The sequence below is a fragment of the Protomyctophum parallelum genome (assembly GCF_964188405.1).
Source record: "Protomyctophum parallelum genome assembly, chromosome: 7".
Lineage (NCBI taxonomy): Eukaryota > Metazoa > Chordata > Actinopteri > Myctophiformes > Myctophidae > Protomyctophum > Protomyctophum parallelum.
Genome location: NC_139705.1, coordinates 29,633,997 through 29,706,085, shown reverse-complemented (window position 1 = coordinate 29,706,085; position 72,089 = coordinate 29,633,997). Strand labels below are relative to the sequence as shown.

Below are 72,089 nucleotides of genomic sequence, written 5' to 3'. Positions count from 1 at the left end.
TCAAATCCTCAAATATGATGAAAAACGGCGTGCTATAGTATGCCGAATGGTAGGGGCTATAGCCCATGTTAAAAAATTATGAGAAACGAGGTTAAAAAAAAAATCAAAATTTCTTAAAACGATGGGCTATAACCCATGTTTTTGAAATTTTGATTTTTTTTCAAATCCTCAAATATGATGAAAAACGGCGTGCTATAGTATGCCGAATGGTAGGGGCTATAGCCCATGTTAAAAAATTATGAGAAACGAGGTTAAAAAAAAAATCAAAATTTCAAAAAACGATGGGCTATAACCCATGTTTTTGAAATTTTGATTTTTTTTCAAATCCTCAAAAATGATGAAAAACGAGGTTACATTTTTTTTTCAAAATTTCAAAAAACGATGGCCTATAACCCATGTTTTTTGAAATTTAGATTTTTTTTCAAATCCTCAAAAATGATGAAAAACGGCGTGCTATAGTATGCCGAACGGTAGGGGCTATAGCCCATGTTCAAAAATGATGAAAAAAGAGGTTAATTTTTTTTTCAAAATGTTAAAAAACGATGGGCTATAACCCATGTTTTTGAAATTTAGATTTTTTTTCAAATCCTCTAAAATGATGAAAAACGGCGTGCTATAGTATGCTGTACGGTAGGGGCTATAGCCCATGTTCAAAAATGATGAAAAACGAGGTAATTATTTTTTTTCAAAATTTCAAAAAACGATGGGCTATAACCCATGTTTTTGAAATTTTGAATTTTTTTCAAATCCTCAAAAATGATTAAAAACGGCGTGCTATAGTATGCTGTACGGTAGGGGCTATAGCCCATGTTCAAAAATGATGAAAAACGAGGTTAAATTTTTTTTTCAAAATTTCAAAAAACGATGGGCTATAAACCATGTTTTTTGAAATTTTGATTTTTTTTCAAATCCTCAAAAATGATGAAAAACGGCATGCTATAGTATGCCGAATGGTAGGGGCTATAGCCCATGTTCAAAAATGATGAAAAACGAGGTTAAAAAAAAAATCAAAATTTCAAAAAACGATGGGCTATAACCCATGTTTTTGAAATTTTGAATTTTTTTCAAATCCTCAAAAATGATGAAAAACGGCGTGCCGTATGCCGTACGGTAGGGGCTATAGCCCATGTTAAAAAAATATGAAAAACGAGGTTACATTTTTTTTTCAAAATTTCAAAAAACGATGGGCTATAACCCATGTTTTTGAAATTTAGATTTTTTTTCAAATCCTCAAAAATGATGAAAAACGGCGTGCTATAGTATGCCGAACGGTAGGGGCTATAGCCCATGTTCAAAAATGATGAAAAACTAGGTAAATCTTTTTTTTCAAAATTTCAAAAAACGATGGGCTATAACCCATGTTTTTGAAATTTTGAATTTTTTTCAAATCCTCAAAAATGATGAAAAACGGCGTGCTATAGTATGCCGTACGGTAGGGGCTATAGCCCATGTTCAAAAATGACGAAAAACGAGGTTAAAAAAAAAGAAAAAATTCAAAAAACGATGGGCTATAACCCATGTTTTTTGAAATTTGTAATTTTTTCAAATCCTCAAAAATGATGAAAATCGGCGTGCTATAGTATGCTGTACGGTAGGGGATATAGCCCATGTTCAAAAATGATGAAAAACAAGGTTGAACTTTTTTTTCAAAATTTAAAAAAACCATGGGCTATAACCCATGTTTTTGAAATTTTGAATTTTTTTCAAATCCTCAAAAATGATGAAAAACGGCGTGCTATAGTATGCCGAACGGTAGGGGCTATAGCCCATGTTCAAAAATGATGAAAAACGAGGTTACATTTTTTTTTCAAAATTTCAAAAAACGATGGGCTATAACCCATGTTTTTTGAAATTTGTAATTTTTTCAAATCCTCAGAAATGATGAAAATCGGCGTGCTATAGTATGCTGTACGGTAGGGGCTATAGCCCATGTTCAAAAATGATGAAAAACGAGGTTAAAAAAAGAATAATAATAATAAAAAACGATGGGCTATAACCCATGTTTTTTGAAATTTTGATTTTTTTTCAAATCCTCAAAAATGATGAAAAACGGCGTGCTATAGTATGCCGAACGGTAGGGGCTATAGCCCATGTTCAAAAATGACGAAAAACGAGGTTAAAAAAAAAAATCAAAAATCAAAAAACGATGGGCTATAACCCATGTTTTTTTTAATTTGTAATTTTTTCAAATCCTCAAAAATTATGAAAATCGGCGTGCTATAGTATGCTGTACGGTAGGGGCTATAGCCCATGTTCAAAAATGATGAAAAACAAGGTTGAATTTTTTTTTCAAATCCTCAAAAATGATGAAAAACGGCGTGCTATAGTATGCCGAACGGTAGGGGCTATAGCCCATGTTCAAAAATGATGAAAAACGAGGTTACATTTTTTTTTCAAAATTTCAAAAAAACGATGGGCTATAACCCATGTTTTTGAAATTTTTAAATGTTTTCAAATCCTCAAAAATGATGAAAATCGGCGTGCTATAGTATGCCGTACGGTAGGGGCTATAGCCCATGTTCAAAAATGATGAAAAACGAGGTTAAAAAAAAATAATAATAATAAAAAAACGATGGGCTATAACCCATGTTTTTGAAATTTTGAATTTTTTTCAAATCCTCAAAAATGATGAAAAACGGCGTGCTATAGTATGCCGAACGGTAGGGGCTATAGCCCATGTTCAAAAATGATGAAAAACCAGGTTAAAAAAAATCAAAATTTCAAAAAACGATGGGCTATAAACCATGTTTTTGTAATTTAGATTTTTTTTCAAATCCTCAAAAATGATGAAAAACGGCGTGCTATAGTATGCCGAACGGTAGGGGCTATAGCCCATGTTAAAAAATGATGAAAAACTAGGTTAAATTTTTTTTTTTAAATTTAAAAAAACGATGGGCTATAACCCATGTTTTTGAAAATTTGAATTTTTTTCAAATCCTCAAAAATGATGAAAAACGGCGTGCTATAGTATGCCGTACGGTAGGGGCTATAGCCCATGTTCAAAAATGATGAAAAACAAGGTTGAATTTTTTTTTCAAAATTTAAAAAAACGATGGGCTATAACCCATGTTTTTGAAATTTTGATTTTTTTTCAAATCCTCAAAAATGATGAAAAACGGCGTGCTATAGTATGCCGAACGGTAGGGGCTATAGCCCATGTTCAAAAATGATGAAAAAAGAGGTTAATCTTTTTTTCAAAATGTTAAAAAACGATGGGCTATAACCCATGTTTTTGAAATTTAGATTTTTTTTCAAATCCTCAAAAATGATGAAAAACGGCGTGCTATAGTATGCTGTACGGTAGGGGCTATAGCCCATGTTCAAAATTAAATGATGAAAAACGAGGTAATTTTTTTTTTCAAAATTTCAAAAAACGATGGGCTATAACCCATGTTTTTGAAATTTTGATTTTTTTTCAAATCCTCAAAAATGATGAAAAACGGCGTGCTATAGTATGCCGAACGGTAGGGGCTATAGCCCATGTTCAAAAATTATGAAAAACCAGGTTAAAAAAAATCAAAATTTCAAAAAACGATGGGCTATAAACCATGTTTTTGTAATTTAGATTTTTTTTCAAATCCTCAAAAATGATGAAAAACGGCGTGCTATAGTATGCCGAACGGTAGGGGCTATAGCCCATGTTCAAAAATGATGAAAAACTAGGTTGAATTTTTTTTTTTTAATTTAAAAAAACGATGGGCTATAACCCATGTTTTTGAAATTTTGATTTTTTTTCAAATCCTCAAAAATGATGAAAAACGGCGTGCTATAGTATGCCGAACGGTAGGGGCTATAGCCCATGTTCAGAAATGATGAAAAAAGAGGTTAATCTTTTTTTCAAAATGTTAAAAAACGATGGGCTATAACCCATGTTTTTGAAATTTTGATTTTTTTTCAAATCCTCAAAAATGATGAAAAACGGCGTGCTATAGTATGCTGTACGGTAGGGGCTATAGCCCATGTTCAAAAATGATGAAAAACGAGGTTAATTATTTTTTCAAAATTTCAAAAAACGATGGGCTATAACCCATGTTTTTGAAATTTTGATTTTTTTTCAAATCCTCAAAAATGATTAAAAACGGCGTGCTATAGTATGCTGTACGGTAGGGGCTATAGCCCATGTTCAAAAATGATGAAAAACGAGGTTAATTTTTTTTTTCAAAATTTAAAAAAACGATGGGCTATAACCCATGTTTTTTGAAATTTTGATTTTTTTTCAAATCCTCAAAAATGATGAAAAACGGCGTGCTATAGTATGCCGAACGGTAGGGGCTATAGCCCATGTTCAAAAATTATGAAAAACCAGGTTAAAAAAAATCAAAATTTCAAAAAACGATGGGCTATAAACCATGTTTTTGTAATTTAGATTTTTTTTCAAATCCTCAAAAATGATGAAAAACGGCGTGCTATAGTATGCCGAACGGTAGGGGCTATAGCCCATGTTCAAAAATGATGAAAAACTAGGTTGAATTTTTTTTTTAATTTAAAAAAACGATGGGCTATAACCCATGTTTTTGAAATTTTGATTTTTTTTCAAATCCTCAAAAATGATGAAAAACGGCGTGCTATAGTATGCCGAACGGTAGGGGCTATAGCCCATGTTCAGAAATGATGAAAAAAGAGGTTAATCTTTTTTTCAAAATGTTAAAAAACGATGGGCTATAACCCATGTTTTTGAAATTTTGATTTTTTTTCAAATCCTCAAAAATGATGAAAAACGGCGTGCTATAGTATGCTGTACGGTAGGGGCTATAGCCCATGTTCAAAAATGATGAAAAACGAGGTTAATTATTTTTTCAAAATTTCAAAAAACGATGGGCTATAACCCATGTTTTTGAAATTTTGATTTTTTTTCAAATCCTCAAAAATGATTAAAAACGGCGTGCTATAGTATGCTGTACGGTAGGGGCTATAGCCCATGTTCAAAAATGATGAAAAACGAGGTTAATTTTTTTTTTCAAAATTTAAAAAAACGATGGGCTATAACCCATGTTTTTTGAAATTTTGATTTTTTTTCAAATCCTCAAAAATGATGAAAAACGGCATGCTATAGTATGCCGAATGGTAGGGGCTATAGCCCATGTTCAAAAATGATGAAAAACTAGGTTAAAAAAAAATTAAAAATTAAAAAAAACTATGGGCTATAACCCATGTTTTTTGAAATTTTGAATTTTTTTCAAATCCTCAAAAATGATGAAAAACGGCGTGCTATAGTATGCCGAACGGTAGGGGCTATAGCCCATGTTCAAAAATTATGAAAAACGAGGTTAATTTCTTTTTTCAAAATTTCAAAAAACGATGGGCTATAACCCATGTTTTTTGAAATTTGGAATTTTTTTCAAATCCTCAAAAATGATGAAAAACGGCGTGCTATAGTATGCCGTACGGTAGGGGCTATAGCCCATGTTCAAAAATTATAAAAAACGAGGTTAAAAAAAAAATCAAAATTTCAAAAAACGATGGGCTATAACCCATGTTTTTGAAATTTTGATTTTTTTTCAAATCCTCAAATATGATGAAAAACGGCGTGCTATAGTATGCCGAATGGTAGGGGCTATAGCCCATGTTAAAAAATTATGAGAAACGAGGTTAAAAAAAAAATCAAAATTTCTTAAAACGATGGGCTATAACCCATGTTTTTGAAATTTTGATTTTTTTTCAAATCCTCAAATATGATGAAAAACGGCGTGCTATAGTATGCCGAATGGTAGGGGCTATAGCCCATGTTAAAAAATTATGAGAAACGAGGTTAAAAAAAAAATCAAAATTTCAAAAAACGATGGGCTATAACCCATGTTTTTGAAATTTTGAATTTTTTTCAAATCCTCAAAAATGATGAAAAACGGCGTGCTATAGTATGCCGAACGGTAGGGGCTATAGCCCATGTTCAAAAATGATGAAAAACGAGGTTACATTTTTTTTTCAAAATTTCAAAAAACGATGGCCTATAACCCATGTTTTTTGAAATTTTGATTTTTTTTCAAATCCTCAAAAATGATGAAAAACGGCGTGCTATAGTATGCCGAACGGTAGGGGCTATAGCCCATGTTCAAAAATGATGAAAAAAGAGGTTAATTTTTTTTTCAAAATGTTAAAAAACGATGGGCTATAACCCATGTTTTTGAAATTTAGATTTTTTTTCAAATCCTCTAAAATGATGAAAAACGGCGTGCTATAGTATGCTGTACGGTAGGGGCTATAGCCCATGTTCAAAAATGATGAAAAACGAGGTAATTATTTTTTTTCAAAATTTCAAAAAACGATGGGCTATAACCCATGTTTTTGAAATTTTGAATTTTTTTCAAATCCTCAAAAATGATGAAAAACGGCGTGCTATAGTATGCCGAACGGTAGGGGCTATAGCCCATGTTCAAAAATGATGAAAAACGAGGTTACATTTTTTTTTCAAAATTTCAAAAAACGATGGCCTATAACCCATGTTTTTTGAAATTTTGATTTTTTTTCAAATCCTCAAAAATGATGAAAAACGGCGTGCTATAGTATGCCGAACGGTAGGGGCTATAGCCCATGTTCAAAAATGATGAAAAAAGAGGTTAATTTTTTTTTCAAAATGTTAAAAAACGATGGGCTATAACCCATGTTTTTGAAATTTAGATTTTTTTTCAAATCCTCAAAAATGATGAAAAACGGCGTGCTATAGTATGCTGTACGGTAGGGGCTATAGCCCATGTTCAAAAATGATAAAAAACGAGGTTAATTTTTTTTTTCAAAATTTCAAAAAACGATGGGCTATAACCCATGTTTTTTGAAATTTTGATTTTTTTTCAAATCCTCAAAAATGATGAAAAACGGCATGCTATAGTATGCCGAATGGTAGGGGCTATAGCCCATGTTCAAAAATGATGAAAAACTAGGTTAAAAAAAATTCAAAATTAAAAAAAACGATGGGCTATAACCCATGTTTTTTGAAATTTTGAATTTTTTTCAAATCCTCAAAAATGATGAAAAACGGCGTGCTATAGTATGCCGAACGGTAGGGCTATAGCCCATGTTCAAAAATGATGAAAAACGAGGTTATTTTTTTTCTTCCAAAATTTCAAAAAACGATGGGCTATAACCCATGTTTTTTTAAATTTAATTTTTTTTTCAAATCCTCAAAAATGATGAAAAACGGCGTGCTATAGTATGCCGAACGGTAGGGGCTATAGCCCATGTTCAAAAATGATGAAAAACTAGGTTAAAAAAAAAATTCAAAATGTTAAAAAACTATCGGCTATAACCCATGTTTTTTGAAATTTTGATTTTTTTTCAAATCCTCAAAAATGATGAAAAACGGCGTGCTATAGTATGCCGTACGGTAGGGGCTATAGCCCATGTTCAAAAATGATGAAAAACGAGGTTAATTTTTTTTTCACAATTTCAAAAAACGATGGGCTATAACCCATGTTTTTTGAAATTTTGAATTTTTTTAAAATCCTCAAAAAATATGAAAATTGGCGTGCTATAGTATGCCGTACGGTAGGGGCTATAGCCCATGTTCAAAAATGATGAAAAACGAGGTTAATTATTTTTTCAAAATTTAAAAAAACGATGGGCTATAACCCATGTTTTTTGATTTTTTTTTTTTTTTTCAAATCCTCAAAAATGATGAAAAACGGCGTGCTATAGTATGCCGAACGGTAGGGGCTATAGCCCATGTTCAAAAATTATGAAAAACGAGGTTAATTTCTTTTTTCAAAATTTCAAAAAACGATGGGCTATAACCCATGTTTTTGGAAATTTTGATTTTTTTTCAAATCCTCAAAAATGATGAAAAACGGCGTGCTATAGTATGCCGTACGGTAGGGGCTATAGCCCATGTTCAAAAATGATGAAAAACGAGGTTAATTATTTTTTTTCAAAATTTAAAAAAAAACGATGGTCTATAACACATGTTTTTAGATTTTTTTTTTTTTTTTTTCAAATCCTCAAAAATGATGAAAAACGGCGTGCTATAGTATGCCGAACGGTAGGGGCTATAGCCCATGTTCAAAAATTATGAAAAACGAGGTTAAAAGAAATTTCAAAATTTCAAAAAACGATGGGCTATAACCCATGTTTTTTGAAATTTTGAATTTTTTTCAAATCCTCAAATATGATGAAAAACGGCGTGCTATAGTATGCCGAATGGTAGGGGCTATAGCCCATGTTAAAAAATTATGAGAAACGAGGTTAAAAAAAAAATCTAAATTTCAAAAAACGATGGGCTATAACCCATGTTTTTGAAATTTTGAATTTTTTTCAAATCCTCAAAAATGATGAAAAACGGCGTGCTATAGTATGCCGAACGGTAGGGGCTATAGCCCATGTTCAAAAATGATGAAAAACGAGGTTACATTTTTTTTTCAAAATTTCAAAAAACGATGGCCTATAACCCATGTTTTTTGAAATTTTGATTTTTTTTCAAATCCTCAAAAATGATGAAAAACGGCGTGCTATAGTATGCCGAACGGTAGGGGCTATAGCCCATGTTCAAAAATGATGAAAAAAGAGGTTAATTTTTTTTTCAAAATGTTAAAAAACGATGGGCTATAACCCATGTTTTTGAAATTTAGATTTTTTTTCAAATCCTCAAAAATGATGAAAAACGGCGTGCTATAGTATGCTGTACGGTAGGGGCTATAGCCCATGTTCAAAAATGATGAAAAACGAGGTATTTTTTTTTTCTTCAAAATTTCAAAAAACGATGGGCTATAACCTATGTTTTTGAAATTTTGAATTTTTTTCAAATCCTCAAAAATGATTAAAAACGGCGTGCTATAGTATGCTGTACGGTAGGGGCTATAGCCCATGTTCAAAAATGATGAAAAACGAGGTTAATTTTTTTTTTCAAAATTTCAAAAAACGATGGGCTATAACCCATGTTTTTGAAATTTTGATTTTTTTTCAAATCCTCAAAAATGATGAAAAACGGCATGCTATAGTATGCCGAATGGTAGGGGCTATAGCCCATGTTCAAAAATGATGAAAAACTAGGTTAAAAAAAATTCAAAATTAAAAAAAACGATGGGCTATAACCCATGTTTTTTGAAATTTTGAATTTTTTTCAAATCCTCAAAAATGATGAAAAACGGCGTGCTATAGTATGCCGAACGGTAGGGCTATAGCCCATGTTCAAAAATGATGAAAAACGAGGTTATTTTTTTTTTCCAAAATTTCAAAAAACGATGGGCTATAACCCATGTTTTTTGATTTTTTTTTTTTTTTTCAAATCCTCAAAAAATATGAAAATTGGCGTGCTATAGTATGCCGTACGGTAGGGGCTATAGCCCATGTTCAAAAATGATGAAAAACGAGGTTAATTATTTTTTCAAAATTTAAAAAAACGATGGGCTATAACCCATGTTTTTTGATTTTTTTTTTTTTTTTCAAATCCTCAAAAATGATGAAAAACGGCGTGCTATAGTATGCCGAACGGTAGGGGCTATAGCCCATGTTCAAAAATTATGAAAAACGAGGTTAATTTCTTTTTTCAAAATTTCAAAAAACGATGGGCTATAACCCATGTTTTTGGAAATTTTGATTTTTTTTCAAATCCTCAAAAATGATGAAAAACGGCGTGCTATAGTATGCCGTACGGTAGGGGCTATAGCCCATGTTCAAAAATGATGAAAAACGAGGTTAATTATTTTTTTTCAAAATTTAAAAAAAAACGATGGTCTATAACACATGTTTTTAGATTTTTTTTTTTTTTTTTTCAAATCCTCAAAAATGATGAAAAACGGCGTGCTATAGTATGCCGAACGGTAGGGGCTATAGCCCATGTTCAAAAATTATGAAAAACGAGGTTAAAAGAAATTTCAAAATTTCAAAAAACGATGGGCTATAACCCATGTTTTTTGAAATTTTGAATTTTTTTCAAATCCTCAAATATGATGAAAAACGGCGTGCTATAGTATGCCGAATGGTAGGGGCTATAGCCCATGTTAAAAAATTATGAGAAACGAGGTTAAAAAAAAAATCTAAATTTCAAAAAACGATGGGCTATAACCCATGTTTTTGAAATTTTGAATTTTTTTCAAATCCTCAAAAATGATGAAAAACGGCGTGCTATAGTATGCCGAACGGTAGGGGCTATAGCCCATGTTCAAAAATGATGAAAAACGAGGTTACATTTTTTTTTCAAAATTTCAAAAAACGATGGCCTATAACCCATGTTTTTTGAAATTTTGATTTTTTTTCAAATCCTCAAAAATGATGAAAAACGGCGTGCTATAGTATGCCGAACGGTAGGGGCTATAGCCCATGTTCAAAAATGATGAAAAAAGAGGTTAATTTTTTTTTCAAAATGTTAAAAAACGATGGGCTATAACCCATGTTTTTGAAATTTAGATTTTTTTTCAAATCCTCAAAAATGATGAAAAACGGCGTGCTATAGTATGCTGTACGGTAGGGGCTATAGCCCATGTTCAAAAATGATGAAAAACGAGGTATTTTTTTTTTCTTCAAAATTTCAAAAAACGATGGGCTATAACCTATGTTTTTGAAATTTTGAATTTTTTTCAAATCCTCAAAAATGATTAAAAACGGCGTGCTATAGTATGCTGTACGGTAGGGGCTATAGCCCATGTTCAAAAATGATGAAAAACGAGGTTAATTTTTTTTTTCAAAATTTCAAAAAACGATGGGCTATAACCCATGTTTTTGAAATTTTGATTTTTTTTCAAATCCTCAAAAATGATGAAAAACGGCATGCTATAGTATGCCGAATGGTAGGGGCTATAGCCCATGTTCAAAAATGATGAAAAACTAGGTTAAAAAAAATTCAAAATTAAAAAAAACGATGGGCTATAACCCATGTTTTTTGAAATTTTGAATTTTTTTCAAATCCTCAAAAATGATGAAAAACGGCGTGCTATAGTATGCCGAACGGTAGGGCTATAGCCCATGTTCAAAAATGATGAAAAACGAGGTTATTTTTTTTTTCCAAAATTTCAAAAAACGATGGGCTATAACCCATGTTTTTTTAAAAAAAATTTTTTTTTTCAAATCCTCAAAAATGATGAAAAACGGCGTGCTATAGTATGCCGAACGGTAGGGGCTATAGCCCATGTTCAAAAATGATGAAAAACGAGGTTAAAAAAAAAATTCAAAATGTTAAAAAACTATCGGCTATAACCCATGTTTTTTGAAATTTTGATTTTTTTTCAAATCCTCAAAAATGATGAAAAACGGCGTGCTATAGTATGCCGTACGGTAGGGGCTATAGCCCATGTTCAAAAATGATGAAAAACGAGGTTAATTTTTTTTTCACAATTTCAAAAAACGATGGGCTATAACCCATGTTTTTTGAAATTTTGAAATTTTTTAAAATCCTCAAAAAATATGAAAATTGGCGTGCTATAGTATGCCGTACGGTAGGGGCTATAGCCCATGTTCAAAAATGATGAAAAACGAGGTTAATTATTTTTTCAAAATTTCAAAAAACGATGGGCTATAACCCATGTTTTTTGATTTTTTTTTTTTTTTTCAAATCCTCAAAAATGATGAAAAACGGCGTGCTATAGTATGCCGAACGGTAGGGGCTATAGCCCATGTTCAAAAATTATGAAAAACGAGGTTAATTTCTTTTTTCAAAATTTCAAAAAACGATGGGCTATAACCCATGTTTTTGGAAATTTTGATTTTTTTTCAAATCCTCAAAAATGATGAAAAACGGCGTGCTATAGTATGCCGTACGGTAGGGGCTATAGCCCATGTTCAAAAATGATGAAAAACGAGGTTAATTATTTTTTTTCAAAAAAAAAAAAAAAACGATGGTCTATAACACATGTTTTTAGATTTTTTTTTTTTTTTTTTCAAATCCTCAAAAATGATGAAAAACGGCGTGCTATAGTATGCCGAACGGTAGGGGCTATAGCCCATGTTCAAAAATTATGAAAAACGAGGTTAAAAGAAATTTCAAAATTTCAAAAAACGATGGGCTATAACACATGTTTTTGAAATTTTGATTTTTTTTCAAATCCTCAAAAATGTTGAAAAACGGCGTGCTATAGTATGCCGTACGGTAGGGGCTATAGCCCATGTTAAAAAATGATGAAAAACGGGGTTAATCTTTTTTTTCAAAATTTCAAAAAACGATGGGCTATAACCCATGTTTTTTGAAATTTTGAAATTTTTTCAAATCCTCAAAAATGATGAAAAACGGCGTGCTATAGTATGCCGTACGGTAGGGGCTATAGCCCATGTTAAAAAATGATGAAAAACGGGGTTAATCTTTTTTTTCAAAATTTCAAAAAACGATGGGCTATAACCCATGTTTTTTGAAAATTTGAAATTTTTTCAAATCCTCAAAAATGATGAAAAACGGCGTGCTATAGTAGCCGAACGGTAGGGGCTATAGCCCATGTTCAAAAATGATGAAAAACGAGGTTAAAAAAAAAATCAAAATTTCAAAAAACGATTGGCTATAACCGATGTTTTTGAAATTTAGATTTTTTTTCAAATCCTCAAAAATGATGAAAAACGGCGTGCTATAGTATGCCGAACGGTAGGGGCTATAGCCCATGTTCAAAAATTATGAAAAACGAGGTTAAAAAAAAAAAAGAATTCAAAAAACGATGGGCTATAACCCATGTTTTTGAAATTTTGATTTTTTTTCAAATCCTCAAATATGATGAAAAACGGCGTGCTATAGTATGCCGAATGGTAGGGGCTATAGCCCATGTTCAAAAATGATGAGAAACGAGGTAAAAAAAAAAATCTAAATTTCAAAAAACGATGGGCTATAACCATAGACTGTAAAAAATATGGACAAAGCGTTCGCCGGGTCTAACATGGACGTAAAATGAAGCCTGTTATTCCTGCACTGTAAGTCGCCATCTTTCTAGATCCGTTTGGTAACATGGATTATAGCCCATCGTTTTTTTTTTGAAAAAAAAACATTAATCCTCGTTTTTCATCATTTTTGACCATGGGCTATAGCCCATACCGTACGGCATACTATAGCATGCCGTTTTTCATCATTTTTGAGGATTTGAAAAAAAAGAAGAAAAAAAAAGACATGGGTTATAACCCATCGTTTTTTGAATTTTTGAAAAAAAATGGAATCCTCGTTTTTCATCATTTTTGACCATCCCACCGAGCAATAGCCGGCTATTAGACGTGCGTCTAAAAAGTGGGATAAAAAACATCTAAAAATAGACGTCTAAAAAACGTCTAAAAATAGACGTCTAAAACACGTCTATTTTTAGACGTTTTTCATCCCATTTTTAGACGCTCGTCTAATAGCCCATATCGTACGGCATACTATAGCACGCTGTTTTTCATCATTTTTGAGGATTTGAAAAAAAATAAAAACATGGCTTATAGCCCATCGTTTTTTTTATTTTTTAATTATTTTTTAATCCTCGTTTTTCATCATTTTTGACCATGGGCTATAGCCCATACCGTACGGCATACTATAGCATGCCGTTTTTCATCATTTTTGAGGATTTGAAAAAAATGAAAAAAAAACAAAAAACATGGGTTATAGCCCATCGTTTTTTTAATTTTTGATTATTATTTTTTATCCTCGTTTTTCATCATTTTTGGCCATGGGCTAAAGCCCATATCGTACGGCATACTATAGCACGCTGTTTTTCATCATTTTAGAGGATTTGAAAAAAATTAAAAAAAAAAAAAACATGGGTTATAGCCCATCGTTTTATTTTATTTTTTAATTTCTTTTATATCCTCGTTTTTCATCATTTTTGACCATGGGCTATAGCCCATACAGTACGGCATACTATAGCATGCCGTTTTTCATCATTTTTGAGGATTTGAAAAAAATGAAAAAAAACAAACATGGATTATAGCCCATCGTTTTTTAAATTTTTGAAAAAAAAACATTAATCCTCGTTTTTCATCATTTTTGACCATGGGCTATAGCCCATACCGTACGGCATACTATAGCATGCCGTTTTTCATCATTTTTGAGGATTTGAAAAAAAAGAAAAAAAAAAACCCATCGTTTTTTGAATTTTTGAAAAAAAATGGAATCCTAGTTTTTCATCATTTTTGACCATCCCACTGAGCAATAGCCGGATATTAGACGTGCGTCTAAAAAGTGGGATAAAAAACATCTAAAAATAGACGTCTAAAAAACGTCTAAAAATAGACGTCTAAAACACGTCTATTTTTAGACGTGTTTTAGACGTCTATTTTTAGACGTTTTTTATCCCATTTTTAGACGCTCGTCTAATAGCCCATATCGTACGGCAGACTATAGCACGCTGTTTTTCATCATTTTTGAGGATTTGAAAAAAAAAAAAAAAAAAAAAACATGGGTTATAACCCATCGTTTTATTTTATTTTTTAATTTCTTTTTTATCCTCGTTTTTCATCATTTTTGACCATGGGCTATAGCCCATACCGTACGGGATACTATAGCATGCCGTTTTTCATCATTTTTGAGGATTTGAAAAAAAAGAAGGAAAAAAAAGACATGGGTTATAACCCATCGTTTTTTGAATTTTTGAAAAAAAATGGAATCCTCGTTTTTCATCATTTTTGACCATCCCACTGAGCAATAGCCGGCTATTAGACGTGCGTCTAAAAAGTGGGATAAAAAACATCTAAAAATAGACGTCTAAAAAACGTCTAAAAATAGACGTCTAAAACACGTCTATTTTTAGACGTTTTTCATCCCATTTTTAGACGCTCGTCTAATAGCCCATATCGTACGGCATACTATAGCACGCTGTTTTTCATCATTTTTGAGGATTTGAAAAAAAATAAAAAAATAAAAACATGGCTTATAGCCCATCGTTTTTTTAATTTTTTAATTATTTTTTAATCCTCGTTTTTCATCATTTTTGACCATGGGCTATAGCCCATACCGTACGGCATACTATAGCATGCCGCTTTTCATCATTTTTGAGGATTTGAAAAAAATGAAAAAAAAAAAAAAAACATGGGTTATAGCCCATCGTTTTATTTTATTTTTTAATTTCTTTTATATCCTCGTTTTTCATCATTTTTGACCATGGGCTATAGCCCATACCGTACGGCATACTATAGCATGCCGTTTTTCATCATTTTTGAGGATTTGAAAAAAAAGAAGAAAAAAAAAGACATGGGTTATAACCCATCGTTTTTTGAATTTTTGAAAAAAAATGGAATCCTTGTTTTTCATCATTTTTGACCATCCCACTGAGCAATAGCCGGCTATTAGACGTGCGTCTAAAAAGTGGGATAAAAAACATCTAAAAATAGACGTCTAAAACACGTCTATTTTTAGACGTTTTTCATCCCATTTTTAGACGCTCGTCTAATAGCCCATATCGTACGGCATACTATAGCACGCTGTTTTTCATCATTTTTGAGGATTTGAAAAAAAAAAAAAAAAAAAAACATGGGTTATAGCCCATCGTTTTATTTTATTTTTTAATTTGTTTTTTATCCTCGTTTTTCATCATTTTTGACCATGGGCTATAGCCCATACCGTACGGCATACTATAGAATGCCGTTTTTCATCATTTTTGAGGATTTGAAAAAAATGAAGGAAAAAAAAGACATGGGTTATAACCCATCGTTTTTTGAATTTTTGAAAAAAAATGGAATCCTCGTTTTTCATCATTTTTGACCATCCCACTGAGCAATAGCCGGCTATTAGACGTGCGTCTAAAAAGTGGGATAAAAAACATCTAAAAATAGACGTCTAAAAAACGTCTAAAAATAGACGTCTAAAACACGTCTATTTTTAGACGTTTTTCATCCCATTTTTAGACGCTCGTCTAATAGCCCATATCGTACGGCATACTATAGCACGCTGTTTTTCATCATTTTTGAGGATTTGAAAAAAAATTAAAAAAATTAAAACATGGCTTATAGCCCATCGTTTTTTGAATTTTTGAATTTTTTTTTAATCCTCGTTTTTCATCATTTTTGACCATGGGCTATAGCCCATACCGTACGGCACACTATAGCATGCCGTTTTTCATCATTTTTGAGGATTTGAAAAAAAATAAGAAAAAAAAGACATGGGTTATAACCCATCGTTTTTTTAATTTAAAAAAAAAATGGAATCCTCGTTTTTCATCATTTTTGACCATCCCACTGAGCAATAGCCGGCTATTAGACGTGCGTCTAAAAAGTGGGATAAAAAACATCTAAAAATAGACGTCTAAAAAACGTCTAAAAATAGACGTCTAAAACACGTCTATTTTTAGACGTTTTTCATCCCATTTTTAGACGCTCGTCTAATAGCCCATATCGTACGGCATACTATAGCATGCCGTTTTTCATCATTTTTGAGGATTTGAAAAAAAAGAAAAAAAAAAGACATGGGTTATAACCCATCGTTTTTTGAATTTTTGAAATAAAATGGAATCCTCGTTTTTCATCATTTTTGACCATCCCACTGAGCAATAGCCGGATATTAGACGTGCGTCTAAAAAGTGGGATAAAAAACATCTAAAAATAGACGTCTAAAAAACGTCTAAAAATAGACGTCTAAAACACGTCTATTTTTAGACGTTTTTCATCCCATTTTTAGACGCTCGTCTAATAGCCCATATCGTACGGCATACTATAGCATGCTGTTTTTCATCATTTTTGAGGATTTGAAAAAAAATAAGAAAAAAAAGACATGGGTTATAACCCATCGTTTAAAAAAAAAAAAAAAAAAAATGGAATCCTCGTTTTTCATCATTTTTGACCATCCCACTGAGCAATAGCCGGCTATTAGACGTGCGTCTAAAAAGTGGGATAAAAAACATCTAAAAATAGACGTCTAAAAAACGTCTAAAAATAGACGTCTAAAACACGTCTATTTTTAGACGTTTTTCATCCCATTTTTAGACGCTCGTCTAATAGCCCATATCGTACGGCATACTATAGCACGCTGTTTTTCATCATTTTTGAGGATTTGAAAAAAAATAAAAAAATAAAAACATGGCTTATAGCCCATCGTTTCTTTAATTTTTTAATTTTTTTTAATCCTCGTTTTTCATCATTTTTGACCATGGGCTATAGCCCATACCGTACGGCATACTATAGCATGCCGCTTTTCATCATTTTTGAGGATTTGAAAAAAATGAAAAAAAAAAAAAAACATGGGTTATAGCCCATCGTTTTATTTTATTTTTTAATTTCTTTTATATCCTCGTTTTTCATCATTTTTGACCATGGGCTATAGCCCATACCGTACGGCATACTATAGCATGCCGTTTTTCATCATTTTTGAGGATTTGAAAAAAAAGAAGAAAAAAAAAGACATGGGTTATAACCCATCGTTTTTTGAATTTTTGAAAAAAAATGGAATCCTTGTTTTTCATCATTTTTGACCATCCCACTGAGCAATAGCCGGCTATTAGACGTGCGTCTAAAAAGTGGGATAAAAAACATCTAAAAATAGACGTCTAAAAATAGACGTCTAAAACACGTCTATTTTTAGACGTTTTTCATCCCATTTTTAGACGCTCGTCTAATAGCCCATATCGTACGGCATACTATAGCACGCTGTTTTTCATCATTTTTGAGGATTTGAAAAAAAATAAAAAAAATTAAAACATGGCTTATAGCCCATCGTTTTTTGAATTTTTGAATTATTTTTTAATCCTCGTTTTTCATCATTTTTGACCATGGGCTATAGCCCATACCGTAAAGCATATACTATAGCACGCCGCTTTCATCATTTTTGAGGATTTGAAAAAAAAGAAGAAAAATTTAAAAAACATGGGTTATAGCCCATCGTTTTTTGAATTTTTGACTTTTTTTTTTAGATGTGTTTTAGACGTCTATTTTTAGACGTTTTTTATCCCATTTTTAGACGCTCGTCTAATAGCCCATATCGTACGGCATACTATAGCACGCCGTTTTTCATCATTTTTGAGGATTTGAAAAAAATGAAAAAAATAAATAAACAATGGGTTATAGCCCATCGTTTTTTGATTTTTTTTTTATCCTCGTTTTTCATCATTTTGGACCATGGGCTATAGCCCATATCGTACGGCATACTATAGCACGCCGTTTTTCATCATTTTTGAGGATTTGAAAAAAATGAAAAAATGAAGAAAACTATGGGTTTAAAAAGACAAACATTATCCTCGTTTTTCATCATTTTGTATGTAGGACTAGTAGCATGCCAAAGTTTGTGCTATTGCCATAGAGAATGTATTATGCGTTTAAGTTAAATAACTCAGAAACTTCTAGGTGAAAGTGATTTTTGACGTGCCAATGTCTGTTATTGAGCCCCATCTTAAAAGTCTCAAATTGGAAAGCACTATATTTCTAAAACTATGACACCTTTCAAAGATTCCTTTTCAGGCAAACATGTCCACCGTAAGATGAACCCAAGTAGACTAGAATGGGGTTGGTAGGTTTAAGTATGTAGGACTAGTAGCATGCCAAAGTTTGTGCTATTGCCATAGAGAATGCATTGGGCGTTTAAGTTTAATAACTCAGAAACTACAAAACATTTCAAAGTAAAACGTTCCAGCATGTGTCTCCACAGTAAGCTGAATAATAAAAAGTGTGAATGGAGTTTCTAGGTGAAAGTGATCTTTTGACGTGCCAAAATCTGCCATTGAGCCCCATCTTAAAAGTCTCAAATTGGAAAGCACTATATTTCTAAAACTATGACACCTTTCAAAGATTCCTTTTCAGGCAAACATGTCCACTGTAAGATGAACCTAAGTAGGTAAAAGTATGTAGGACTAATAGCATGCCAAAGTTTGTGCATTCAGAATGCATTGGGCGTTTAAGTTAAATAACTAACTAAGATAATACTAGTATACTCCTAGTATACTCCTAAAATTTCTAAAATGGAACAGTTTTAGTCATGGTATCTCATCTAAAAGGTAGGCTACGGCCTGTAAAAAAACAACCTCGACTATCACACATCTGTAGAACAGATATTTATTAACAGCAGTCAATAATACAGCTCGAATTTGGAAAATAAACTGGTACAAGAAATCACGTCATCCTCGCCAACATTATTATAAGTGCAATAGGATTATACATTCAGCAGAAAAAAAACTCACAGCAACTGAACATGAATGGTATTCAAAGGAAGGAGGAATGGTTGTATGAGAGCACTTGTAAAAGCCCTGTTATGATCTGTTCTATCTCCATGCACACATGGAGATAGCAGATCGGCAAGCCTGCAGCGCGTTAGCCTGGCCAATATAAGCCAGACTAATATCACACTATTTTTTGATTCGCTTATTAGCCAGGCTAGCAGCGTATCACTTTGTGCATGCGAGCTTGTACATCTGCTATTTTCTTTTTATTACATTTTTGAAAAGTCTTTCAAGTCAAGAGTCGGCCTCGGGTCTCTCAATGGGTTAACAACCCATTCAGGACGGAAACCCCCTTTTGGTGTTTTAAGCATTATGTTATATATTAGGCGTTGAAAAATAGCAGATCTACATGCTCGTACCGCGGCACTCGGTGCCGCGCTACGAGCTTGTAGATCTGCTATTTTCGAAAAATCGTGACAATGTGGCGCAAATCTCAAATATTTGCTTCTGGGGGGTACCTGGAACTATATTTTCAAATGGGGGTCGGTGGCCATTTACATACAATTCTGGGGGTTCTTGACATGAAAATGTTTGAGGACGACTGGCATAGAAACAGGTTTTTCAGAAATCTGGATTTAAAATAAAAAAAATTAAGTCCTCAGGAAAGTTTAAGCATAAGGTAGACCCAACAGTGCTACCGAGAATGGACATAAAAGCAAGTGTGAGATAGAAGATCACTCTCCATAGGATTACGGATTCATTGGTTACATTTGTACACTCAGAGTTAAATTAACACTCAGGATATTTTTATTGTCTGGTTTATGAGGGCTTATGACTTTTCCTAACTGCATCATTGCTTCCCACATATTTTCACCACAGTTGACATCAGGAGGAGGGTAGATACTGACTACTACAGTGGCTGATCCTCGTGTTGATACTAGCATTAGCTACAAAATGGGGACATTTCTCAGTAAACATTTAAAAACTCCTTGACTAGAACTTTGGGATGTAAGTTATTAAACCAAAATAGATAACTTGAACTATGGCTAAGCCATTTTGTATATAGGAAAGAAAGAAACATGACAACCTTAGTTTCAAATTGATTAATTCAACAAGTCACAGAAAATTATAACCGACAGAGAACAGACATATTTTTGCCGTTTAGATCAAGATGGAATTTTCTGCCTTGAATTCGGAGTACATGCAACTGGCTTGGCACAGAAGGAAGATGATATTTTGGTAACAAAGAGGTTGAATAAAGAAAATATGCCCAAGCACATTTTTCAGCTGGAAAGACATACCGAAAAGTACAGTCAAAACATGAACACACCACTTCAAGTTGCAAGTTGTAAAAAATAATACAAGAAAAATAATATCAACACAAATTGTGTTAAAAGTTGCAGTCAATCATTGAACCACTTGAACCCTAGGCGTCACTATTCTGGGGGAACATTCACTGAAAATACCCGATATACAAACTCACAATGTGTTGCAATACGACATGTTGTGAGCTTGCAGATCGCCCATTTCCAGCTAAGACATTGGTGTAGTGTGTGTGGGGAGTTTACTAACTATAGAGGATTTAAGTAGTTAAAGGACAATATTTCCATCATGCTGGTTTGATCCCTTAAAAAATCAAGTTTTACATGGTAATGTCGTTATCATGGTCTTTCTAATCTAAAGTCTTATATATGGTCAGTTTTGGTCGTGCTGGTGTGTTGTACCACTGGATGGGGGATTCTCCCAAAAAAGAAAAAAAGGGGTAACAGTTTAACACTTAGTCGAGCCCTCAGACAAATGTTGTCAAGTCTTCACATATTGCGGCACTAAATCTTTTCAAATGGGGTTCCCGGCGCGGCCAAGTAAAAGTACATATCAATTTGGGGGTCCTTGACATGAAAATGAAGCACTGGTATAGACTGTAATTGAAGAGAGAAACGCTGATCTTACCTTTTACACATGCGGTGTAAGGGGTTCTATGTCTGCATAGAAACAAGGGAATAGTGGAACTGAATTTTAATACGACAACCTAGAAATGTTTCTAAAGTGACAATGAAACCGTAAGATAATCAATATCAGTGGAATGGTCCCGTTTGATTTTGGAAATCAGTGGAAACAAAATCACCACAGGCCAAAAATCCACTCGTCGTACAGAGCAGGAGACAACCTCCTGACTTCTCTGAACATCCAACCTCGTCGTACAGAGCAGGAGACAATCTCCTGACTTCTCTGAACAGTTGTAAACTACCGTTTTAGTTTTTTTATGTTCATTATTTCCCTTCACTTCACAAAGCTTTATATATATATATATCTCTATTGTTCCTTTTGACAACTCTTTCAGTTCCCCCCACAGTCAGACACGCCACGCCACCGCACAATGGCGGACAAAACCTTTCTCTGTTTTGATTTTCAACGGTCTGATCACAGCCATAGTATGCAACGTTCAGAGTAAGATGGAACACAGCCATGCAGTACTGAAGGTCCTCCCTCTCTCTTCCTCTCTGTTGCTGCTCGTAACAGATGGAACACAGCCATGCAGTACTGAAGGTCCTCCCTCTCTCTTCCTCTCTGTTGCTGCTCGTAACAGATGGAACACAGCCATGCAGTACTGAAGGTCCTCCCTCTCTGTTCCTCTCTGTTCCTGCTCGTAACAGCCAGAGTCCTCTGGCCATTGGCCATGTCCACAGAGTGGACATTTTGCTCTTACATGAGAATACAGTTCAATTCAGTACCAGCTCTCTCTCTCAAACGCCCCGCTTAAGTTCCTAGGCTACATCAAGTCAGGATAAAGGATCTCGGCTGAGAAATAGTGGATAAATACATATGAAGTACCAACACGGAGAGTCGTTTAAAAAAAAAAGGAAAATATAATTATTTGGAAAATAACCTGGAAGAGACACCCTGGCTTGCGCGCATGGACATGCTGTCACACGCAGGGCTTTACATCAGCAATGTGGTCGGCCGTCTTGATGAGAGAGAGATTGAGAGAGAGAGAGAGAGATAGAGAGAAAATAATGGATGATGGAGAGGAATTGGGTTGGTTGCGGAGAGAGAGAGAGAGAGGTACAACGGTGTGGAGAGAGGTCTGGAGGTCATGGGTCAGTGTGTGTGTGTGTGTAGGGGCTCATTTCTCCCTGTAGTAAAGCAGGTACATCTTCAGGGGCGCGGGCAGCGGCAGGCCCAGAATCCTCTCTCTCAGGACGTTCACCGTCGGCTCCACTCGTGTCAGTTCTCCCGTCTGCCTCTCCTCCTCTCCCCCAACCTCCTCCTCCTCCTCCTCCTCCTCATCCTCTTCATCATCCTCCTCCTCCCCGCCTCCTCCCGCCTCCTCCTCCTCCTCTGGCACGGCCGGAGCCCTTCCTCGGCCTGCCACCCGCCTGATACCTCTCGCCAAGCGGTGCTTTGTCGCCTCCCATTCTCTCTCCTCCTCCTCCTCCTCCTCCTCTTCCTCCTCCTCTCGCCGGCGCCCTCGGTCCCTCCCCCTGCGTCCTCCTCCTCCCTGGTTGTTGTTGTTGTCGTCGGGGGTGGGGGCGGCGGCAGCGGCAGCGCCTCCCACTACCGCCTGACGCGTGGCCAGCACCAGGGCGTTGCAGTGTCGCCGGTGGTGGACGCGCCGCCGCTTGAAGCGCGGGCCGTACTTGTGGAGGCCGGCCGCCGCCAGGCCGCGGCCCACGCTGAACGAGGAGCCACGGCCGCGCCCGGAGGGCTGCCCGGCGCCGCCACCGCTGCCACCCGTGGTCACCCGGAGCGTGTGGCGGATGGAGATGCGAGCCAGCTCCTGGAGAGTCCGCACCTCGTACACGGCTGGAGAGGGGGGAGAGACGGTTTAGTTTTTAGAGATTGTCAAAGTACGACAATACCTATCTGCAGATTAGGGGTGCAACAGCTAATGAGGCCGATACAATTGGTGTTTAAGCAGACGATAATGGCTTATAGAAATGTGTTTCTCGAATGCTTTCACGTATATTTTTTATATATATATATATATGTATATATATATATATAAAGAAAATATCCCCAAAAGACAATAATTTGTGCTCAGGGTGAGTCAGGCTCTGCTTAGGGTAGCAAGTCAGATCTCTGCAGAGAAAACTAGAAAAAGTGCTCCTCGGTTAGGTAAATTGTGGCCTCCTGGTGGCGCTATTAAAGGCCAATGTGGACATTCAAACTCATGATTTGAGGCATTTTGTTCCAAAAATGTGTTTTGCAAAAATCCACCTGCTGGTAGCGCTATAACAGGCCAATGTGAAAAAGTTTGGGATTTAATCCTCGGCCTAGTAGGAATGAGAGAAAATACCAAAGACTCTAAAAACGGGACCCAGTTTCCTCCCTGCTTGACACTCAGCATCAAGGGTTGGATTGGGGGTAAGTCCCTGCGACATACTAGCGTCATGTCCAGGGGGTGTATAACCGGGGGCGAAAACATATTCTCCTCCATGCCTGGTGGAGACAATGAGTACAGCGATGTACTCTACTGACACAGACAGTATCTACAGGCTTACTAACGCCTCTTTTACACGGCGACCATCTCCAGATAAAACTTCAAAGTCCCGTTGCGTTCTCATTTTTTATTGACCCTTTACACGAAAACGCACACTTTATGAAAACGCTATAATGTCGCTAGGTGGTGGTAACGGGCTGCCAAATAGACCAGTCACCCACATTACGTACAAGAAGAAGAGCCAGCTCCCCCTTCACGCAACCCTATCGTTTTGCTTCCAGAACACAACATGGTTGTGGCTGCCGCTCGCTTTCTATAACGCATTGAGGTGACAGACAGGCTGACAGACAGCCCAGAGCAAGCAGGCAGAGCGTGCCACGGGATGGTTGTATAATTTATAATACATTAGGCTACATAAACGCTGCTGCCGCCTATGGCAAGGCATTTTATTTACATCATGGTTTTACATTCACCATCGCTGATGAGCGGCGCTTTGTAGGCGAGGAGGGAGGCTTGTTCAGGAACTCCATTATATCATATATGGCTCTGCATCAATGTAATAAATATGCATTGTGAGCCAACATGAGCCATGATGTCATAAGTTTTGCGCATTCACCGTTTTGCCTGTTTATATGGAGACCATAGGAAACGGTGTTCTCAAAGATTTCAACTCTGGGAGGTGGTTTCACTTTGTTGCGTATTCACCTCCTGAAAACACTGCTCTCGTCTAAAAGGACACCAGCAAACGATACTTTATTTTGCCGTTTTCTATGAACACCATTCTCGTGTAAAGACCACCTAAGATAACCATTTCTGACATTTATTTGGGCACCAAACACTATGGGCTATATCTTGCGCCATCCCTTAATCCTTATCCCTAAACTAATTTGCCATTTTTTACTATTTAATAAAAACTTCGGCTAGTTTAACTATTTTAAAATGTTTTTCAAAATAGTAAAGAAAAATGGCAAATACGTTTAGGGATAAGGGATAAGATGGAGCCCTATACTATATATATACACACACACACACACACACACACACACACAGGTATATTGGATTCATCACAGCAGTAGCAGTGTCTGAGATGGGACTCACGTAGAGGGACAGTCTTGGCTTTGCCGTTGGGGCAGTGCTTGGGCAGAACCAGAGGAGCAAAGGACACAGAGATGATCTTTTTGGTCTCCCAGCTGTTCAGACCCGTACGGGTGATTCTGGTCAGCTGGAGGGAACACATGGAGAAGAAAAAGAGATTCAATGTGTGCCGCCCGCCAACAACAGGAGGAAATGCACCAATATATTGAACATGTTTTCAAACTGCATGCATGTCTCTTGCAGGGCAATATTATAATATGTCTGGACCATATCGATATTCAATCCTTAAATTGCACATTTCAACCATGTATCTCCGTCTAATTTGATCTGGTCTACTAATCCTGGTCTACAAGCGTTTGGCGCTTTTGGTGCTTTTGTGCAGTGGTGGAAAAATAACTCCATAATAATGTTTTACCATGGTAAAAGTATCAATAGAAATACTCGGTTACAAGTAAAAGTCTGGAATTCAAAATGTACTTGATTAAAAGTACATGTACAAGTATTGGCGTAGAAATGTACTTAAAGTGCCAAAAGAAAAAATACTCACTATGCAGAATGTCTCATTTCAAGTTTTCAAATGTATACATATCTTTAGAAAATAGCCGATCTACAATCTCTCTCTCTCTCTCTAGTTCATAATGTTAACATAACTATAACTACCGGTAAATGCTTTTGAAATTAAATTAAGATTTTAACTTTTCAGGATTCAAAAAAAGAAAAAAAAAAAAAAATATTCAGGATTTCAATTCAAATATGCCAGAAATGTAATATGCAATGTGGCCCTCTGGAGTGAGTGTGTAAATATAGTGGCCCTTTACATCATCAAAGCTGCCCACCCGTTGGCATATCCTAGAGAATGTTTCCGGCCACCACACGGCCAGAACATCTGCTGAGTTTAAAAAGGAAATGGACCCTACCTTCTCCTCCAGCGGCAGCACCAGCACTCCGCCCACCTTCAGCAGGTGCTTCATGTGGTCCTCGTGCTCCTTCTGGACGCCGGCGCCACAGTACACCCGGTCGTACTGGCGACTCTCTGGAGGAATCTCCAGGCAGTTCCCCAGCACAAAGGACGGCTCGCAGAACTCAAACCTGATGGGGAGACGCACACAAACACACGCTACTTATTAACACAATGCAAACATTTACAGTCGGTACAACCTTGAGGTTGAGATTTACGACGTGCATCAAATTGCAGCGCAGATATTGACCCGAGATATTGATCAGCAATATGTTTTATAGGGGCAATACAAATAATGTAGGCATTTTCCACACTTCTATGTTAAATAATAATATTTAAAATAAACAATTGTGCTTTCATTCTGAGAAACGGAGCTGCAAATAAACTATTGTGCTTTCATTCTGAGAAACGGAGGTGCAAATCCTCTGCATCAGTCAATGTTTTTCCATAATAAGCAAACAGTGGCGAATTAAACACATAAAACAAATAGCGAGTTTAGCGTATTACACGTGGAAAGAAAATTCCATGCGGTTATGCGGTCAAAGTGTCTATGCATCCTCTTTACAATTTTACAAACATTACAAATGTTGTGTACACACAAGCCTGCACACAGAAAGCGGACGAAAATCTGTTTGCCCACTGCCCAGTGAGCACTAAATTAATGAAACTATATAAATTGTGAGGCCAGTGCCAGTCAAATGCGCGACTAATAAGCCCGGATTCGTATTAGACTGTTCTACCATCAGTACCATGTGAGTAAAAAAAAAAAAGTTATTTATTTATTTATTATGGATTAATCATCATCATCATACTATAATTGAGCGAATGTCTGTCTGTCTGAATGAATGAATGTCTGTCTGTCAGAAACACCACCTTATCTCCTCATTGCCTGCACCAATCGCTCCCACTTTTCACACAGGCATTGACCATAATAATATGGAGGTCTTAACGAAGCCATTTTTCCAATAAGATTAATAATGAATTTATTAGTGAATAAAAACCCGTTTATTTGTCCGTGGTCTATCTCCGACCGAGCCACACTATTAGCACACATCTCTCCATGCCAAAAAAAATCTGCACGCTCCCAGAATCCAGCTAGGCTACATTTTACCGACGCTACTGTCATATTTACTGTACAGATATTGTTTTTACATCACCCATTTATATGAAATAATAATCCAACCGCACCCAGGGTGCAGTACCCCCCGCGGCCACCAGGGGGTACTGAACAACTCATCTCCCCGCAAATCACGTGTCACCAGTGTCACCAGTGAAATGCATGTTGAGACGGACACAGACCCACACTGTACATTTGGGAATACCTGTGCCACAGCACATACTTTCTGTCTGCATGTCAAACTGGGGTCTTTCATACTTTTCAAATGGGGGTCTGTGGGCTAATAAGTGTACAATTTACAGTCCTTGCCATGTAAACATTTCCCCATGCATTTATACAAATATTTTCATGTTATAGTGCTGTATTTATTCACACAAAAAAGACACAAATATATTATACAAGTTAAAATGAAGAGCAATTAAATATATTTATGGGGGGCAATAGTCCATACAACGGGTAAGGACTATGTATATTAATACAATAAACAAGCAAAAGGCCATTGCCTGACCATGGATCACACCAAAGGACCTGTAACATGACTGAGGAACACGTTCCACTTCAAATCATATTTATCCAACTGATTATTCATCTTAAAGGATAACCTCTCCAAAGCAGCCACAATACCAATTGTATCAATGGTATACTTATGATTGTACTGCAGCATTTAACACATTACCCACACTGAACATCATTTGCTGTTCATATATTCACAACGGGTAAGGACTAGTGCTTATAATTAATAAAATCTCATAATCTCGTTTTGGAACAGTGGGGTACAGTAGCTATTCACAGGATTTTCTCGTTTCAGCACAGATTGTGTTAACAGTAGTTTGACAGGAAAGGGGGAGAGAGATGGGGGAGAGATGGGGGGGGGGGGGGGTTGGGGGGGAGAAACGCAGCAAAGGTCGTCGGGAACGGGAGTCGAACCCGCGACACGCTGGATCATTACCAGCCTAGGTGCCTGGACCGCTCGGCCAGCCCAGGCCCAAGATATCATTTTTAAAACGTACTTGTCAAAGCTCTCGCTTGTTTTGATGAAGTAATCCAGCTTCTGGTAGGCATAGGCGATCACATCTGCATGGAGCTCTACCCCATGGTTAATGCCAAATGGACCTGAGACGACAGAACAACACTCTGTTATTATGAGATTAGCTTCAATATACGTTTTCACATACTAAAAAGGCACCACAAAGCTTGGAAATGCTACATTCTTTTGCTGCTATTTTTACATGATGAAATCAAGTGAGGTCAGGTCGCCTTCTGAAAAGAAGGCAGCAGGTATTATTATGCGTGATTTATATACTTTGTTGTACAACTGTGACACTCGCTGACATTAGCCAATCTACAAGCTCACAAAGGGCAGTGTTGGGTGCTGTATTGTGAGCTTGTAGATCAGTGGTTCCCAAACCTTTTTGCCCCATGGCCGTGACCCAAAACAGAAATTTGACATCTCCCCGGGACCCAAACTAGTGAAAATAGCAGATCTACAAGCACACAACGCTTCGCTTCGGTCCGCAGGCTTGTAGACTGACTATTTTCAGTTATTTTATTAAATTACTGAAATAAAATCATCATCAATGCATTTTGTTGTTAAATCATGAAAACATTCGCTTTTTTGGAAATGCTTTTTGAAAATGTAGGAGAAAATGTAGGAGACCCATACAAAATTGCCCATGCGACAGAGCATAATTTCATTAATGTTAAGCAACTGTACAACTGTCACCCACCCAGTATGAGGCCCACCATGGTGCTGAGGTAGCCGGTCCCGCTGCCCAGGTTGAGGAAGGAGAGGCCAGGGTGGAGGTCCAGGGCCTCCATCACCTCCGAGTAGATGCAGGGAGCTGACAGGTGGATGTTCCCGTGACGCCAGGCCAGGTCCTGACAAAGACAACAGCATACAGGTTTCAACACACTATAGGGCTGAGCCATGTCACCAATTTGCTTTGATTACGATAAATGCACAACAACTTGTAAGAGGTTATTTCTTGTGGTGCACAAGATAATTGGTAGCATATCCAAATCGGCCATCAAAGCTCCATATCGGTATCGGATCGGTCTCAAAATAATACAGATTATTTTCACAGATATTGATGACTCTGTCAATGACTCTGTCGCATTTGTATTTGTCGCTTTTCTTTATTTGATATGATATGATATAGTACTTTATTGTCAGTTTGCACTGAAATTTATTTTGCAACCCAGCGGCCTTGTATGCAACACATTCATACATTTGACATAACAGGACTGTGAAGTTGCCCGAACGGCCAAGGCTCCAAGAACAGTCAGAAATTGTAGTTAAGGGTGTTTATTTTCCCCAAACTCCTCCACCAAAGTCCAGTACAGATTCAACAGTGTGAAAACAGGAAAATAACAATAACAATAATACTGAGAAATTAAATGAACACTTGAGCAAACACCCCAACTGGCTAAGAGCTCTCTTCAGGCTGTACCTTGATCACACAAGGCCCTGTAGCTCTCCCTCAGGGATGTTACCTGTGTCATTGCCCACTTCTAACTAAGGTCACATTCTCACCTAATACTTCGGTAGACTCAGAACCGTATGGGCGGGGAAAGGGGATTCTTGCATATTTAATTGGCTGCGGTTTGCCTTCACACTGTCATTCGCAGCAATTGGAAACGCAGCAGGGGGGACCTTTATCAATGTGTTCCGTTCATAAACTATAGCCTACACAGTGAAATCTATGGTGATAAAATTACACTCATAACGTGCGTGTGTCGTGCCGCCCCCCCCCCCCCCCCCCCCCCCCCCCCCCCCCCCCCCCCCCTCTCTCTCTCTCTCTCTCTACGCACGCAGCCGCCACACACTGTTCTTTTGGGCATGGAGGCACAGCGCTGCATGAGCGCACTGATATAACTCCCCAGTCCCACACAGTGACAGCACTCCATGTTTACGGCACGCACAGACAGACAGACAGAATATTATGTAGGCTATAATACACTGCAGTGTTTTTATGTGTTTTCTTAAGCAATTGATTAATGTAGCCTACACGTCCTCATTTCGATCAGGGCGTCAGTCTCCTTATTCGACCACGTCTATCCACAGTAACGGGACATCTTTGCGCTGCGTAAAATATGCCTTAACCGTCTCCAACTGTGTTCAGCTCCTCACCCGCCACATTATGTTTGCTTCATTTCCTTTATTTACTGCGGATTGCATTCACACCTGCACCGAATCGTAGTCAAGTGCGATTCGAAGCGAAGCGAAACCCACGTTTTTGGACGGAGTAAAATGCGGTTATTTGCTGCGCATTAGGATTCGAATGAGCCTTCACACCTGCCAAACGAAGCGCACTTTCTGACAATGCGCAGCAGGATTCGTTTTAATCGCAGCAAAGCTCTCTGGTATGAATGCGACCTAACTAGAGTGTCCCTGCAGCCTCCTTTAAATAGGAGTGGATCCTACCACTGGGCACAGACTCAATTAGCACATTTCTTCTCAAATACTCAACTAATATAAATACTTCCATCAACCACCTTGAATAAACAGTAACCTAAACATTCTCAATAATGTGTTACAATTAAACAAGTATAAATCAGAATGAAAACTCAATGACAATTACTCAAAGCATAAGGAGAAACACCCCTCTCCTGCATAGCACTTGGCCCCTTCCTAAATCAAGGGAAATGCCACCAGCAGTGCAGGAGAGACAATTAGCAAACAATCAGTGAACACAGTTTTCCCTACACAAGTTTAAAACATTAGTCCTTGCATGTTATAGAAAGCAGTTTCATGTGTCTTTGTATATAGGGCACCGGTTGCCCCGTGACAAGGACAAAAAAGAAAATACAATTACTGTACATACATATTATTTCTAATGTTTGAAGTCAGCATAATCCGTATAATATCGGAATCGATCAGAATCGGTATCGGCAGATATGACCTTGAATATTTTCATTATCTGTGTACGCCACCAGTGTACGGGTCGGCGTGCACACGCAGATCCAACACCCTAAAGGTCTGACATCTACGGAAATCACCCGTCGAACCCGACCTGCGTTGGTCCGACATGTGTTGCCTCCGGCGTGCGGTTAGGGTTTTGTGTAGGGTGTCTAATGACAGTCGGACCAATAGTATGTCGGAACTAAAGCCTGTACCCCCCAGTGTACAACAAAGTATAATACAGGGTTAAGTGGTAAATCGGAAAAAAAGTCTGGTAATAAAACAGCTAGAACAGTCAGGTATGGTCAGAAATGTTTTGCACTTACTGTAATATAGAGTCATATACAGAGTATAACGATAAGCTTTCCCCAGCTCCCCAACTCACAATTTTCCTTTGGCTACGCATACTGTTTAACCCAGGGGTGTCAAACTCAACTTGGGGCGAGGGCCGCATTGGTCAAAAGGTCACTTGATGGGGGCCACAACCAGTTGCGGACGCACGCTCGATGTCTCAGTCAGTCACTGACTCACTGCTATAATATCTATCTATCTATCTATCTATCTATGCTCAGACCCAGCCAGCCAGCCATCAAGCCACACACATAGGCCCTCATTTATCAACAGTGCGTACGCCAAAATATGGGCGCACGCCGAAATTACCGACATTTTCGGCATTTAACATTTCCGGCAAAGCTTGAAATTGAACGTGACAACGTTCAAAACCCCCGTCTGCTCGGGACCTGTCGTACGTTTTGTCCTCACCTGTTTTTCTGTCTTAGAACAGCGGAGCAGCATTGTTTGGCCAGCTGAGAGGCTGTCACAGGCATTTAAACATATGTTTTCACTCCTAAAATGTTAATATAAAACGGTATGTGTATGTAAAAAACAAAAGAGAGATTTCCAACTTTACAAGTAATTAAAATCGCGCAATTAAAAACAATATAACATGTTTACAATTTATTAGTTTGTGCTTAATCAAACAGTGCTTTACTGGCCTTGTTATGCGAGCGCACTTGTGAGATGATTTTGGAGCGCATGCAGTGATGCGGCATATGTGATTATGATATTATTTTAAAAAAGGCATAAATGGACTGCACACCTTTATTTCCAAGTGACAATGACAAGCATACAGCTTGCCTATTTGTAGTAAGTACTAGCAGGCTATAGGCGCAAGGGGCTTAATCATTCACCATTTAAATAAGTGCTTAGACAGGTTTTGACAGTTCAGATAAAAGCGAGATCATTTTCGGGGGTCGGGGGAGGACGGGACCGCGGCGTGCGTCGCCAATACATACCAGCACACATGCAAGCAAGCCTTCATCCATATGTTTATGATTCGTTCATCAATGATCAAATCACTACATAAACGTTGATTATGACTGCCTTGACGACATGATAGCCTATCTCTCATGCAGGCATCACTGAGTCACCCACAGGACTTTAATATCACAGCAGTGCGCAGTCTCAAACCTTCGCCGTGCACTGCGCACAAATGGGTAAAATTAATATAGGCCAGCCCAAACGTATTCCATTCATGGCGATGCAATGTCGATGTGTCATGTAGGTGCGTGTGTGCGTGGACATGACAGCAAGGCAAGCGAGGTGAGAGGGAAACAGACAGGGTAGGCCTACAACTTTATTTAATTCATGCAGGTGTTCGTTGTTTATTTATTTAACAACACACCAGTTAGTTGGGCTTGCAAGTTGCGTGTGCGTGCAGCGTGTGTGTGTCTGTGTGAGAGAGGGGGGTGAGGCAGGCAGAAAGGCACGGTAACCATGGTTTCCAGATCGTATAGCAGTGGTTCAGGTCGCAAAAACGAGGGCGAGGCATGATTTCTTAGGGCGTGCCAGATCAAATTCAGCCGTGACATTTATTAACGTGAGAACGAAATTAAGGAAGGATCAGCTGTTTGCGACCACTTTATAAATGCCGTGGCGACGTGGGTGTACTACGAAACCTGCACTCGAATCTGTGGCAGATTTTACACTCGATTGATAAATGAGGGCCATAGTGCTCAGACCCAGCCAGCCACACACATAGCTCCGTACGGGAGTGGTTGCACGACTCAAAGAATCTTCAAAAAACTGAAGAGGCTACTGGAGATTGGAGAACCTGATTTGGACATGATCTGATGCAGGACAATGTCACTATGACAGAAAGAGAAGATGGATCTGGCCACATTCATTCACCCCATAATCTCAGTGGAAATTGGGGAATATGTTGTGAAATAAAAAGTCATAAAACTGGAATGTGGGAAAATGACTTATTTTTACATTTTCTTAGTTCAAACCATTCCACATGCCATGGTCCACATGCCATGGTCACATAACCATTATATGTTGAGTGCATGCTTTGATGGTTACAGTTTTATAATCAGTTTTGATGAGTAAACCTTTGTGGAGATCTTCTCAGTTCTCATTGTATGCTAGTTACTGCCATTCAGGATGGAAAATGAAATCCATTTGGATTTGGGGAGAAGTAGTTTCATAAGGGGCTGGTATGAAGTACTTGATATAAAGAGAACATGTTCAGTTCACTAGTCTACACTCTACTCTACACCTGCCTTAATTTCATCTGATTGTCTGTCTGGCAGGCACTTAACAAGCGATCGTTAACTGTGTCTGTTAGAGAGAGGGGCAGAGAAGAGTGGCTTTGCTCAACTTGATTTATACTTATATTCTCCACTCTGATGAAGGTACATGTTCGATATATCATGCAGCCTTCCTTATTAGCCAATATTTTGGCTATTAAAAAAAACCAACCCCCCCCCCCCTTTTTTTTCTTTTTTTTTTTGCTTGAGGCAGGCGGGCCGCAGAACACGACGTCGCGGCCCGCGGATCACCAGTTTGACACCCCTGGTTTAACCCATTTAGACCCGAGGCCGATTTGAAAAGCACCTTCTAAATCCTGTGCTTAGTTTTCTGAAAAGCTTCAAATATTTATACAAAAGTTACCAAAACATGTTGTTGCTATGTACTGTACATAGCAACAACAACCCAAAAATGGGGACCCCTTTTGTTGTTTGAAGCATGTTTATGCTTTTAGTTGTTTAAAAATAGCAGATCTAAAAATCGTGAAAATATATTTGAATATATCCGCTTTCAGTTCGTACGTTTTTATAGATAGGGATAGGGGTAATTCTGGGGGTCCTTGACATGAAAATGTTTGAGCACCACTGACATAGAAACATGGGTTTTTCAGAAAACTTTTAGGATTCAGAAGACATCGTTCCCAGGTCAAAATGGGTTAATTTAACCCTAGAACACTATTTAGTGAAAAATCCCATACACCCATAATGGGATAAATTCTAGGCCCTCTTTACACAGGACAATGAAGTATCGTTTGCTGGGGTCCCTTTAGACGAGAACGGCGTTTTCAGGAGGTGAAGAAAACGCAAACAAAGTGAAAAAACCTTCCAGAGTGGAAATCAGTGTTTTTGGCAGCAAGTCACCAGGAATGTTTTAGTGTTAGTCTAGTTTTAGTCGACTAAATGTCATAAGATTATAGTCGACCGATCTAGTTGATTTAGTCGACTAAAATGTATTTTGGTGGGCCTTGATGCCGTCATAATGACTGATTTGACACTTGCTGAAAATAGCCGATCTTCAAGCTCACAGCGCGTCGCGACACGTTGTGAGCTTGTAGATCTGCTATTTCCAGCATGCAACCAAGTGTAAAATGACTTACAGTATACTGGATCTCTCATCCACTAGTCCCTTCCTAACATTTTAGTTTAGTTTGATGACGAAATACATTTAGTCTTAGCTTTTCATTTAGTTTTCGTCAGTGAAAAAAGGTAGTCAACGAACATTTTTCGTCTTAGTTTTAGTCGACAAAAACAACACTGGTGGAAATCTTTTAAAACGTCCATGTAAACGGGCAAAACGATGAATCCGCCAAACTTGTGACATCATGGCTCACAACGCAGATGTTTATTACATTGATGCAGAGCCGTAAGCCATATTTGGAGTTCCTAGAATGAGCAAGCACTCCCTGTCTCCCTCGCCCCGCGCATCCTACAAATACAAATGTAGCGACTAGCGATGGTGAATGTTAACCATGATGTAAACAAACAGTATGATGGGGAAGTGAACTATCAAACTGGTGGTTCTTCTTGGTCTAGCTGGCAGTCCGTCAGCGCCACCTAGCGACATGGTATGCACACTACAGCGTGTTCATCAATGTTGCACTTGAAAATGAGAACGCAACAGGACTTTCTTCTCTGGCGACCACTCGTGTAAAGGTGGCCTTATTTTCTTTCTCCACTGGACCATTCTCACATGTCCCAGGAATGGTTGGATCCCAGCTCCATTTTCTTTTCTTTTTTTAGGAATATTTTTTTAAAATAATACCCACGTTTTTCAGTCTTGATGAAATATTGAAGAAGAGTACCTCAAGTTGGCATGTATTGCTGTACTTCAATACATTTGGATGAGAAATATGTTTTATGGAATATTTTACATTGGGTAAAATATAGCCGTGTGTTTAGTGATGGAGCGATAAAATGTATGTTTAGTCTTCTAGGGCTAAACAATATACTAGTCTATTGTATTTCGGTGCTACAACAACAAAGTACAAATCGGCAGCCAGTTACCTTGTACGCGTTGTCTCTGTACTCCTCCAGGTAATAGTCGGCCCGGTCGATGGCTCGAAACGCCCGCTCTACCAGGTCCGAGCGGATGTAGTACGCCTCCTTCAGGTTGTCAATCAGCTCGTCGTTGTCCTCGCCCGCGCTCACAGCTCCACCCATCTTGGCTGGAGAGGAGAGAGAGAGAGGAACAGGCTTGGGGGGTTCACTTCACACCCGGAAAGGAAACATCAGGATTCATCTTTTTTTACGTTTAACAATTTTGCCAGTGGTGTAAAGTAACTAAGTACAGTTTTGATGTATTTTTACTAGAGTTTTTAGTAAAAAGAGATACCGATACTGGTATCGGTCCTTGAGCAAGACACTGAACCCCTAATTGCTCCTGATGTACTGGTTGGTGCCTTGCATGGTTTCCGCCGCCATCTGTGTATGAATGTGTGTGTGAAACGTAACCTGTAAACTTAACTGTTTTTACTAACCACCGTTTCGGTTCACCGAAAACTGGACTATGAATAGGCCTTGCTTGAGAGATTTGGGTGAGCTGTGAGTCGCTTACCACTACGGCGTGATGTCATGTTTTTTAAAGCCATTGTGCTTAATTATGCAGTCCCTCACAATCCCAAATGGTCATTCCTGTTATGAGGAAGACCAAAGTCTTGTCTTGTCTGTGTTGAGCTGTTGTGACTGTGAGGATGTTGAAAGGGGAGTGTACATTATGTTCCCCAGGTTCTATGTTCCCCACCATGCAAAAAAGGTTCTTTGTTCCCCACTGAGGCTTCGTACACACATAAAGAACAACTGTGCTGTGCTCTGCCTGTGTTTCATGGCCACCCCAATGCTTTTCCAATGGAAGTCACATGGTTTCACCAAACACATGTGTTTGATTGCCCCCCTCCCCCCATCACACACAACTGTTTGGTCAAACCACGTGACTTCCATTGGAAAAACATTGTGTTTCATGTGTTGTCCATGAAACACGGACAACACATGTTCGTCTGATATGTCTGTACGAAGCCTTAGAATAAACCTAAACCTAAACCAGAAACCTAACCTAGTAATTTTAGTAATTCTAGTAAGACTACAAGTATTTTGGCAACTTAGTCTTAGCAAATTCTGATTTAAGCTCAGTCTTTGAACAATCCATTGAACTTTAGGTCTGCCTAGGCTACTTAAACTATCTAGTCTTAGCCAACAAAAAATTTACACTGGCATAAAATAAAATAAAACAAAATTGCTCAGACTCTTCAACAACAGCAAAAACAATCATTCTTTGTTCTGTACTATTGTATAGAATTGTATAGTACAAAACACTGAAGTCCTTAAACCAGAAACCTAACGCTATAACCCTAAACCCTAAGGTAAGTGGGGAACATAGAACCTGGGGAAGATAGAATCTGGGGAACATAGGGATGACCCCGTTGAAAGATGTCAGCATAAAGTTATCTTCCAAGTGCTGCACCCCATACTATTCCTGTCACAATTATTAAATAATCAACTAAACAACGATTATTTGAGATAATCACAATTACTTTGCACAAGTATCATTATGACTTTTACAATGATTTTCAAATAGGTATTTCCACTATTTTAAATGAAAATTTGAAAGTATAAAATTATTTAAATATATTTCAAAATATACATTTCTTTGTAGTACCTATATTTCAGTTATTTGTCAAATCTTCCCTGTGCAATTTCTGTTTACAAATCATAATAGGCAAACTTAATGTTTTAATTGTTCATTGTTCATTCATATGTTCCAATGCTCAATGACAAAAACACAATTAAATCGTAAATCGCTATTATTTGTATTAATTGTCAACTTAAATAGTGAAATCGTGACAGCCCTAACATACATCTGCCAAGACAAGTTCCCAAGACGTGCATATACTGTCTCCCAGCCTGCCAGGCTGACACCACCATATACACATACTGTCTCCCAGCCTGACACCACCATATACACATACTGTCTCCCAGCCTGACACCACCATATACACATACTGTCTCCCAGCCTGACACCACCATATACACATACTGTCTCCCAGCCTGACACCACCATATACACATACTGTCTCCCAGCCTGACACCACCATATACACATACTGTCTCCCAGCCTGACACCACCATATACACATACTGTCTCCCAGCATGACACCACCATATACACATACTGTCTCCCAGCCTGACACCACCATATACACATACTGTCTCCCAGCCTGACACCACCATATACACATACTGTCTCCCAGCATGACACCACCATATACACATACTGTCTCCCAGCCTGACACCACCATATACACATACTGTCTCCCAGCCTGACACCACCATATACACATACTGTCTCCCAGCCTGACACCACCATATACACATACTGTCTCCCAGCCTGACACCACCATATACACATACTGTCTCCCAGCCTGACACCACCATATACACATACTGTCTCCCAGCCTGACACCACCATATACACATACTGTCTCCCAGCCTGACACCACCTTATACACATACTGTACTGTCTCCCAGCCTGACACCACCATATACACATACTGTCTCCCAGCCTGACACCACCATATACACATACTGTCTCCCAGCCTGACACCACCATATACACATACTGTCTCCCAGCCTGACACCACCATATACACATACTGGTCCTGATTCTTCAAAAACGAAATGCGCCAGAGTGTAACGGTGACGGAAACAGATATCGTATTTATCCGTCCGATCAAGCTACGTTGAGATGACGTGTTATTCAGAGAGTGGTGTGTACCACAGGTGCGCTGGCGTATCGCAGGTGTATGTCATACTGAAAGCAGCGGGTGCAAAGTGATCGGAAAAGCAACCGACAACCTCATCTGCATTGATCCACGCCCCATATCGTACCATAAAAGGCTTCAAGCATGACTCAGCAGACAGCAGTTTGTCTGAGATCACAGCCGCGGTCACTGCTATATCCAAGCTTACAATGGTGCGTGCTCCGCTGAAGCAATATAATTATAATTTATTTAATTAAGTTCGGGACCAAGGCGGGTGTTCACTCACACCTTTGCAGAGGTAAAACATATCCGATATTTAAAATATTGGATATGTTAATGCAAAAGTCGTATTTTCAGAGAGAGCGAGAGAGAGAGAGAGAGACGAGAGAGGGAGGGGGGCTGCATGGGCCCTCGACACTGTTGCGCGATAAAGAACAGTAGCCCATACATTCATAAGTAAATATATTATAGGCCTACCTCGTAGGCCTGGGATCCTCTTGTCTGAAGAAATTATAATCCAGTGAGTTTATCCAGTGAGTTAAACTATTCTGTGTGTGGCATCCATATGTGATCAATATAAATATACATTATTATAAATTCTGTCTGTGTGTCCGTCATGTTCACGAGTGGAGGTGAGCTGGTTTAAAACTGATATGACTGGCCGACTTTCAAACACGCTGCATTCATTAGGCTAATATTGGTCTTCTATTTTTTTTATATAGGGCTAATTAGCCCTATTCATTTTCCAATGTGAATCGGATCGGCAGTAGCCTACGCTGCTGTCTGCCCTCCGCCACACACACACACACACACACACACACACACACACACACACACACACACACACACACACACACACACACACACACACACGCACCCCCCCCCCCCCCCACACACACACACACAGTCACACACACACACACACACACACACACACACACACACACACACACACACACACACACACACCGACAGTCTCCGTAACAAAACAATTTCATTATTAGGCCTGCCTCCGCCTACTGCAGGCATTACTGTCTACACTAAACTATGTTGGATTCGTACAGTGCAGAATGCAGATAAGCCTATGTTCTTATTATAACTGTGAATTTGTTTTTTAACATGCAGCGCGAGTCCGCGAGATCCGATCTACAAGCTCACAACCGTTGCACTTCGAGTAGAAGGCTGCCGAGTGAGCATCCCCAATCGCGCATGATATAAATATCCTAATAAATAAATAAAAAGGTGTCTGCTTGCGGGGCAGTTTCTGTATATGGGACTCTATAGGCTAACTTGCCTATAATGCATGCATTTAGGCATACAAGTGCACTCGGCTTTTATATATATATATATATATCGTTTTTTTGTGCTGATTTTTTGTGCTGATCGACCAATATGTTGGGGGCACATGCCTACATATTTTATCTGAGATTTGGGGACTATTTATTGATTCAGCATGAAGACTAAAGCCTTCTGAATAAATCTATATGCAAGTGTATGCTTCCGCAAATTTCTCCGCCACCTAAAGAGGTGGCGGAGGATTTAGCGGAGTTACCGACGAACCAAAGTCAGCGTCAAGTTCACGGCCATTTCCATGAATTCCAAATTAATGTGGGAAATCCACGTAAATGCCTTTCCGCTAGCGTCACGGCAATATATCAGCGGAAACACGTTGAAGAATCAGGCCCACTGTCTCCCAGCCTGACACCACCATATACACATACTGTCTCCCAGCATGACACCACCATATACACATACTGTCTCCCAGCCTGACACCACCTTATACACATACTGTCTCCCAGCCTGACACCACCTTATACACATACTGTACTGTCTCCCAGCCTGACACCACCATATACACATACTGTCTCCCAGCCTACCAGGCTGACACTGCCATATACACAGGCTTCAAAACTTGGTATAGTATAAAATATTTTCCTAAACAAACAACTATCTATAATAATACTTAGTTCATAATATGTAAACAAATAGGTGTATGTGACTACAGAGAGACAAAGTCAGCTCGCACTGCCAGTCACAGGCGATGCCATCTGGAATACTATATTTCTATTACAGTTTTATATTTTGTAATTATGATTATGATGAAGATGATGTTGAGAATAGCACTTCGTTCAGGTTGGTGAGTGATCACCTCACCAACTAGTGTTGTAACAACTAAGTTAGGACGCAGGTATGATAGCTAACTCACTAAACTTCCCCAAAACAATTTCCCAAGGAAGCAACCAACCAAGCAACCAACCACACTGAGACGTGTAAATAGATGTACCTTTTGGTAGAAGCACTCTAGGTGTGAATGTCTGCTGTTCTGTAGTGCTGGTGTTAAGCACAACACCTGGCAGCCATGCCAAAGGACAGGAGAGTCACTGAGATCACAGGCAGCTCTGGGAGGAAAAAAAAGTTAGTCATGTCATGAAGCTGTAAAACAACAAAGGATCCTTACTATTTCAATATTGGTTGATGCTCCCCAGTATGTGGCAGCGTGGCCTAGTATGCAAATTCATTGGGCCATTAGCTATGTGGTGAGTGACCCATTCACCCCAGGGACAAATGTTGACTTGCAGCGATACATTCACAAGTTGTATTTCCTGTCGATAACCATGGATATATACATAATACATATGGCAATAATCACTGCCTTGTCTGGTACGCCCTGATTTAACCACAGGGTGGCGCTGCACCACACCGTCTAATATAAACTATTTATAGTGGGCTAGAAGGAAGACACTTCCTGCAACAAAAAGGGTAACACATAACATTTCCGATGTGAGATGGGGTTAGAGTTCAATTAATTACATAATAATAATCATTACCTTTTCCACGTAGCGTTTAAAGACAGACGATTTACTTTAATCCAATAACCGCATTTAACCCCCGCCACACTTTGAATTTGTTGAAATTTTGAAATTGAAAATGGTGGGCCCTACTGTAAACAAGTGTAATGCTTTATGGTGTCGTCCACTCACAGTTAACAGTTTTTTTGTATCGAGTTGTATACTTGAAATGTACTGTAATTCAGAAAACCCCTCTCCCCAACAACCTCCGCGTTGTTGCGGCGTTCGGGATTGCTATATTTTTTGCGGTGCTCAGCTAAACCGATATTGAGCAAACAATAACATCCATGCACACACACACACCCCGCACACACTCCCTGTGTGACCGATCCGATCAACTGCACAAACACCTTTAGAACGGCCTGGCCCTTGATCGAAGATCACAAATAGAAAGAAAACAACCGCTATGCCGTTTTACTGCCTTCCTTGGTGAAGGAGAAGAAAGAGATCATGGATGGACCCAGTAGTACAGCACGGTGGATGAACTGGCTCTGCCTGGGATAATAATTATAATACCCCCAAAAAAACACCTCCTGGTGACGGGTTTACGTGGTTGACACACCTGGTGGAACAAATGTCAGTCGTACCTGGTTGTTGGTTTTCTCGCTGTTTTTGTGTCTTTCTTCAGTCGTTTTATGTTGTTGTGTCTCTACAGTCCCTGTGGGCTGTGAGTGTGATCCAGTCTGGAACAACACACCACGGCTGCTCTGCTGGATGTAAACACAGCTGACGCTCAGTGTTGCCACGTTTTGCGATAGAAACAAGCAACCAGGTCTATGGAACGGAAACACAATCTGGCACAGGGTGGGTACCCCATTGGCAAAAACAAGGGAAAAACAGCGCCCTATTTTTCCTTGAGTCAACAGTCTGTCTTCACTAGTGTCTTGACTTGAGAGACTAATGCAAATGCGAGCATGTAGATCTTTAGTTGTGGATGTATGTATTTATTTATTTTTTACATTAGGCATATTTTCATTACATTACATTATTTTTACATTTTAAAAACACAAATCTGAATAGTGAATACTAGCCATCTGCCATCCAGCCATCAAACTGCAGGTTGAAAAGGCCCTCAGCTGAGTCAGCTCTGAACTCGGTAGAATCTGCACCTGGCTCGCTGATAAAAAACATCTTTACACCTGGGAAAAACTGAATCCATTCTCTTTGGATCTAATAGTAATCTCAGCAAGGCAAATGGCTTCTTGGTTAGAGTGGGTGACAATGTTATCACACGTAAAGATGAAATTACCTAGGTTCCATCCTGGAGGCTAATCTTTCCGGTGATAAAATGGCCACCAACGTAATCAAAAAAGTCAACCAAAGAACAAGATTACTTTACAGGATCTCCTCACTGGTCAACAAAAACACCTTGAAGACCTTAACAGGAGCCCTCGTACAAGGTCTCTTTGACTATGCATTCAACTCCTGGTACCACAGCACCTAAGGCCTCCGTTTAATATGAAGAATTCCCGTTCTGTTCTTTGACTATATAGAAGTGTCTATTTGTATGTCTCTAAATGTTTTGATGAATTGAACAAGGTGGACCCTCTTGTAAACAAGTGTAATGCTTAATTGGGTCGTCCACTCACAGTTAACAGTCTTTGCTTGAAATGTACTGTAATTCTGCAAACTGTTAATACATATTTCAATCAATCAATCAATCAGCCTCTCCAACTCCTTACTGGGGAACATTCCGGGAGGAAAACGGAAAAGGGGTGAGTTGTCCTGTTATTTTGGGGGTGCTCAGGTGCTGAGAACCACTGGTTTAAACAACATTATGAAACAAGCCCAAAATAAGCAACTACATTTAGAAACAAGCCTCTCCAAAAAGCACAAGCCGTTACAAGTAACTTACAGAAAACAAGCACAAAGTCGCTTATAATAAGCGGACATGGCAACAATGCTGACGTTCTGACGTCACACGTAAAGAGTGAGACACGCACTGATACGATACATGTTTTATTTGTATTTATTTATTTTAATTGATTCATGCATCTATTTAACAATCTGTTTACAGAGTCATATAAACATTAATATCACATAATGCAATATTAATATTAATGTATAGATAATCTCCAGAAGTATCATGGGGATTACAAACTTTTAAAATGTCATGGATATCAATGGACCCACAAAATGACTTTCATTGGGCCATTTCATGATTGAATTATCTTAGTGTAATTTAATTATAGTTTATTAAACTAGGCTACACTCATTTGGGCTGCTACACTATGCGATTGATTGATTGATTGATTGCATGTTTCTATTCACAGTAGGCTATGTAGAATGGAATGGATACATTTCAAACGAAAGCACAAGTCAATACAAAAACTGTAGGATGAAACCAGAAAAAGCACTACGACTCGTTTACATTTCTAACCTTATTCCCAGTAAAACAAAATAAAGAATACAAGAACCGCGGCACCGAGCGGTCGTCGTGAGGTCGGCGAAAAAATCGAGGGGCGAGATGGTTTAGGGGTAACCGTACCTGATACCGTTTACATCAGGGTTCTCAGTTTTCAATTCATCAGAACATTGTGCTGTAATTATTGTACTTGTTCTGTTTTGCATGTGTCTATGGAGTTAACATTACTCTAATAGACCCCCAGGTGTTTTGTATGTGTCTATGGAGTTAACATTACTCTAATAGACCCCCAGGTGTTTTGTATGTGTATATGGAGTTAACATTAGCCTACTCTAATAGACACCCATGGTGTGGTTATAATATTCAAATATTCCCTGTGGATTTTGGGTTTCTTCCTGAAAGCTGAAAGCCTTTGTAGTCCTGTAGCAAGTCCTCAAAAATGACCGTATTTTTTTAGATAGGCCTACCCGAGGTAGATCCAGACATAACCATGTTTTTTCATATCTTTAGGCCGGGTCTCCCATATGGCTATATGGAATGGATTGTTATTTTGGGGAAAATAATGTTTTTTTGGCTATTCTTTAGACCTACCCCAATCTCTTAAAAATGCTAATCTGAATAAGGCAAAGGTGACAAAAAGACTATAACTTGAGAATACTCACTTTTATCTTCATACAATTTGCTGAGGTAGCCTATAAATCAGGTGTCTACCCTACACATCACCAAAGTCATAATGTAATTTACCAAAATAAATACTGACATATTGTCCTTTAAACATACATTAATTTAGGACAAAATCACCAAAAGGCTCTTCCACAGTGCGTCGCACTGTCACCCTCCCAGGCACAGGGTGGGTACTCGTCTGGTCTCCTTACGTCACACTGCTCGGACCCAACTCCTTTCCTCAGCGCAGAGCTGAGCAAATCATGAACTCTGCGTTCATGATTTGAGGCTTTTTGTTCAAAATGTTCAAAAGTATACTACTAGTATACTATATACTCCTAGTAAGAATTAAGATTTGTAAGATGAAGGACGATCAAATAACAGTAACAGTATAACAATCAACAATTAATTGTTGAATGGTTGGTTATACACAGACTATCAACAGTGAATATATTGTGAACAGTGATGAAAGTAAGCTTGAAGGGCAAAAGTAAGAAACACTCAAACACATGTGCAAGTTAAGTGTAGTTATACAATGGTTATACCTTGACTGATCTGCATACCAAATTCCTGTAGGTAAGTGTTAGCAATGAACTTTAGTGGTCAGAAGGTACACACACATCCCAGTAAATTCAACAGGTGCTCGATGAAAAATAAATATACCGAAAAAGAAGAAGGAAGTCTGCACACTGTTTTAAAAGCTCCCCAAAACGTTAATTACCAGAGCGGAAAATAACATATAAAACGTTTTGGCCTCTGTGGCCTTCGTCAGAAAATAACCTGAGATATGTCATTATAAAAAAATTATGTTTGTTCATGCGTTGTCTACTCTTGCTCAGAACAAGGCGGCAAGACTAGCACTTCATTGCTCTGTCAGGACTAGTGTGGATGCTATGCATGCCAGGCTGTCATGGATGAGGGTGAATGAAAGACTGGCATACAGCCTTATTCAGTTTTTAAATAATGTGCATTCCTCACAGAAACCCTTCAGTTTGTTTCTACAGCTATTACCTGCAAATGAAAAACATGATTGCAATACTAGACATGCACTAAAGGTCACTTTACTTTTCCTCTGCCCAAAACCAATGCACTTAAGAAAACAGTCATGTACAGAGCAATTGCATACTGGCGTGCACTCCCCCACATTTGACTCTAACAAGAAATAGACCTACATTTTGTTTCAAAAGGAAACTCAAGGCAGCAATAGTCAGAAAGGAAATTCTATTAAATTAGGTTATTATTCTTTGTATTTTCAGACTGACAAATCCTTTTTTTTCTTCTAATTTTACTGTTTTGGGTTTGTGTGTTTGTTCACAAACATGGATCATGCTGTACTGCATTTTATGATTTGTATTGTGATGTTATTTCTGCCTGGACCCCAAGAAGAGTAGTCTCCACTACGGTGTAGACTAATGGGGATCCTTAATAAACTAAACTAAACTAAACTACTCGGCCCACATAGATTCCAGTGCATTCCGTCAACTTCCGGTTCAGCCAGGGCTCCCCAGGCCATAGCCGCCTGGAGCCTCCATTGGACTGGCCCCATGAAGTGAATGGAGGTGGTGCATCTCTGGAGCCTCCATTGGACTGGCCCCATTAAGTGAATGGAGGTGGTGCAACTCTGGAGCCTCCATTGGACTGGCCCCATGAAGTGCAACTCTGTCATCCTAATAGATCTGAGACCATGCAGCGTGGCTGGAGTCTGTGTGGATCCAGCTCTAGCTGTCTTGCCCAACTCTGTCTGGGCCTGACGAACCTTGAGCCTTAATAAATCACTAGTCAGAGAGGATAAACCTGAGTTATCATAAAGTGCATAGTGGTGGGTACCATAAATATCACTAGTAGTCCACCGCAAGGCAGAGTGGTAGACAGTTTCTAGCCGCTTTAAAAGTGAATGAGCAGCAGACCTATAAATAATGTCCCCGTAGTCCAGGACCAAGAGGAAAGTGGACTCAATAATAGCTTTTTTACTGGAATTTGGATCAACAATATGAAATTTAAAAGAAAGTTTATCGTCAAGCCAGATGCCAAAATATTTATATTCAGAGACCCTCTCAATCGTGGATCCATCTGAGGAAGTTATAATATCCAAGTCAATATTCATATCCCTAGAAAACAGCATACATTTAGTTTTTCTTGAATTTAAAACGAGTCTTAGCTCAACCAGGGCATCCTGGAGAGTATTAAAAGCAAGCTGCAGGTTCTTAACGGCAACCTCAACTGAATCTGCAACACAATATATAACTGTGTCGTCTGCGTGAAGATGGGATTGACAATCCTTCAGAGTGGAAACAATGTCATTAATATATAATGTAAAAAGTACAGCCCCTAAAACCGATCCCTGTTGGACCCCTGAACAAACAGGCAGGAAAGCTGATTGAGAATTACCAGACTTTACAGACTGGTATCTATCAAATAAGTAGTTATGAAACCAATCTAAAGTAACGTTATTAAAGCCAATATCATGCAAGTAGCACATGATTGACTGTCAAAGGCTTTAGAAAGATCCACAAACAGGGCGGCACAATGTTTTCTCTCATCTAAGGCGGAAATTATGTTGTTAGTTACGAGAGTGACAGCGGTAACTGTACTGTGATTGGATCGAAAGCCGGACTGATTTAGATTTAAAACAGAGAAATTGGAAAGACATACTTTTTAAGTGTTTCCAGGATTTTAGCAAGACACGGTAGTTTCGAGATAGGTCTATAATGATCTAAATCTTGCTTGTCACCTCCCTTGTGCAATGGGGTTATATGTGCTCTTTTCCAAATATGAGGGAAACAGCTTGATGAAATTGAAAGATAAAAAATTTGAGTGATCTGTTCTACAATAAGAGGTACTGCTAATTTTAAGAAATATGGGTCTAATTTGTCCTCCCCAGTTGAGCTCTTTTGGTTTATGTTTATGCTTCTAGGACAACAGTGGCAGGGAGGGGCTTCAGGGAGAATTGACCAGTTGAGCTATTTGTAGGAACATGGTTGGCAGCCTCGAGTGCAGGTCGCACAACAGCGCCACTTTTGCCCCTATTGGTACCCTAAACAAAGGGACATAGGGTTGGAGGGACATGCTGTTCCTTGGAGTGGTTGCAGAATAGAAAGGTTGAGCTGTGCATACGGTGGGTTGAGAATAGAAAGGTTGAGCTGTGCATACGGTGGGTTGAGAATAGAAAGGTTGAGCTGTGCATACGGTGGGTTGAGAATAGAAAGGTTGAGCTGTGCATACGGTGGGTTGAGAATAGAATGGTTGAGCTGTGCATACGGTGGGTTGAGAATAGAATGGTTGAGCTGTGCATACGGTGGGTTGAGAATAGAAAGGTTGAGCTGTGCATACGGTGGGTTGAGAATAGAAAGGTTGAGCTGTGCATACGGTGGGTTGAGAATAGAAAGGTTGAGCTGTGCATACGGTGGGTTGAGAATAGAAAGGTTGAGCTGTGCATACGGTGGGTTGAGAATAGAAAGGTTGAGCTGTGCATACGGTGGGTTGAGAATAGAAAGGTTGAGCTGTGCATACGGTGGGTTGAGAATAGAAAGGTTGAGCTGTGCATACGGTGGGTTGAGAAGAGAAAGGTTGAGCTGTGCATACGGTGGGTTGAGAATAGAAAGGTTGAGCTGTGCATACGGTGGGTTGAGAATAGAAAGGTTGAGCTGTGCATACGGTGGGTTGAGAATAGAAAGGTTGAGCTGTGCATACGGTGGGTTGAGAATAGAAAGGTTGAGCTGTGCATACGGTGCGTTGAGAATAGAATGGTTGAGCTGTGCATACGGTGCGTTGAGAATAGAAAGGTTGAGCTGTGCATACGGTGGGTTGAGAAGAGAAAGGTTGAGCTGTGCATACGGTGGGTTGAGAATAGAAAGGTTGAGCTGTGCATCAGGGCACCTCAAGCTATATCCCGCCTGTCGCAAGGCCAACTGAGCTGACTGGTGAAGATGACACCTATAGCCTACCAAGGACGTGCACACATTGACATCAAAGGGGGCTTCAGCCCCTGCCCTTTTACCTGTCTGTAAAAAAAACTGTCCTCTCCAGACCATGAATGCACTACTATGGTGGAAGAAATGCAAATGGGTCCTTTCCATGCCATACCGGAAGGCAGCATTCAGGAGAATAGCTTTTGAAATCCATGTAGTACACCCGCATCTCCACCAGATGCGGCATTCAAACACATCTGCAAAAACACAAATCGGCTTCTGTAACACTTTGTAACTATCACTATATGTCACTTTTTAAATGAATACAATCCATACTATTTACATTAATACAATAAAACATATACAACTGGGGTGGTTGTATTTTGTCTCCCTGCTCTTCTATTGAGACATTTAGATGGTTATCTACCAAGGCCAACACTATTACCTCAATGGTAAAAATGTCAGCACTTGAGCAGGAAACCGGGTTCAAATCCAGGGTAGAAGAGTAAAGTTACATAATGCTGCTTTAAAGGTTGGGTCTATAATGCATTAAAATCACATTTATAATGCACTTATAAGGTTTCATAACTGACTAAGTTATGGTAGTTAGTTACAATGTGCTGTTCTGCTGAGTTTATATTGAATTATGACCAACACTTATACTTGTTATAAGTTGTTATGCATAATTACAAACATTTATAACGAGTGTTATGAGTGTCAGCAGTCGTATCGGTGCCAGTATGGCAGTTCCGGTACCCAACCCTTAGCATAGCAGGCTTTGTGTGATTGCTGTAGTGTTGGGGGGGGGGGGGGGGGGGGGGGGAGATGTTTTAACTGCACTTTTTCCCACATTTGATATGAACAGATCAAGCTTTTAATTTCTGTTGGCATTACACATTAAATACATGGTTTTGGTAATGCATTTTTACAGTATTACAATTAGAGATGGGCAATATAATCAATATGGCAATATTTTATTTCCCAACACTGTATCGATACTCCAGGCTGTATAGTATAGACTAGGGTATGCGCATGCTTTAAGTGAATGGCACATCGAGTGGCAAATCGAGTGGCAAAGCAACATGCAAAGTGAGTTTAACATTGTTTAATGCAATCAGATATGACTTTTCTGTGTGGATGTATGGCTGTCGAGGCTAGAAAGTAGTTTTTTGCTACTCAGTAGGCGTTCCTGCATAACTTCCTGGTTTGATGATGATGTCACGCGCATAACCTCTATTGCGATACTTTTGGAGGAAAAACAAAAACAAAAAACTCTGGGCCTCATTTGCCAACCGTTAAAATTGAAATTGTTCTTAGACCTACTTAGGACGCTTTTAAGAAGATTCTGGCATCCACCAATGCTTTCTTAGCTGTGATCTGTTCCGGTAAGAACAGAATCTATGCACACCATGTGGGCTGTGGCACACTCTTACGGTGGCCTTTGAGTTCAGGGATCCACCCATAAAAAAACCCACCCACATACCGCGCATGCGCGCGCGCACACACACACACACACACACACACACACACACACACACACACACACACACACACACACACACACACACACACACACACACACACACACACACACACACACACACACACACACACACACAGACGTTAGTAGTCAATAGCTCACACATCCTGATTGCACAATGTCTACCGTTATTTCAGCATGAGACTCATAACGAAACTTAATTTATGGTAAGCACATGCACCTGGGTGAGAGGAAATGGAAACCAAAGCATTAATAACCTCGCCTCACCCTAAGGCCTCACCAGGCTTTCCACCACCTAAAGCAGTACCATTGCGCACATGCACACGCACGCACGCACGCATGGTTTTCCAAAATTGCTATATTTTAATTTAACAGATTTAATTACATTTAACAATGTACAAAGTGGTCCATGGTCATGACCAGAATATAGGTTAAATCTAAATTAAAACGAATAAAGCTAACATGAAGTGAAAACTGACGTGAAAAATTTCAAAACTATAGGCTTAACCTTGCGGTGGACATGATGTTTGTGGTGCCTGCCCGTCTGTAAGCTTGTGCTTATTTTCAGTTATTGGTGTGTTCACAAACCAGAATATGCTTGTAGCCTATGAGCACAAGATACACAAAGCAGGTGTTCTTATAGATTATGCAGATTGCGGTTGATAATATATATCTGATGTCAATATTGTGGGTTCTGGGTTGCATGGTTTCAACTTCAGCAAAATGAAAGTTGAAGTAAAGAAATGGAATGGAATGTTATGCTTCCCACCCCCCCCCCCCCCCCCACCCCCCTCTGCCCCATCTAGACGCCACACCCCATTTGCAGACTGTTGTTAAAAGCTGTACCGTTGCCCAGTTTTTCAGTTGGATGGACATCAAAATGCAGAGAGTCTTAGTGATCCTTGGGGTTCTTCTATTCCCAAAAGGTAAGTCTTTTTTTGAATGATATGTTGCGGTTTTATGTAAGGGTGGGCGATTTTTTCAAGCACGATACATGATATTATCACGATATTATTTCATGTGTTATTCTTCAAGTTACTTAACAGTACAACCACATACACGGTAACTAAAAGAAAAAGGAGTAACAGAACATTTAGACAAATACTTAATTTTGGCTAACAAAACCGTCGTTCTATAAAAGTATAAACTGAAACTGAAAATCATAGAATGCGCAATCAATGTATCACGATATCTATGATATCTCTGAAAAGGCATATCGTGGAGACATTTTATCACGATACGATACTTATCACCATATCGCCCACCCCTAGTTTGATGCATGTTAATGACGGGATTTCTCCATAACAAATAATCGATCATTTCGGTAGCAATGAGCTTCAAAATGTGTTCTAAAAAATCTAGTCAACAAGGCCTGCAGACAGTAGGCCCTAGGCGATAAAAAGAAAATGTGCATGACATTATTTGAATAAACTAGAAATAGGAGGAAAGGGTATCCAACTCCGTCCGAGAGGAGTGTTCATTGCATCACCTGGCCAGTCCTAATGTACGGTAAGACTACGGTACGGTGATTAGTATTATTGCATCACCTGGCCTGGGTGACTTAACTTAACTGAACTTAACTGACCGTGGCTCAGTCGTGTAACTTTCCATGTCATTAAATATGCGTGACACATTTGATTTTATTGGCATTTGGTTAAAAAAATAAAGTCAAAATCCTTCCGAGTCACTCAGACCAAAAAGGTATTGACTTTATATATGGATATATATGCAGCCTAATAAAACACTTGAATTCACTTGATTGATTGATTTTTTTAAAATGAATGCTCTTATTATAGGCTCATAGCCGAAACACGCAAGCGTTCCTTTTTGGTGTGTGCCAATAAAGAAATGGAAATGTTATTACTTCGTTCATTCATTAAATTTTTGGATGTGCTATACCTTTTTGGATTTCTTTATTCCTATTTTTCTGATGTATATATTGGATTTGGGTTTATCACTCCACTGAAAACCATTGCTGATGCACAACCTCTTTTCCTCATACAGTATATTTGTGTGTTCATGATATCCTACATTATTTACTATTCTTATGTTTATTGGTTGAGGCTTGCTTAACTTGCTTCTATGGGTGTTACCATACTTATTATCATCCTTTTTATAGCAACGGTTGCTAAACTATTTGGATTGGTATTGGACAATCACTTTTGGGGTGTGGTTTAGCGAAGGGTCCATTATAATTGTTTGTTCAGAAAGTCATACTTACATACACATGCATGGTGGATTGTGTGTAAAACGTTTACATTATAGCTTTCAGTCGTAACCTCTGTGATATATCGCCTTTGCCCTGTTGTCTTAGCTCTCTCTGCCTTGAAATGTTCCGAGTGCATCGATGCAGGAGGAAGCTGCATTGAAACACAGAGAGACTGTCCCGCTTCCCACCAATGTGGTGCAGCAGTAACCAGGACATATGTGGGTATGTATGTGATAAAAGCTAGAATATAACCTCTGCATTTCATTTTTGTGCGGCAAAACCACTTTCTAGTATGATTATTTAAGACATTGTTTGACAGTGGCTGATATCTTCTTGTGTGTTTTAGGTGAGACTAACGTGGATGCTAAAGTGAAGTATTGCATGCCATCTGCTGTGTGTGGTGTTAGTGGCTCAACAGACTTTGGAATCACCAGGGTACTTACAAGCACCGAGTGCTGCTCCACTGACCTCTGCAAGGTCCAATATCCCACACGTAAGAACCTATAGGTGTGTGTGTGTGTGTGTGTGTGTGTGTGTGATTGCGTGCGTGCGTGCCAGGGGCGCAGAGAGCATTTTATAACTGGGGGGGGGGGGGGGGGGGGGGGAGACATATTTGGGGGTATAACCAAAACAATCATGAGGAGGGGGGGAATCCCGCCCACTTTTGCGCAAAATTATAATTGCATGAGGAGGGTGGACATCCCCTCCAATTCTGCGCAAAATTACGCAGATTTTCCGGATTTCTGTAGAAAAAAAAATATCCCCCCCTCCTCATGAAACTGAGGGGGTCGATCCACCCTTGCAAACCCCCCCCCCCCCCCCCCCAACCCCATCTTGACGCGTGTGTGTGTGTGTGTGTGTGTGTGCGTGCGTGTGTATGTGTGTGTGCGTGTATACATACTAGTAATGTCAAATGCTTATGAGGAGCGTTACATTTGTGCCAGAGGCCAACTGAAATAAACGTGTGGTTTCACTTGTTTACGCAAATATGTGAATGTTATTTTGTTGTACACGAGGTTCGGGGTTAAATGAATCACCATTTGAAAATGTCAAACCTACAGTTCCTGGCAGCTCTTCTTCTCCCAACGGCAAGAGGTGCTTCACTTGCAAAGGCAACGACTGCTCCAACATTCTGTTATGTTCTGGTGATGAGGACCACTGCTTCTCCTTATCAAGTAACAATTCTATGGCTTCAGACCACAGCATCTCCCGTTTACACAAATATTTCACATTCTTCCACTCAGAAGAACGGTCAATTAAGCAATATTACGGTTGTTAAAGATGAGTGTTAATATTTTTTTCATATTATGCTGCTTTCTTTTTAAGCAGCACATAAGTGCCATTAATGACGGTAAAGCACTACCCTTGAATGTATTATTGCGATTATACAACAGCAGCCCTTAAAAAAACACGTCATCTCAATGTCATTATAACCAAGATACTCTCAAAAAAAGAAAATAAACTTGTTAGCCTAGCCAACCCAGCCTGCTCTGCTGATATTTATTTGGATATAGTTTGGATTCTAGGCGTTCCATCATTCTCGTTTGAAGCACGGCAAGACCAATCAGATTGCTTTCTCGAAACAACCTGCTGTATATTTTTCTCTATACATGGAGCGTTAAAGGGGAATACCACTCATTTTCAACATGTCATTAATATAACTTATTGAAAATAATAAGTCCCCCCCCCCCTTCTGTTTAACCTAGAACTGGAGGTCTGATGTCACTGACCCAACTGTCCCAAGTTCTAGACTGTAGAGTAGACTTTTGTCTAAGTTATATTAATTACATAATTCAATGTTGAAAATGAGAGGCATTGCCCTTTAAGTATTCAGCCAATAACATGTTTTCTGTCTTGTTCACAGTGGAACACTTCATGGTCAGAATGGTGACCATGAAGGGCTGCGTCTCAAACAGCCTGTGCATGGAGCCCGAGTCTGGCACCTTTGCAGGCATGACAGCTCACGCAAGCTGCTGTGAGGGTGACTTGTGCAACAGCGCTACCAGCACCGCTACCAGTACCGCTGTTAGCTTCTTATTGCTCCTGGCACCAGTGGTCTCTGTTGCTCTGTTCAACTGAAAGGTTTCGCTGCTTCAGTTCCATCAGTATTAAGAGATTCTATAACGAGAGACGAAACTCCTTTTTAAGTGTTTTGGAATCACCACTAGATGGCGCATCATCGCTTCGAGATGGTGACACAGGCGCATACATCTGATATTCTGAACGAATGTTTATGCAACACCACAAACATGCACATAATGGACATGCACAGGCACACACATGCAGCCTGGAATTCGTAATGAATACATTACTCATTTCTACTTTGATCCATTCATAAATATGATCAATACATTATTAATGTATTCATTAATTATAGTAGGCATATGCAAATGTATAATTATATTGTGCTGTTCAACACAGACCATTAAAGATATGATAGTAGAATAGGATAAAAACAGGTTTTTAGTTGGTACAGCATGATCTTTTATAATGTTTTTTAAAGAAACCGGAAGTAGCGTCATCACTCCAAAATGGCGGAGGCACTGGCCGCTGGTTGTTACTATGGGACTTAATGGGAGTTTCACCTCTTGTAATAGAATCTCTTCAGATTTATCCTTATCTCTGTAAGATCTCTTACTGCTACTCAAGAAATAAACATAGTGTTTTGCAATAGGTCATTTGTTCAGGCCCAGATGCATCATGGGTCCTGTTCAGGCCCAGATGCATCATGGGTCCTGTTCAGGCCCAGATGCATCATGGGTCCTGACTCCTGGGCGGCTTCACGATTGTTTATTGAGCGGTGCCTCCAATCCATTATGCAGTGTCCCTATGTGTCCACACACACACACACACACACACACACACACACACACACACACACACACACACACACACACACACACACACACACACACACACACACACACACACACACACACACACACACACACACACACGAAAAGTAGTATAAATCAGGCATATACTTCAATGCATTTAAATCAGCTTTAAAACGAGCCTACTAAATGTATATCTTGCCAGTTGTTCACACCACTTATATAGATCATTGAAAAAACATGGTGGTTCTACAGGCTGGTACACGGTGGTTCTACAGGCTGGTACACGGTGGTTCTACAGGCTGGTACATTAGTCAGGTAAATAAATGCCAGAGGTTGGACAAAATTGGATTATTTTGTTTCTCAACTGATTCTGACAGAAAATTAGGTCTACTAGCCAGGATAAAAAATCTACCAAAATCTGCTCACTATTTGCCTTAATCCAAGATGGCCCTATTGATAACCTATTATAAGGCAATATTTTTTAAATTTTATTATGCTTTAAGTAGCATGTGACGTGTCAAACTAAGGGGTTTTCATGATTCTGAATCCATTCCAAGCATTAGTTTTGCATGAAAAACACTCCTTGGGCTATAAACGACCATAGCCGTCATCACAAATGTGATGAGGTCAGCACAGTGGCTATGGCCGAAGGAGTGTTTTTCGTGCAAAACGAATGCTTCTCAGAATCTTCCTCAGTGTGTTACCAGTGGTGTTTAGGTCTGTCATGATTACAAATTAAATTTTCAGACAAATAATTGCGATTGATAATTAAAGAAATATTTAATTATATGTTTTTGCATTGAACATTGGAACGTTCCAATTTGTCTTTCTCCGTTTGCCTTTTAGGCTTCGTGATCACGTGATCACAAGATATGACAAATAACTAAGATATACAAAGAAATCACTGACACATTTAAGCGTGTGAAAATGTATGGACATTTCTCAACATGGAAATGATTGACGATTTATGCAAAACTAATTACCATTATCTCAAATAATTGCAATTAGGAAACTATATAATAATTGTGACAGGACTAGTTGTGTTATTGGATTGGATTATTGTTTTATTATAATTATTGTTTTATACTGTAGGTCACTCTGTGTGTGCACTGTGTGCAGGACCAATATTAAGCATTTAAGCCTCTTCTCTTTTATGCAAAGGCCAGAATTACTAACGACTTTACTTTACCTTTCAGCCAAAATAGCAATACACACAATCATACAATTAAATCCAATTGGATGAGCATATATGGATCAGCAGCATTATATGAAAACTGTTACGCGGTTATTTCAGCTACAGTATATGTGACTTGCAATGTCCATCCAAATTGCTACTTTAATTGCCGCTTGGAAGCATTCAAAAGTTCTGAGGCGTTATAATGTGATTAGGAATTATTGAGCCCTGCTGGCCCAGTTGGTTTTATTTTTGGTTACAATGTTATTGTGTTATTTTAAAAAAAAATGACAAAAAGGGGAAGGGACTACTTCATCAATGTGTGTACTGTACATGCATGCGTCCAGTCCCTGTGACGGGGTGGTGGATTTGTTTTTAAGATTTAAAGATGTATTTCTGGCTGTAAATTAAATACTGTTATTGACAGGTTGAAACTGTCAACTGGATCTGTCACACATAAAACATGTTAAAGGCAAAGCATTTACATTTTTTTTTATTAAATTAGCCTTTTTTCTTTGTCTTGTCCAGAAACAAATGGGACTAGAAAGATGCAATTCTGGGGAATTGCTTTACTCCACCAGAGAGTTCTTCTGACCTCTGGTGGAGGTCAGAAGAACAGCAACAAAACAGTGGAATGTTCTACCAACAGCCCTGAAGGTTTTTACTTCCCCATTGAGGTTCAAGGCTGACTTAAAGCATGGCTCCACAAACCCACCATCCCCATGTAACCTGCTCACTCTGTGTTCTATTCACATGGCTCCACAAACACACCATCCCCATGTAACCTGCTTACTCTGTGTTCTATTCACATGGCTCCACAAACCCACCATCCCCATGTAACCTGCTTACTCTGTGTTCTATTCACATGGCTCCACAAACCCACCATCCCCATGTAACCTGCTTACTCCGTGTTCTATTCACATGGCTCCACAAACCCACCATCCCCATGTAACCTGCTTACTCTGTGTTCTATTCACATGGCTCCACAAACACACCATCCCCATGTAACCTGCTCACTCTGTGTTCTATTCACATGGCTCCACAAACCCACCATCCCCATGTAACCTGCTTACTCCGTGTTCTATTCACATGGCTCCACAAACCCACCATCCCCATGTAACCTGCTTACTCCGTGTTCTATTCACATGGCTCCACAAACACACCATCCCCATGTAACCTGCTTACTCTGTGTTCTATTCACATGGCTCCACAAACACACCATCCCCATGTAACCTGCTTACTCTGTGTTCTATTCACATGGCTCCACAAACCCACCATCCCCATGTAACCTGCTTACTCTGTGTTCTATTCACATGGCTCCACAAACCCACCATCCCCATGTAACCTGCTCACTCTGTGTTCTATTCTCTGTATCTGGGATCCCTGTCGTCATCTCAAGCACTCTCTTGAGAAAACCTGGACATGAAGAAAACTTTATATTTTTCAAACAAAGCAATACACAGCCTCATCAAAGTTGCTATTGTGACCATCATTATTATAATATACATTATGTAGGTCCGTATAGACTCAGAGGGTTTAAGTGAGACTGAATTTGCAGCTCAACAAAAGTAATTCATCCTAGTGTATGACGGAAGAACGGGAAGACGATTTCACTGTAAATTAAAATCTCTTCCTTGCAATTATTGATTTTTTTAATCACGCTAAACGATAATAATGATGAATAATGATCGTTCCCATCCCTAAAATCAGACAGATTTGACGAGTCATAGGAAAGTAAGTGTTTGTGATTCTAGTTAGTGGAATTTAAAAAAGGCCAGTTAACCTGTTGTAACTTTTGTTTTTTTGAAGAATGCTGAGGTTTCATTGTTGCTACACTTAAAATAAATGTGATCCCATTTTGCATAAATATTGCGTTATGAAATGTTGTCTAGAAATTAGTCTGTGAATCTGTCCGTCTGTGTGTCCGGGGCTAACCTCCCAAATTGCTGTACTGATCAGCACCATAACTCCTAGTGCCAGTAGGCCATTTTTGAGTGGTGCAACCACTCCAAGGAACAGCTTTGTCCCCATGTCCCAACCCATGTCCTAACCTATGTAATCTGTAATCTATAACTGTAATCTGTCAAATGCTGTGTCATGCACTACAATCTGAAAATTGAGATATGATTGTTAGAATGTCAAAACCACTAAAACCCTCTAAGCAGAGTACACTAACCATGTATACTTGCTCTGTACTTAGTCCGCTCCTTTTTCCCCTCTACACCAAAATTCTTTACCTAAAATAGGTGATCTACAAGCTAGAGATCAGTTAATTTCAGCAAATGATAAGAGTATAGTTCGATTTATGTTCCAACTTAAATGATGTGTTAATAAAGACAAATAGATTAAACAAGACATCATTCATTCATCTTTAAATGATGAATAGATGAAACAACGTGAATCAGTCCATCTTACCTGCTGTGTTTGATTTAGTATTTCCCTCCCTCTCTGAAATCTGAAATGATCTTGTATACAGATTGATTTGATTGCATAGTAGTCGATCTCTATACTCTGTCAAATTTAGAAAGAACAACATGTCACAGAGACGGTGACTGCTTAAGTTAATTTAGGACCTTCTAGCAGTTAATTTCGTTTTATTAATCACATTTCTTCCATGTGGCCCATGTTTTGTAATTGCATCATCATGCTATTATGCCCGTGGATATACAGAGTGAACTTAACAATGATACATTTATATGATAATACCTTTTAAATAATCACAAACATGAATTATGTTTGTTATTTACAGCTAGGTAGAGTAGTGGGGCGAGATGGAAAAGGGGCGAGCGTACCCGTTACCCTGTGTTTCAGTGGTTGAACTGCTAACAAACGTCCTCCTGCTGCTTAACGACGACACTGTTTTGAAACGACACGTTTTAGTTTAGACCACTGTTTTGAAACGACACGTTTTAGTTTAGACCACTGTTTTGAAACGACACGTTTTAGTTTAGACCACTGTTTTGAAACGACATGTTTTAGTTTAGACCACTGTTTTGAAACGACACGTTTTAGCGCCCATCGAAACCGAGGCTCTGCAAAAATCAGTCAACACACCGCCATGTTGTTTTCACAACTGCATTGTGGGATAACGATGTTCTTCTCCTGACCAGTTTGTGTAGACGCCTGTTGGCGTTGCTGCTGCACCCTACTGTTGGTCTCGGGTAATAATGTCCAGAAAATCCACGTGCGTAGAGACTATAACTATAGTATTCCTTAAGAGCTGTAAACATAGCCTAACTCGTGCATTCGATTTGGATAGAACGAGATCTTGAATGCATCTGCAGGCCACTTGCCTAAGGCTAAGGCACACTAGTAATTATCATACTGGGCCACAGTCTATGTACTGGGCACAGTGATGCACATGGTAGGCAGCCACTGCACTCTCCATGGTGCTGAAGTTGAATGTGGATCACCGAGGTCGCTGTCTTTGCTATGCAGGGTTAAAATTACACACGACACGGGTGGACTTTTTAACACTGAACCATCACAAACCAAACACGGGTCTCGTCTCTCGTCATTTGGCTCAGCTGTGTCTGTGTGCATGTGTTGCAGGATGGGTGAGAGTTCCCACACTGTCACAGCCCGTCCTCAACCCACTCATCAGTGGCTGATTGATGGCAGTATAAAGGCATTGAGTTAATGGGCCTCATGCACCAATAAGTTCCTAACTTTTCCTCTTACATTTCTTCCTAAGTGAATTCCTAAGAGAAGTCCAGTCAGATTCATGAAACGTTCATCAATTTGTGATGACGGCATTGGCCGTTTTGAACCCAATGAGTGTTTTCTTTTGCAAAACTAATGCTTGGAATGGATTCAGCATCATGAAAACTCCCTAGTTTGACACATCACATGCTACATAATAAAGCATGATGAAATTTTGAATATTTTGCGTTCTATAGGTTGTTAATGGTATGGTCATATTATGCCAATTATGAAAACTGCTCAACATAATATGCAAGGTAGCATCCTTTCTACATGCTGGGGACCCATACTAAACATTTCTAACATAAAACCTTGGTGTACTCAACATGTCCGGGTTCACAATGGGGCTCTATGGGCTGGCTACTAGACGATTAAGTCCACACACTCCCATTTACGACTGCCGTAGGTCCATATATGGGCATTCCCAGCCGATGCCCTATAATACAATCCCTGTTATGACCATATATGGAGATCCCTGATGTCATCAATATTAAGCCCATATATGGAAATGTCAATATATGACTATCTCCTGCTTCTCAACTGTGTAAGAAGCTCTGTTGTTTCAGAGCTTCTTAATGCTCTGTTGCTTCTCGCCCTCAGGGCGTCTTACTTTTGTTTTTATAATAATTTCTCAGTATCTCAATAACAAGGTATTGATGAATCACATCAAGGATGCTTCTGGCCCGCCCCTCCTTGTGTTCAGGCCATGTAGCTGTACTCGTCTGCCAAGCTCTGGCTGCACTCAATGTACTCATTATCGATGAGCACCTCCATGCACTTCTTGATCATGCCGATGCTGGGGTTGAACCTGGCTTTGGACTGGCCGATGACCTCTTGTATGAGGTCGTTGAATCGCAGCACCTTGCGGGCCTTCATGATTCTCACTATAGCAGCTTGTAAGTAATGTTTTCGGTCCTCGTCCACGGTGCACCTCACCTGCTCAACCTCCCGCGCCGTGTTTTTCTCCACCGACACGATACTGAACTTCGTCCGTTTACTGGTGAAGTGCATGTTTAACGAAAACTCCCGGGTCTTGACGAAGTCGTCGAACTTGCCATTGAGGTCGGCGCTCACGCCGACGTCCGTGAACATTCTGCGGAGACTGCTCGTGAACTCGTAGCCACACGTTTGCTTCAGCTTCTCAATCATGGCTTCTTCTGACTCCGATGACCATGACAGGCCATCTAGCAAACGCCTCAATAGCATCCTGGAGTAAAAGATCAGAAAGACGTCCTTGTCATCGATGAACACAGTGATTAGGCTGTTCAGCTGGTCATGCAGCTCATCCCTCGTCTTTCCCTGTGCAGATCTCAGCACTTTGTCGCAGTGCCTGGCCAGTAGTTCAGGGGCTATGCAGTGGAACTTGGGTTCCCTGTGGTTTACGGCAGACGTCAAACCCTTCTCGAGTGCACTCAAGAACTGCGCTTCCCCATTCAGAACTGCGTCAATAAGCTCAACAAATTTACCGTGTACCTCCAACACAGACAATGTCAGAGGACAGTGTTTATATATATATATAAAAGTGTTTTATAACAACAGTGTTTTATAACAAGTGTTTATCATTTATAACAGTGTTTTATAACAACATTGTATCATTTTTAACAGTGTTTTATAACAACAGTGTTTTATAACAGTGTATCATTTTTAACAAGTGTTTTATAACAACAGTGTTTATCATTTATAACAACAGTGTTTCATAACAACAGTGTATCATTTTTAACAACAGTGTTTTATAACAACAGTGTTTATCATTTATAACAACAGTGTTTATCATTTATAACAGTGTTTATCATTTATAACAGTGTTTATCATTTATAACATCAGTGTTTTATATCAGTGTTTTATAACAACAGTGTTTATAATTTATAACAACAGTGTTTATCATTTATAACAACAGTGTTTTATATCAGTGTTTTATAACAACAGTGTTTATAATTTATAACAACAGTGTTTATCATTTATAACAACAGTGTTTATCATTTATAACAACAGTGTTTTATATCAGTGTTTTATAACAGTGTTTAATGTTTATCATTTATAAGAACAGTGTTTATCATTTATAACAACAGTGTTTTATATCAGTGTTTTATAACAGTGTTTATCATTTATAACCGTGTTTATCATTTTATAACAACACTTATCATTTATAACAGTGTTTATCATTTATAATAACAGTGTTTTATAACAACAGTGTTTTATAACACTAATGTTAAACATTTAACAAAATAAGCTTTGTTTTGTTTTAACCAACAAATATCACTTACCTTACAGTACCTTAATTGTCTAAACACACTGGTTTTCAACCAATGGTCCTTGGGGCTATAGCCAAATGGACCGGTATAGATCTTTAACTCTTGAGAGTGTAAAATTAAACCAAATGGTTAAATTTGGTTTCATTGTATGCTCTCTCTCAGGAGTTAAAATATTTTCATTCAATAACTGTTCTTTTGATCAAAGTTTGCCTGCTCTTTCTCCTATGTGTAGCACCCAGCCAAGACCAAGTGGAAGACGGGCTCAATCCTGCTCCTCCTGTGCATCACTACTACACATGCTCAGACTGTAAACTACACGCCCATGCATATTATGCTTATCGTTTTGGTAATGCCCACTTTTGGCCACACCAACAAAAAGGACCCCCATGTCATTTTCCAGGCAGGCTCCACTGCACATGTGTACCACATCAATACAGCATGGAATTGTGGACAAACTATTATCCAACGGCAACAAAATATAATTTAGTTTTGGGTCGGAAAGTCATCAAATGGTCCATCTGGCTCAAATGCTGAATAAATAATGGGCCTTTATATGAAAAAGGTTGAAACCACTGGTTTAAAGTGACCAGCAGAGGTCCCCACATGTTAATGAATGACTGTCTAGTCAAATGCTTCACAATTGGGATACTTCAAGCTGATCTTGTGAGGGAACAGCTATACTGCTATGAGTAACTAACCCTACTAACACTAACCCTATACTGCTATACTCATAGCAGTATACACTGCGTGAAAAGAGGAGTTAACGGGCAATTATGGGCACTGCATTTTGCCCATAACCCTCAAGTTTAGCAGGCATATACAGTTAATATACAGTAATATACATGATGGTACAATTCGAGAGTTTACCGGAGTTTGGTGGAAAGTTTAACGGGAGTTTCCTGTATTATACACATCTGTATTCCACAGGAAATATAATAGTCCACTTTAAATTGTGTCTGAATAATCCTGTAAGGGATGGGCTGTGAAAAACAGCCAGACATGAAAACTCATTCATCCATCCATCCATCCATCCATCCATCCATCCATCCATTAATTGACTCACTCACTCACTCACTGGACAATTAATAACTATAACGGTGCAATTCTGGGATTCATTCAATTCATTACAATTCACACTGCACTCTGCATAATACTGGGCAGGCCTAACTGTGTGCTACTAATGTTCATCATAGTCCTGGATGATGACTCTGCAGGAAGGCCATCATTGGACAAGAGCTGGATCTTGGCTTCACTCATAGATATAGATACATACATACATACATACATAGATATTAAAATAATAGATGCCTCATTGGCCGCTGCAGTTCGTTGGAGCGATGTGTGTTGAAGGAGGGGCGGAATAATTTACACTAGAAGAGGAAGTACGCGGAAGTGTGGAAGGCACGTTACGTCACGCTGCCACTCATGTGATTACTGGCCAATCACAGCACATCTTTTCCGGGACTTACATACCCGAACATGTGCACTGTGACGCACGCTCATGCTTCCGCAGGGTTTTGCAAGGCATCTCGGGAAAGTTTTGCCCCCTCTTGAGCACATAAGCTCCAGAGCTGGAAAGGGTGTCTACGTTTATATGTCTATGCAGTATGCACTCTAACACCAAGGAGGTTCAAGACAACGCCCCGCAGTAGTCCTGACGAATACCAGACGAGTCGCCCCTTTACCAACTCGCCCCGAGCGTACAGCCGGCGGAACTGCGCGGCCTGGTATTCCTAAGGTAACCTACCGGTAAGTAAATTATGCTTAAACGGTTAAACCTAAACGTATTCCTAACCTTAACCTCAGTAAAACTATGCCTAAATCTAACCTTTATTTCCTAAACTTAACCTCAGTAAAACTATGTCTAAACCTAACCTTATTCCTAAACGTAACCTCAGTAAAACTATGTCTAAACCTCACACTATTCCTAAACTTAACCTCAGTAAAACTATGCCTAAAACTAACCTTATTCTCAGTAAAACTAAATAAAGAATACAAGAACAGTGACACAGAGAGAGCGAGAGAGAGAGAGAGAGAGAGAGAGAGAGAGAGAGAGAGACTGGAGTACCAGTAGGTGGCACTACAGTATCACTTGAAAAACACTGTGGTTAAGTTAAGCTCTATAGTTGCATGAATTATTTTGTATAAGACGAATTAACACCTTAGTTGTGACAAAGGTATGTAGCCTATGCAATGCATTTCGGTCTGTGTTGATATTACACAAAGTCTCAACATTTAATATTTCAATTGATTTCTGTACTAGCACACTGTCATGAGGAGACTGCTGGCACTTTAATATAAATTCATTCGAAAACGTGATGAGTTACAATAACTGTGAGCCACTTGATAGTTCCGTCAGATTTGGGCTGAGGGTTTGACTAATTGCATTTTGTCCCCCATCCTATCTCATAAATTGGAGCCGAGCCAACGCCTGGAGAGAATACTTTGTCGTTTGCTGGCTGGGTGTTAAGCGTGTAAGTCCCAGACTGATACCTTTCAGGAAATGGACCAAACAGGACCAATGGAATTATCTAATATCTTGTTATATAAATACAAAAATCACACTTGTGTGAAGTGAGGGGCGCTCTAATCGTCATACATCACATTCCGTGCTCAGCCAGTCAAATCATCACATTGGCTCCTTTTCCACCGGGGTTGAACCGGTTCGGTTATTTCTTCCCGCCAAATATTGAACCAGTTCAGAGTGTTTCCATTGAAAATGAGTTGGTTCCGAACCATAAACGTTCGTTCCCAATGTGAACCACAAAACGGTGGTTCAGATTTGTAATTGCACGCAGCGCTTTGTGAACCGAGACGATATAAGTTGGTGTGTCAGTAGGTTGGAACTTGTCAGTGGGTTGGAACTTGGGAGGACGCAGACACAGTGACACACGCAACAGATATTCGATGCGATCAACCATCTTTGAACAAAAATTACATTAATTGCCAACGCAAACATGAAACGATCCAAACGTATACGTTTGGATCGTGATCCAGAATCCAGCTGAGACTTGTGGGGCGTTATAATAACTTGTAACCCTGACATCACAACCTCGTGGATACTATTTACATCGGTTTGTGTTGTGCAACGCCCTCGGGGGGTCTGCGGGCATGACGGATCCTTCTCCTTTTCAACATTTTGTGTTTAGGTATAATAGCGCCACCAAATGATCCGGGGTTCAATCTGGTGGAAATGCAGCCGGTTCGCGACCCGTTCGCAAAAAGCACCAAGGTTCGGAACGGCACTGGTTCTGAACCGAAGTTATTTTGGTGGAAAAGGGGCCATTCTGTGCTACGGACACCCACACTAAGGTGTGGGTGCATAGGAGGGCCTAGCATCCCTCAAATTAAAGAAACACAGAGACCGTTAAGTTAACCACTTTCACTTTGAAAATGTTTACAAATATGAATCATTATTCATACCGAGGCCGTAGTTCTGTAAGGTACACTTCTACCATCAGAGGACACTGGTATAAGTGCCTCGCCTAGAGTGGTAACCTGTGGGGCTGGGTAAATATACTGTATTTTTATTTTATTTTATTTGTATTCTCGTATTTGTGATGTACTGTCTTACCTTGTGGGCCACGAGCCTGTAATAAAGTTTATATATTCATTCATTTGGAGGGGGGGGGTCCCCAGTCCCCAGTTCAAATATGAATATTTGTGGGGTCCCCAGTTAAGATATGATTATTTTCGGTATCCCCAGTTCAAATATGATTATTTTCGGGGGCTGATAAGGAATAATTATATTCTCTGTTCATATACAATCCCCCTTATTTTTCATTTTAACATGTTACATTGTGAGAGGCCGTGCAGCTGTGTACACTCCTCTGCTTTCCACTCCCCTGCCTTGTCCAAGGTCGAGACACTGCTTGGCCAGTCAACGTAACTGGTTTCAACCAGTTGCTACCCAGTATCTCAGAACTTGCCATGTCAGGCCACACCCCTTTGCTGATTTCATGTCTTTATATATGCAATGAAAGTCCATCTTCCCGCATGTTACCCCGATCTCTTCTTAAGAGAGGTCGTGATCTCATCACTCGTGCACGTTTTAATGTCTTTATAATAAATTGAACATCATCAGACCAGACTTCTCTCCTCATAATTTATGATGCTCACACTATGCTGAAAAGTTCCATGGCAATTGGCGTCACGAACAGGATCTTCCAGGCCACCGCACTTTGACCCCCGGGTGCTAGCGACACGGTTGTTTGATCCTCTCGGCCTTTACAGCCGACCCCGGACCGCGTTCATAGCGTAGGAGGGACTGCGTTTCTTGCACCCGGAGGCCGGAGCAGCGGACTGGAGATCCAAAGAACCTACAAGGAACTGAATAAGCACACGGTGAGATCTTTTCTAAAAAATCCAATAATTATCATAGTTATGATTTAAGGTGGGGGGGGGGGGGAATTGTATAAATGCTAAAGTGTGAGTAATAACTCGTTTTAAGGCCATGCTTGTGTAACCTGTATTGATGTGTTGGAGGGCTTAGAAAAAGGTAACAGTGAGACCGAAGTACATGTTCCATCAGACACACAAATGGGGGCCAAGGTTAGGTTTTAATCTGTCTCTCTTCTAGAGAGGCCAGCGAAAAGATTAATTTCCCATGTCTGAGAGAGTGTTTTAAACTTGATTGTCACTTGCTGTCTATGATACCGTGAGGTGCGAGAGCTAAGCACCATTCACATGTGAAGTATCATATAGAGCAAGGGCCTGCGAAAAATCTAGTTTGCATTCTGGGGTTTTTATGCGCTTTTCACCCCGGTGGAGAAAGTGCCCCGTTAGGAGACGTTTTAACGGTAGAGCTCGTGTGAGAGCTGTAAGCTCGTGTGAGAGCTGTGAGCTCGTGTGAGAGCTAAGTGAAGTCACGTGTAGAAGTGACAAGTAGGTCAAAATGGGCAACCAGCCTTCTGCTACCGACCCTCCACATGGAGGATCAGTTCTTTAGTCCAATAATGAAATATATGGTCTCCAAGCATGGCCGTGAGTCTGTTAGCTGTCTCCCTGAATGGTGTTCAATGGGGTTCCCTTTCTGGGAAAGTAGTTTAGTTTAGGTTAGTTTATTTGCACATGTAAAATAATAACAACAATATGGTAAAATAAAATAAATTAATAGAAATTAAGATATGAATAATATTGGTAAACCTAAGGATTGTAAATAATAACAATAATGGAAAATAAAAATTCTAATAAAATATCAAACAATAACATGACTACGGCGTGTAGAAGAGGGCAGCCTGCTGCCTCCTTCCTCCGAAAGCTCTGTGTGCTTAATGGAAAGCACAAAGGTTTAGGGTTAGGGTTACGGTTAGAGTTAGGGTCAGAGTGTTCATGAAACCGAGACACTGACACACACAGTAAATGAGTTAATTAAGTAAAAGGAGTCAGAACCAAAAATTCTGACTAAATGTGCACAAAACGGAAAAGTTCAAGGTTCAAGGTCCAAGGTTTTATTAATGTCCCTAGTGGCAATTAGGTTTACATGGGTATTAGCTGGCAGCGACGTGAAAGTGGTGCCTAAGATAGAATCAGCGTTTAAGTTATAAACATGTATTTGTAACACTTTTTAAACGTGTCACAGTGTTTAGATTATAAACAGAAGAACATGTTTAATCGCCAGTAACACTTTCTAAAACACAAAGTTTTTACAATCAAAGTCAGTCATATAGGTGTTTAGAATTCAAACACTAGGTGTTCTCGTGAGGTGTTTGAGTGAACTCGTGTTCTACTGTACTTTATGACCATTAATAAACCTTCTGCATTTTATTATTACACACTGGTGTTTAGGTTTAAACGTGTCACATGTTCCAGGGATTTACAGTGTAGATGAGAATTCATAAACCTCCCTCTTTACATTATTCTTTACATGTTTCGGGGGCCCCTACTCGCATATGTTTTTTCTGTGTCACCTCTGCAGGCATTGTTGCGGATCGACCCAGATCTTGGTTCCCCCCCCATACCAGTCATTCTACGCCCTGCCTGCCCCGTCCAGCGAAGCAGCCAGCATTCCAGCACGCACAGAGCCTACAGCCCTCCCCACCAGCAGCAGCCCCGTCGACACACATGCCTGTGACCTCTGCGACCCCAAGGCCTCCTGCGCCTCAGCCATATCCACGGCTCTGCCCACTCTGGAAGAAACACAGTATGCACAAGATGCGTGCTGCTCCCAGCCTATGGACTTGATTCAACTCAATAACGCAGACGACGCCCAACGCTCGTCCTGCACTGACATTTCAGATCCAGTGCTGTCCAACAGTGACAGTACGAAAGAGCACGCCAACATATTCGACCAACAGCCAGGCGCTGTGCCCGCCTCGAATTAACTGTATCCTGACCCATGGGCACAGCGAGGCGAAGAGGATGAAACCAACGTACCACCGCCCGACATGCAGACATCTGACGACAGCAAGAGTGGTTGCAGGAGATGTGGAAGGAACCGACAGCCGAATGATGGGTGTTGTTTCGACTACAGCAGGCCACAACGTTGGAGAAGCGGCAACAGAGGTCACGGCCGCACGGGGAGGGGTCAGGCGACTCCAAGGGAGACAACTGAGGGTGACCAGGGATGAAGGAGATGACGGGCGCTGGGCCGGATTGTCTGGTGAGGGTGTGGCGGATAAGAGAACTGGGGCCGATCCCGCACTGTGCGTCCAGACGTCGATTCAGTCACAGGTTAAGTTATGCACTCCATACACCCACTCAAACACTCTATGACCACACTCCAAAAGGCAACACGTGCATCCACACACCACCTGAGAAATGAAACATGTCCCATGCTGTCACGCAAACAAACATCCTCTGAGCCATTTTCATTGCACTATACCACACTTAAATTGCAGTCAAACAGACCATAATCATGCCCTAAAAGCACTGCACGCGAACAAACACCCTCTGAAACATGAATCACAACCCCACACCTCACTCATTCATACACCCCCCGTGCCATGACAATGCATGACACCACCACTTAGGTCACACACAAAGAGCAGATTGTTTTCATTATTATTATTTTTAGAATGTCCCTTGACTACATATGCCCCACAGTGTTTATAAACGTTTATAAACTGCCCATGTATTTTTCACCTGGTGTTCAACTGCAGTTGAGGAGAACAGTACTCAAATGTTAAAGTAATAGTATCGATACTTCTGTGTCTTGTCGCAAATGGACATTGACAAAGTTAAGCTACCCCCAGCAGCGGGGTGACCATGTGCATGAAATATGACGTTGTGTTTCCCAGTCATGCTTTAAGAATGCACAGTTCGTTGGGCCACATTCATTCATTATATGCCAGTATGATACTGGTGTGTTATCTCTGGTGTTTTCATATAACACTGACACTGCTGCGCTACAGCCTGAGAATCGAGTTTCAATGGTAGCGAGTGGTCTCTGAGTCAATGCAGTGATATGCACAGAACGTAATCAACCTGATTTGTTACTGCTGTGTGCTAAAACAACCTCTAACCCAAGGGGGCTGATGGATTGAATAAGAGAAGTATTACTAAACATCGGCTGAACATGTGTAGTTTCTGTTCCATTCACTTAAATTAGTGTGCAAAATAGCCGATCTACAAGCTCTCAAATAGCCAAAACCTGAGTGTTAAGAAAGACATCCAGTCTGTTAGTTAGAAGGCAGCAGAAGCTGCTGTATATGTGTTTATTTAAGTCAGAGAAAGAAATAAATCTACTCCTTATGTAGAATGTCTCATTTTGAGTTTCAAATGGTTTAAACGTGAGCTTCCAATGTCCTAAATGTGTTGTTGTGGTTAAAATATGTTGCACTTTGTGATAAATACAGATCTGGAAGTTAACAGGCCAAATAACAAAGGAGAAATTCAGCACGCCGCTGCGCGTGACCAATGTGATGCATCACTTGTACCGAGTGAGCGTGATCCCACTGGAAGTGATCCATCACAGTTGGTACAAAGACGTACTGGCTGACCCTTAACCCATTCTGACCTGAGACCGGATTCTAACCCACAGAAGAATGGTGGTTCTTTAACGCATTTTGACCTGAGATCAGATTCTAAAAATCTCTTCTAAATCCTGACAGTTTCCTGAAATACCTCATGTTTCTGTATCAGTGGTGCTCAATATTCCATGTCAAGGACCCCAAACCACATCTGAAAATGTGTTCTTCCAGGAACCCCTCAGAAGCAAAGATTTGAGTTAAAAACGTTGGCTCTGAAAGAATATATATTCAAAGATTTGCGCCACAGTTTAACGATTTTTCAGAAATAGCAGACCTACAAGCTTGTAGCTTGTAGATCTGCTATTTTTCAATGGATGAAGTTTAAAATAATGGTTAAAACACCAAAAGGTTGTTCCCAGTGAAATATTAGGGTTAGAATAGATGTATTGAAATATGCTAATAGGCCTGCTCAAGTTAGTGAAGCTGTGGTTTAAATGTAGACAGGAATGTAGGTGATCAGAGTGTGATTACTACCCCCACTGGGGCAAATAACTTAATAAATAATGACCACTGTGCCTTTAGGTAATTAGTAAAATTACATGTATGATGTTGCAACTACAGATGAAGGCCTACAGCTGATTCGAGACACATTTTAACGCCCCATTGTGATAGGGATCTTGCTATCCCCTATCAATGTGTCGAGCTAAAATTCATATCAATTCCAGCTGGACGATTCTAAATTAGCTTAAACACTGTTACATTTGTGTTAAGCCCGGGCTACATTATTAGTATTATTGTTAGTATATATATATATATTTTTTTTTTGATGGGGCCTCTCCTCTTTGCCTGTGTGGGTGACGTGACATGGTGTCCATGGCTGTCCTTAGTGTCACTCATGTATAAATAAGAAATATATTTGTCAAAAACCTTCTGAATATTGTGCAGGACATCATGGTCCATGTGAACATACTCAAGATTAAAACATTTCATTCCTCATTTCTTCAGAATTGTCAACCAAACACAGCAAAACTCACATGGTGCGACTGTCCTGGCCTTGTTTCTCAAAGTGGGAACTTAAATGAAACTAAGGAAAAAGAAAATGCTAAAAAAAAATTTTTTAAATCTATAAATATAATATAGATGTCTATTTGTGAGCCTAATCTTTTCAAAGTCCAGGCATAATGTTTTCAGTCATTTCTGATCAAAAATATTTTGTCCCCCAAACCAAAATCATATTGTGTGACACCATTTTGGGAAATTTCAACAGGCAATTGTTTACACACCCATTGGGATAGAGAGGTACTTCTTCAGTGAGGCTGTTCAGCACTTGCATTACAATAGCATGACAGGTGTCTGTGGGTGTGACACCTTTTTCATTATAAAAGCTTAAGGTATTACAGATGTAATACATTTTCACAAAACTATGGTGGATTACAGGTTAGTTATGATAAAGGACTTTGGTAAAGTGAGCAACTTAAGAAAGTTGTACTCCATTTTCATTTTATGAACAATTATTGTCATGTCACACCATATGACGATTTTAGGCACAAGTACAACAAAATGCTGAATAAATTCTGATTCCAATAGAATATCTAAAAACAAAATATGTTTCCATAAAGATGAGAGTGAGTAGAACAAAAGTAAATCATTTTTATTCCTGTTATTCACTGACCCGTGTCCGCCTGCAAAGCTATAAATCGACTGTTATCTCATATAGGAGGAAACCCCCACCTGCTGGTACCAGGGGTGGAGAGGCCCCCACGCATTCCTGTGAGCTGCAGGAGGACTGGACTGACTGAGGAGACGAGCGTGCACAACCCTGCACAGCCGTGACTGACTGGCAGGTTATACTAGGATTTAGACCATTTATTTTATTTATTTTCTAATTCTCCAACGCTTACAAGTCTGAGGCAGGCGACATGGGCTATCCTTGCCCGTTTGTGACTGCTTGGGGGACAGCTGTAAAGATTTATTTTCAAATGACTTTCTTTCTCTATCAAATCTTGGCTTAAACTCCTTGTGCTCGCTTTCTGCTTGAGCAGAAGAAACCTACTGCATCCAATATTTGTAGGTAGGTATTGGTTGGGTAAGTCATGCGCAAGCGTTCACATTTTTTTTTCCCGTAGGCATCCCTCTGGAGCCGACCGGGAGGACACACCGGAGCAGTGCAGAGGCCATACCCTTGGCCTCGGAGCTCGTACACTGTTTGTTCTAATATAACTAAAAGTTTTTTCAGAGTGAAAATTGCCCTGCCCGCCCAGGGGTCACAACCGTCTGCATCTCAAGCCTGAGGATCTCGTATTCAAGGATGTCACCTTCCATGCCCTGTTGACCAGATACGTGCCCTCATGCCAAGCACTGCTAAAGATTCAGCCCAGGCCTTCTGGTGATTGGTGACGTCATCAACGAGGAGATTCGTTTCTACTACGATCTGACACAGATCCCTGCCTATCCATCCATCTATCCATCTTCAACCGCTTGTCCGTACTCGGGTCGCCGGGGCAACGGCTCCACCAGCTCGCCAGCCAGGGAGCAACGACCTGGCTACGGGCTCCCTGACACGGAGGGCCAGAATAGGACACCTTTTAGTAGCCAGGAGGCTGATTCGACGACGAGGTGAAGTTTGCATTGCCATTAGGCTGCGAGGAGCGACACGATCTGCTGAGGTTTTGTCATTGCTGCGGCATGCGCCGGTGGAGCCTTTTTGTCATACACACATATCTGCACTTAGCATAGACACAGTGAGATGCCCGCAGGCAGGAGGGGGGGTACGGCCTGGGCCCAAGACCCGCAACACGGAAGAAACGTACAGTTGTGCAATTGGCACAACCATACACGCACATGCATACACGTGCACACACTCCCCCCACTGTCCACCCACTGGCACGATCGCACACACACACGTGCGCACGACCGCA

General features: G+C 39.5%; 2 protein-coding genes across 2 annotated transcripts; one reads left to right on the top strand and one right to left on the bottom strand.

Moving 5' to 3' along the window:
- Positions 1–19,201: 19,201 nt before the first annotated feature.
- On the bottom strand, positions 19,202–41,361 carry LOC310862013 (protein-L-isoaspartate O-methyltransferase domain-containing protein 2-like). Its single transcript, XM_083769749.1, has 9 exons — positions 41,238–41,361; positions 40,086–40,200; positions 35,052–35,212; positions 28,283–28,433; positions 27,566–27,668; positions 25,398–25,569; positions 24,484–24,607; positions 22,270–22,748; positions 19,202–22,221 (listed from the first exon to the last, which is right to left on the bottom strand). Exons 3-9 carry the CDS (start codon positions 35,205–35,207, stop codon positions 22,069–22,071), a joined length of 1,338 nt encoding a protein of 445 aa, XP_083625875.1. The 5' UTR covers positions 35,208–35,212; positions 40,086–40,200; positions 41,238–41,361; the 3' UTR covers positions 19,202–22,068.
- Positions 41,362–49,967: 8,606 nt separating this feature from the next.
- Positions 49,968–58,918, top strand: LOC310862012 (phospholipase A2 inhibitor gamma subunit B-like; the record flags this gene model as incomplete). The annotated part of the gene is made up of 6 exons (XM_083769748.1): positions 49,968–50,013; positions 51,402–51,518; positions 51,643–51,789; positions 52,358–52,471; positions 53,161–53,313; positions 58,860–58,918. 6 exons carry the CDS (start codon positions 49,968–49,970, stop codon positions 58,916–58,918), a joined length of 636 nt encoding a protein of 211 aa, XP_083625874.1.
- Between the last annotated feature and the right edge of the window lie 13,171 nt (positions 58,919–72,089).

Coding starts and splice junctions, on each gene's coding strand:
- LOC310862013 (XM_083769749.1), bottom strand. CDS start 35,207: ATGGGTGGAGCTGTGAGCGCGGGCGAGGACAACGACGAGCTGATTGAC. Junction 24,608..25,397: donor TGCTGCCGCTGGAGGAGAAG/GTAGGGTCCATT, acceptor TGTTCCCTCCAG/CTGACCAGAATCACCCGTAC. Junction 22,222..22,269: donor TGCCAGAGGAGGAGGAGGAG/GCGGGAGGAGGC, acceptor GATGAGGAGGAG/GAGGAGGAGGAGGAGGTTGG.